General features: G+C 33.9%; 5 protein-coding genes across 5 annotated transcripts; 2 read left to right on the top strand and 3 right to left on the bottom strand.

The window, feature by feature from the left end:
• The first annotated feature begins 12,176 nt into the window (after window positions 1–12,176).
• LOC147407520 (auxin transporter-like protein 5) lies at window positions 12,177–16,330 on the top strand. The gene is made up of 8 exons (XM_086436146.1): window positions 12,177–12,432; window positions 12,535–12,720; window positions 12,820–12,932; window positions 13,032–13,215; window positions 13,791–13,888; window positions 15,040–15,247; window positions 15,338–15,595; window positions 15,850–16,330. The coding sequence occupies exons 1-8, from the start codon at window positions 12,277–12,279 to the stop codon at window positions 16,102–16,104; spliced, it is 1,458 nt and encodes a 485-aa protein (XP_086292272.1). The 5' UTR covers window positions 12,177–12,276; the 3' UTR covers window positions 16,105–16,330.
• Window positions 16,331–31,622: 15,292 nt separating this feature from the next.
• Window positions 31,623–32,527, bottom strand: LOC147407519 (glycine-rich protein 2-like). Its single transcript, XM_086436145.1, has one exon. It carries the CDS (start codon window positions 32,409–32,411, stop codon window positions 31,884–31,886), a length of 528 nt encoding a protein of 175 aa, XP_086292271.1. The 5' UTR covers window positions 32,412–32,527; the 3' UTR covers window positions 31,623–31,883.
• A 7,079-nt stretch (window positions 32,528–39,606) lies between these two features.
• SKS18 (SKU5 similar 18) lies at window positions 39,607–43,557 on the top strand. Its single transcript, XM_086432847.1, has 8 exons — window positions 39,607–40,064; window positions 40,158–40,267; window positions 40,364–40,634; window positions 40,730–40,835; window positions 42,021–42,372; window positions 42,446–42,811; window positions 42,902–42,980; window positions 43,081–43,557. The coding sequence occupies exons 1-8, from the start codon at window positions 39,903–39,905 to the stop codon at window positions 43,294–43,296; spliced, it is 1,662 nt and encodes a 553-aa protein (XP_086288973.1). The 5' UTR covers window positions 39,607–39,902; the 3' UTR covers window positions 43,297–43,557.
• Window positions 43,558–45,492: 1,935 nt separating this feature from the next.
• Window positions 45,493–46,769, bottom strand: LOC147407517 (uncharacterized). Its single transcript, XM_086436144.1, has one exon. The coding sequence runs from the start codon at window positions 46,665–46,667 to the stop codon at window positions 45,711–45,713; it is 957 nt and encodes a 318-aa protein (XP_086292270.1). The 5' UTR covers window positions 46,668–46,769; the 3' UTR covers window positions 45,493–45,710.
• A 3,527-nt stretch (window positions 46,770–50,296) lies between these two features.
• Window positions 50,297–65,697, bottom strand: LOC147407516 (endonuclease/exonuclease/phosphatase family protein). Its single transcript, XM_086436143.1, has 11 exons — window positions 65,211–65,697; window positions 62,092–62,203; window positions 61,735–61,974; window positions 60,324–60,406; window positions 58,862–58,977; window positions 58,620–58,700; window positions 57,062–57,262; window positions 56,746–56,897; window positions 52,529–53,238; window positions 51,314–51,513; window positions 50,297–50,494 (listed from the first exon to the last, which is right to left on the bottom strand). Exons 1-10 carry the CDS (start codon window positions 65,316–65,318, stop codon window positions 51,436–51,438), a joined length of 1,881 nt encoding a protein of 626 aa, XP_086292269.1. The 5' UTR covers window positions 65,319–65,697; the 3' UTR covers window positions 50,297–50,494; window positions 51,314–51,435.
• Between the last annotated feature and the right edge of the window lie 6,392 nt (window positions 65,698–72,089).

Genomic DNA, 72,089 nt, shown 5'->3' with positions numbered 1-72,089 from the left:
CTCTTGCTCGAGCCCTCTCGTTGAAACCCTTGAACCTCACACACACACACACACACACACTCTCTCTCTCTCTCGCTCTGCTGAAACCCTCAAGCTTCACTCTCATTCTCTCTCGCTGAAACCCTTGAACGACTGCTATATACTCACTCGATCTTTCTCTCTCTCCCGCACTCGCTCCGCTGAAACCCTCGAACCTAACTCTCATTCTCTCTCGCTATGTGTTGGGTGTGAATCAAAGAAAGACTGGGTGGGTATGGTGCGTTCTTGACTCCCTTTCTTTCAAGGGTAAAAATGGAACAAATGTCTTGTAAAAAAATTGAAGGGTTGTTTGTAGTCTATTGTGAAGCTTCAGCTCTTGAGGAAGAGCATTCAATATCAACCAAACCATTTAGAGAACCATTTCTTCCAATGGAATGTCACCCAACAAGAGCCTCTTAAATTGTTCTGGTCTTCTATATTGAAGAACCATTGTTGTTTAAGAGAGAGCTGAAGGAGAGAGTGAGGTGAGAATGAGAACTCTCTGTTCTCATGTACATCTGCGTTTTAATTGTGCCAGGGAGGTGGCACTAATTACGGTAAAAATGAGGGATGGCGTCATAAAAAACTTATAAATTCAGAATTTAAACGCAGATGCTGTTTAGTTAAATCTCGACCGTCCAATTGCTCTATATTCAACGATGGAGTTTTATTTGTTAAAACGACTGTTAAATTGTGAGGCGCTGAACGCCTCCCTATATATATATATATATATATATATATAGGGTCCTGTTCAATGGCTAACTTTTTAGCAAACTTTTTGGTAAAACATTTTTCAAAACATGAGTTAGAAGTTTTGGAATGGGCTGATTTTTGATGAGGATGATCTCTACGGTGAGGAGATCATCATCACCAAAAATCAGCCCATTCCAAAACTTCTAACCCCATCAAAAATAATTTACAAAAAATGGACGGTCCACGATTTTTCAACTTGTAAACATGGGTTAGAAGTTTTGGAACCGAGGAGATCATCCTCACCAAAACTCAGCTCATTCCAAAACTTCTAACTCAATTTTTGAAAAATGTTTTGCCAAAAAGTTAGCCATTGAACGCTATCCACACACACACACACACACATATATATATAGGGAGCGGTTCGGCAGTCCTAAAGTTTGCCAAGTTTGGTGTCAAACATTTTTTGCAAATCACTTTTGATGGGGTTAGAAGTTTTGGAATAGGTTGATTTTTTGTGAGGATGATCTCTACGGCGAAGAGATCATCCTCACAAAAAATCAGCTTATTTTGAAACTTCTAACCCTAATTTACAAGTTGAAGAATCGTGGATCGTCTAATTTTTATAAATCACTTTTGATGGGATTAGAAGTTTTGGAATGAGCTGATTTTTTGTGAGGATGATCTCCTCATCATAGAGATCATCCTTACAAAAAATCAGCTCATTCCAAAGCTTCTAACCCATATTTTGAAAAATGTTTGACACCAAACTTGGCAAACTTTAGGGCTGCTGAACCGTCCCCATATATATATATATATATATATGGGTCAGGTTCAAGGCCCGTCTGAGAAACCGTCTAAGAAAACTTTCGACGGTAAATAAAATTTTAAAATATGGGTTAGAAATTTTGGATTGAGCTGATTTTTTGTGAGGATGATCTCTATGATGGGAAGATCATCCAAAAAAAAAATCAGCTCAATCTGAAACTTCTAACCCCGTTAAAAGTGATTTAGAATGTGGACCGTCGATTTTTTACCACTTTTTATCACTAATTTGTAAATCACTTTTGATGGATTTACAAGTTTCTGATTGAGCTGATTTTTTGTGAGGATGATCTTCTCATCATAGTGACCATCCTTGCAAAAAATCAGCTCAATCCAAAACCTCTAACCCTTATTTTGAAAAACGAAAGTTTTCTTAGACGGTTTCTCAGATGGCCCTTGAACCGCCCCCTATACATATATATATATATATATATATATATATATATATATATATATATATATATTTGAATATGAGGTTTTTCATAAAATCTAGAAGTCTGATTTTTCATTGACAATGTAATGATCCATGTAGATTCATCGGCCCATTTTAAGATTCTAAATGTTAAAATTAAACTTTCTAGGTAAAGGATGTGTGGGCGGGAGAGGAGAGGGACTTTTTCTATGATGTTGATGTCATTTGAGCCACATGTCAAACGGTTGTTGGGTTGTGAACATATACCGCTGATACAGATGGGTTAGGGCTGGGTTCTGTAGTTTTTTTGGGCTTTAAGATGACAAAATAAACATAAAAATAAACCTCGTGAAATTTTCCAAGTCTTTCGCTACTATCTTACGCATACAGGGGTCTAATCTCTTGTTTGTAAAAGGTTTGAATGAGAACTTTTTTCTTTTATGATATATTTTTGTTACAAATTTAGATACCTTCCTATATATATTATATAATATACATGTATAATATTTAATAACAGACCCCTATACTTTTGTAGATTCATACTCAAGTTCCAAAGTCTTGTTTTTATTTTATTTTATGTATCCCCTTAATAGGCTAGCGGGGCCTAATTCACATGCCTATCACTAGACTTTGCAACGTATCTCTTTTACCCTTTCTTCTCTATCAAACAAATTTCTATTTCCTTTGACTTTCTCTTTCAAAGTCAAAGCAATTAAAAATAAAAAAAATCATACTCTAGATTTGATTCACAATTTTTTTTATAAATAAAAATAAAAATAAAATTGTGTTTGTGTGTGTGTGTGAGATATATGGGAAGTGTTCGACGTCGATGCTGTAATCATTACAAAGGTCAAAATTAAAAATCTTTGCCATTAATGGTAGCTTGTTCGAGTTTCTATTTTTGATTCAAGTGAGACTTGCCGTCGACTCCAAACCAGTAAGCATTGCGATTTGATTTCCTAGCATTGACTGAAAATCAAGATATAACTGAGGTTTTGACAACCTACTGTCATTCAATTTTTTTTTTAACTATGGCTCCTGGCAAATAAAAGATCATCATTCATTTTTCAAAAAAAGATGGGCCTGGCTTTACCCATAAATAGAATTGGCCCAAAAATAGGTGTTCAGTTTTTGTACAGACCAGTATGTAGGGCTGTCAATGGACTGGGCTGGCTTTTGAAGGCTAAAAGATCAAGTCGGGCTCACGCGTCAAACAATAGTGCAAGCCGGTCCACCTATTAGGGCCATTACTAGGCCCATCCAAATCTTAACTCTTTTTTTTATTGTATCAAGAGCATGCCGAATAACAATAAATTAAATCAAAATGATATTTTATTATCGTATGTGACAAAATTAATTGCATTCTACACAATAATATTTTCTGGGCACCATTATTGAATTATAAAAAAAATTATCATGTAATATATTTTAATATAGAACAGCCGGTTGGGCCACATAACGGGACTACATTCTAAATCCAAACCCGTTCCTATAATAAAGCAGTTTTTTCCAGGCCCAATAACTAAATTGGCTAAACCTGGTCCATGACTGGACGGATAGGACCAAAACTTGACCCATTGACAGCCCTACCAATATGTATGGCATAGGTGCTTGCACGCATATAGTATGACCATGATGTATGATATAGTCTTTTAATAGGCAGACCCCAAACCCCAAGTACTATTTTCGTATTATCACTTGAAATTGAAACAATTCTCTCAAAACCTTCTTAAAAAAAAAAAAAAAAACTTAATTACTATTTATCTGTGGACAGAATTATTAATTTTAAACCACAATCTTGCCCCTCTTTTACGAGGATTGAGTAAAAACTACAAAATGATAATTATAGTATGTAATGACTTTGAGCATTAAATCTCCAACATTATTAAAATATTACTTATATCTAAAGATGAAAAATACTATTTTCAATTCCATCATTAAGATTATGCTACTTATATCTTATAGACATGAAAATCCTAATAGGTTTAATTGTTTATAAACTTTTTAAATCTTTGTTTCTTTTTTCCTATCATCATCATTCTTTAAAAGAACACAGAGGAAGTAAGAAAATTTTATTTTCTAACAATTTAAAAATATATTTATGAAAAATGTATTACTCGAAGATGTCAATTTTTTGTGATACTTTAGAATGTTATCATGAGAAAAATGTAATAAAGCTGACCTGTGGAGGGATTTCTTTTTAAATAGTCTCTTAAGTTTTGGGCGATCTCTTAATGGTTCATTTAGTAAATTTTTATTTTCTTAATAGTCCCTGGATCTCATCTCCTACATTTCTCACGATTGAATGTCCTAACTATTCAAACTCATCATTTTATCCTAAAAAATTGGATTTTTTAGAATTTCAATTGAGTTCTAGAGACTTCATTTTGTTGGAAATAAATTGAAAAGAAAGAAGAAACTATTTTGAAGATATATGTAAAAAACTAGGATTTAAAAAAAAAAAAATTTCTCTTAGTTTTTAGCTGAAAATCGATTAAGAATAATTCTTTTGGGTTGAAATCTTCAAAACAAGTCGTTATCTCAAGTTTTTAGTTGATATTTTCATTTATTTTAATTGAAAAAACTTGAAAATTGAAAATGGGTAGGTTTCACCATTATGGAATTCACCAAACTTGACAGTAAATAAAAAGCTCGAGTTCAACAATAAATATAAAGTGGTGAACTCGATGGTAAATAGTGGTGGGTTTGATAATAAAAAATTGTGAACTCAATAGTAAAAAAAAAAAAAAAAAAAAGCGTCGAGTTCGACAATAAATAAAAATGTTAAATTTGACAATAAATAAAAAAGCAATGAGTTCGCCAATGAGGGTCCATTTAGAAAAGAAAAATTTACTAAATGTCCCATAAAGCTATCACCAAAAATTTAGGGACTATTTAGAAAGAAGTTCCTTTGCGAGCGTCCTTTAAATCATTTACCCTTTTAAATTTGTAATTTACAGATACAAGTGGGACTATTGAACGCTATATCTTTATATTTTTGTACAAATAAAGTGAACCTCACCCCCATCGCAAATGAGTAGAGCATTTTCTTAAAAACAAGTGATATCTTAATGGTGTTAGATATTTTGTGTCTGGCATCATTGAACAATAAAGTTATTCCTTTATGATTTACATGCTTAATCCTTACAAATGAGGGGTAATCTTATAATTTAAAATACGTTGAAAAAGTAGGATTTAGAGATACTAAGAAGATGTTTAAACTTCAGGGGAGAATATATATATATATATATATATATATATATATATATATAATATATATATATAATAGAAAGCCCCCCAATTATGTATTTTTCTCAACGAGCCATGACCGTTCATGAAATCAAGGAAATCATAAACTTGGAGTGATTGTTTGACACAGCTTGACACCGATTTTACATGCGGCGCTGATGACATAAGCAATAATAGGAGAAGTTTTCTCTCTCATGCCCATAGTAAAAAAAAATCAAAATTTCTTGACAAGATCACCTTGTGGCTTTCAAAAACATGATCCAATACAATAGTGTTATAGAGGATGAAATTCTAAAAGTTAAATTTTTTTTTTTTTGAAGTTTGTTTTCATCACTTTATTTTAATTTTAAATTTGAGTGTTCGGTAGCTATCCATTTTCAACACCATTGATCAAGTTCGAAAAACGTTATTTTTTTAATTATTATTTACCATGAGCTTTTTCTTAAAATCTAAAAGATTGTGGTGTTCAATTGCCAATATGATAATTCATGTGGATCTCACGATACTTTTTAAGATTTGAAATCTAAAAATTAAGATTTTTGAGTAGTGGATTTGCGGGCAGGTGAGAGAAAATCCTCTCTTATCACTTATGTCATCAGCCTCTCATGTCAAATGGTTGTTGGGCTGTGAGCTAATTGACTCAAAGCACTGTGAGCAAACAATCACTCCACAACCTTGGGTCTGGATTTATAAAAATTGATTATTATGTTCATACTATCGATTGCATCTCCGAATGTTTGTTAAGAAATCCTTAGAAGTCCTATTATTGTTTATCAAGTGATACAATTTAAATGAAAGTGCCAACTTGCAAAGTTGGTTAAGGTAAGTGTTGGTACTATGACTCGGGTTCAAAAATCGCCTTCATGATCTCATTACTAACCATTGCAGAGCTATTAACAATTGCCCCTACTCAATTTCTTATCCCTTGTATCTATGTCTTAATTTGAGATATCTTTGTCTTTTAAACTAATAATAATGCCCCATTTGCCCCCACTCCCTCACACCCCTTTAATTTTTGCCCCATCCCTCAATTTTTTTAAGATGACATTGCCACTTGACTTCGTCCCTCTCTTATGGACTAAAAAAAATGATTTAAATATACTTTTCTTCGATTTCTAACAAAATCCCTGGGATTTTCTCTCCAAAACCATTCCACTTCAAGCTCTTCAACCTTACCATTGACTATAGTTTGCCCCCACTACAAGAAAATCCTAGCTCGGCCCTGAACCATGCTCTTGCTAGCTTAGCAAAAAAAATAAAATAAAAAGCAATTCTGCTCAAACAAAGATTTTCTTCTTGAATTTTGTTTTGTGGGTAAGGTGGAATTGAACTGAGAGACCTTGTGGTTGTTGAATGTTGAAGAAGAAATTTCCCTAGATGTGAGATTCTTCTCTAAGGTAGTAAGTTTGTTCCCCCATTATGGAGACCAGAAAGGTGTGAAGAGATGATGTTGTTTGTAATGAAAGAACTGTAACTTAATTATGGTATGGATAAAGAGGCAACTCATTTCAGTGAGAAATCGAAAGGACTCATGATCTATTTCCACTGTTAAGTCAATGTGGGTATTACAATTCCATGCCTTTTGAGTACCAAAAAGCAAAGATGCTTCTTTCTAACACATAAAAGACCCACACAAATCATCCATCTCTAAGAGGAGTGAGTAGGAGAATTAAAGACTGAAAAAAAAAAAAAAAAATGAACGATGGGCATTGAAGGATGGGGAGCTTTAATAATTGCTAGTGATAAAGTAGAGGAGGTTTAAACTTTGGAGTCAACAAAATTCAATACAGATTTGAAGACCCTAGCTCCAACCAAATCTTTCACTAATCTAGGTACTAAAATACATGAAGAAGGTATGATAATTTTGTGATACTCGTATTGATTTTGGTTCATATTTGAGATACTGGGGGTTTTCATATTGATGATGACCACATACTTCTATAGGAGTTGAGACATCGAAACTGTGAGAAGATCTCTAATATTTCATAAATCAAGAGAAATCTCTAGAAGTTATAAATGGACTGGTACATACAAAACTCCCAAGCCCTCCTCTAGAGGAGAAGTAAAGTTCTTTGATACAAACTTGAACTCGAGTTGTAGAGAAAAAATCCATGCAAGCCAAGAAATCATTCTAAAACCACCGAGTATAAGTTTGGAGAGAAGAAAATCCATACAAAGTCTTTGCAAAATATCAAGTATTGCAAACTGTTCTCTATCAATCAATCTCGGTTGATCAAGTGCAAAGCTTGAAGATAAGTAAGTTACACATGTATATCATTGTTTTCTTGTATTAGACTTTTAGTTAAGAGGAAGTTACTCTGTTGAGTGAGTGTACCGAGATTGTATCACCATTTTCATCGAAATCAATAAAATCATTTATCATCTTATTTTGCATATCTCGAGATAAATCACAAAATTTGCTATTGTTAAAGATGATTAAAATTGTCAATGTATGAAATCAGATTTGAAATCTCACTAGTTCTGATATGATTACTTTGAATGTGGATTTTGATAAAGATCTGATTCAAGGGTTGTCGATCATGTTTCTCAATCTCTCACGAGGGAACATATTGGTACCAAGTGTATCTCAAATATAGAACAAAACCCGGAAGGGAGGGATCAAAATCGTCCTAATAGAAGAAACTAGCTAACCCTAGATGTCTTGTTGTTAATAACATTTGCAAATCATTGATTTTGGATGCCGACCCACCCATTATCATGTTTAGTCTAAAAAGACTCAAAAAACATTTTTCTTTTAGGTGCTTTGTTATAATTTAGTATCATAGACATAATTAAAATCAAAAGAACAATTTCATCCGTTATAAAGAACCATTAATACTAACAGATCTAGATATTTCCTCACTCATTGAGTGACATAAAATGATTAAGGTGGGAATAATTGTTCATCATGGGTTGACTTACCACACTCCCAATTCCACCAACGTTGCTCATTTCATTCACTTGCTATATTATTATTATTTTATTTTTATTATTAGATTAGTTTGTTTGGACGGTTATAACGGCATTATAACTACTTTACATTATTTAGGTGGGTCTCATAAGTCACAATTCTTGCTAATGACGTCGAAATTGCATGCTTAAAATATTAACTTCAAAATCAAGTTTGAAAAAAAAAATATGAGAACCAAATATAGATGTAGAACTGTCAATGGCTCCGATTGCATGCAAAAATCTGATCTATTCCAATCAAAAAACTTTGGATGGGATCTGAAATTTAATATGACTGATCCAATTTGGTCCAGATTATCCAACCAGTACAAGTTACTAATCACATTAAAAATAGGTTTACCAATAAAAAATATATTAATTATTTCATTAAAAATTTAAGTTCATAACATTTTAAATATGGTGAATTACCATTTTGTGAGCTGAAAATGATTTATTTACTATTCTGGCTGACTGTTCATTTTAATTATCAAAACGTGAATGATCATGTTTTCATTAAAAAAATCTAGAATGGTAATGAATTCACTTTAAACTTGTGTAATAGTGACATTAAAAACCTCTGAATTCGTTATTGCTCATGTTTTGATAATTAAAATGAATAGTGAGCCAGAATCATAAATTCTTCAAAAGTTGATCACTTTTTCGTAAATATACCTTTTAAATACATTGAAATAATGGCATTATGTAATGGAATTGTAGGGGTACAAAAATAAGTACAATCTCCGACATACATATGTCATCCAATAGAGAATAATTTTACTGGCAAAGGGCAAGATCTTTGAACTTGAACGACCATCTCCCTTTTGAGTAATGGAGGAGGAAAGAATTGATAGAAGGAGAAAATTAAGAGAGAATACTGACGTTTGACATACGTGTTCAAGGAGATTGTGACAAACCCTAAGGACATGAAACCACCATAACACTTGACAAGTACACAAACATCATTAGAGAGAGTCAAAAGAAAAAAAAAAAAAAAACATGACTAAGAGCAACTCTAGCACAGTACCCTTCCTCTTACCCATTAGCTCCCTACTGCGAATATGGGTATTGGAGTTTGAAAAGTTCGATTCCAATGCAAAACCCATTCCTCACTATTTTTTGGGTTTATGGGTATGAGTAGAGAGTGCTCTAAGCCTATCAATGTACGGAGCCGTTGGTATGTTACTTGTTTTTCCTCTAGTTGTTGATAGCTCTTTATATACCATTGATAGATAATCACATTCAAGTAAAACCGCAATTCTTTTGTATGCTTGGCTTAGATTATTATTATTATTTAAATGTTTTTTTAAATTCCGGTTAAAGGTAGGAATATGGCCATTGAACTTTCAAATTTAAATCAACATATTTAACTTTATTGATGACGTGGCAATCTGTCAACCCTTGCAAAGAGCTACAAAGAAAATCCTGCTAAAGAAGATTTCCTCCCATCAATGAAACAATCACATCACCTATGAAAGACGATGTTAAATCAAAGATACACCACACTAAACTAATATCTGTCATCTCGAATCTCGAGATCATTGAAGGAGTTTTACTTTTACCCCCACCCTCTTACACCTACAGTAAATAAAAACAAAATAATTCCCATTATTACTCTTATCCATGGTGCTTGAAGATTTATTTTACATTCTGTGGACCCCATATAGACATGGACAAGGACCAGGCATGCATGATGGTAAGGGATTGATATTAACATTTTTAATGTACAAATACAAATAAATCGATAGAATGTACAGTGAAACTGAAGGAGACGTATCATAGGCATGCTTATGGTTCGAATGACTAGACCAAAGTATCGATCCGTGGGCCCCCACTTGTTTATAATGTCACACTGCACCACCAACAATAATACATAATTAATTTTATGTAGTTTGCTTAATTAACACCCAAGAGAGAGAGAGAAGTAGTGTTGGGGGAGAGAAGAATGTATATTTTTAATTAGTAATGTAATGGAGTTAATTTCCAAAAGTCACATGATCTAATTACAATTCGTGAGGCATTGTTTCCTTTGGATTTGGATTTGGGGGGGTTTGTTCTCTCGACTCTCGAGTTCAGTCCCCTCCCCGCAAGCCCATGTGATAAAGCTGTTTTATTCTTCTTATAAAGCGACCAGGCCCGTTTGATGCAATCATATGGTCTACATTGAATAATTCCCCACCCCATTCTCCCTCTCTTACGTTTCTTTATTATTCTAACTATATTTATTCCCCATTAATCCTCTTAGGTAGACTTGTAAAGTAACCTATCTTCTTCCACAATTACCCTTATTAGCCTTGAGCAACATCATATGGTAGAGGAGTGATAGGGGTACAAGGTAGCTCGATAGAGGGTAGTTGGGTCATTTACATTAAGTAGAAGATTTGGGTCAAGGGGGCCTGACCACTTTGAAAACACATGGGCATCTCTATATCTCTAATATAGACAAAAATTAGGGAGTTTTTCTTGAAGCTAATAAGAATCAGTTGCAAATTGGATTACAAGAGGTTGGGCAATACGCCAAGTGGCCTAGACTTGTTTGAATGTGTAAAATTTAAGCCCTCAACCACTAAAACACGTATTAACATGTTGCTGACATCCACACTAATTTTCACTCTAGATTGGACATTTCTCCAAAAATTTCTTGACATTTTTTTTCCCCGCAACCTATAACCCTTGAAAACTTCTTGTGTCCTTTCTCAAGAATTTTTTTCCTCATATCCTCTTGTGGATGATATTTCTCAAATAAACAACATGTGGTAATTTCGAGGAATTTTAGTTGAAGAATCAAATTACATGATAATCTAATCGATCATCCGATCTACCAGTGAATTCGAATTACCAAGCTTCATTGGAGAGGAGTTCAACACAAATCCCATAAAAGTATGGAATATGGGATATAACTGCTTTCGCGGAAATCAAGACGAATCTAGCATAATCGTTTGGACAAAAATCATAGAAAATTTCTGAGAGATCCTAAGGTAAGAAATCCCTATAAATACAAAGGTGCAACACACTGCAAATGTACGAAAAATCCTCTCTAAAAATACTTTACACTACTTGTACTAAAAATTCTGACTTGGACATTGGAGTGGTGTTGTTTTAAGCCCTCCCATGTAGTCTTTTTCGTGACTTGAATTTAAGCATGAGATCTACTCTAATACCAAATGTTAGGTAACTAAATCATGTTGGAACACGTAAAATTTAATCCTTTCACCACTTAGGCACATATATTCAATATAGTAGGAACAAATTTAGTAATAAGGTATATGATGCATCATAGACTAATAATTGAAAACTCCATTATTGTTGTTAAAATTTAAAGTAATACACAATCATCGTGAGTTTGCCCGATTAAGTAATATACAAGAGTGTAATTTTGAGGATATGGGTAAATTCTATTAACATATACGTCGAGATACACAATAATGACAACCTCTTTTAAATTTCCTATTTTGTTTTAATAGGGATATATAATAACCAAATAATCAAAGTTTCTAAAAATGGAGATTTTTTTTTATTAAATCAATGGATTGACTCGAGTCATTGAACCCATGAAAAAAATTAATGAATTGATGTGCCACATTTATTTAGGATCTAACAAACAAATTTCAGTGTAGACGTTAACCATGGATCCCACTTATATGTTAGAAGCCTACTCTTAAAATGGAGAGGAAAGACCATGAAGTAAAAAACTTCTCAGGTGTTCTCATATCGTACAATGGCATTTGAGTAATTCTGAAGTATAAGATGATCAAATCTGTCAAACTGAAAAGATTGGTGATAATTAATGTTGTTTATTAGCTCGGGAAGTGGGAAACCCGCTCGTGCGAACAATCCACGCACGCTCCTTCATGTAATTTTTCTTTTGTTTTATTTATTTATTTATTAACATAATAAATAATTAAGAATAATACTCGAAAATAAGCGGTTTATTGACTTTAGTCAAAACCACTAACATTAATCCGGAAACCAGATTCATTCACGCTCTTCTCAAAACCACTTAATTATCATTTCAACGTTCAAACCCGCCTCTACCACCAGTCGAGACTTGTCGTATCTTCTATAAATACCACTAAAGTCTTTCCTTATTCTTCACCTTCATTTCTAATCTGAAACACTAAGGAAAGAAGCAATCAATGGCGTCAGACAAGGTAGTGGAGACCGTGATAGCAGGAAGCTATGTAGAAATGGAGACAGAAGGAAGGCCAAACACCATTAAATCTAAACTTTCTAAGTTCTTCTGGGATGGTGGTTCTGTTTATGATGCTTGGTTTAGTTGTTCTTCAAACCAGGTATCTTTAATGGGTTTTCTTTCTTTTAGTTTTACTTGATTATATTTTTTTTCAAACAAAAGCTCATAGTAGGAGTGGGTTTTGTTTGTTTGTTGGCTTTAGGTTGCCCAGGTTCTACTCACCTTGCCATACTCATTTTCACAACTTGGAATGTTATCTGGCATTCTGTTCCAGTTGTTCTATGGTTTGATGGGTAGTTGGACAGCTTACCTCATTAGCATTCTCTATGTTGAATATAGAACAAGAAAAGAAAGAGAGAAAGTAGATTTCAGGAACCATGTCATCCAGGTTTATTTCTGACCCTAAACTATATCATCCAAACGCCAAATTTTCTCATTTATTTCTCAACATTTTAACATGGGTTTTCTCATTTTTTTTCCATTAAAGTGGTTTGAAGTTCTTGATGGACTCCTTGGGAAGCATTGGAGGAATGTGGGTTTGGCTTTCAACTGCACATTTCTTCTGTTTGGATCTGTCATTCAACTCATTGCTTGTGCAAGGTAACTTCCTTCCTTTGTTTTTTAAAGAGTAAAATAGAAACAGAATCAAAGATTTGATCTTTTTTGCAAGTTGGGTACTAATATTTTAGTGTGTTGCAGTAATATTTATTACATAAACGATAATCTAGACAAGAGAACCTGGACATACATTTTCGGAGCTTGTTGTGCCACCACAGTCTTTATTCCTTCTTTCCACAACTACAGAATCTGGTCTTTTCTTGGTCTTTTAATGACCACTTACACCTCTTGGTACCTTACCATTGCTTCTCTCCTTCACGGACAGGTAACACTTTAAAAATAGCTTTTTTATTCATCTCCATTTTTTATTTTTTATTTTTTTAGTTACAATGCCTCCTTGGAGTTTCAATAATTTATAATTTCATCCCTTTGTCATTTTCTCTTTGACAGTTTGACTTGATCTAAATGAAATTAAATTGAAAAATTCAGTGATTGGTTGGGGGGGGGGCAAAAACTATTTTTAGTAGAGATAAAAATGATATTTCAGAAACACACCCATGTAAAATTGGTGAAATTAGGTTTACCCCTTTCAAAATGCAAGAGTTTTGGCTTATCCCCTAAAAATAAATTAAGGTTTTTTTCTTAAAAATAAAAATAAAAAATCCTCCGTGATCAAAGTAGGGTAGTAAAGATATCCATAAATACTCAATTTCTAGAGTTTCTCCCTTGACATTTATCTGATAAATTTTTTTAAAAAAATTTAATTCTTACATAATTAAATGGAAAAATTCTGAGAGGTGAATTTTGATGTTTGACAGTTAAATATTTTGATTTTGATTTTAATGAGATTTGAGATATATTTATTTTTATATATTATTTGTGTTTTTTTTTAATGGATAGGTGGAAGGAGTTGAGCATTCAGCTCCAACCAATTTGGTTCTATACTTCACTGGGGCAACAAACATTCTTTATACATTCGGGGGGCATGCCGTTACTGTGTAAGACAATCTCAGCTTAATATACGTGTCTTCTACTTTAATTCCAAGAGTACCCCTGACTAGCAAGTACAAATACATATATTAAAAGTAAAGTAAATCTTTTCATCAAGCGATGAATCTCTATTAGAGGTGCTACTCCGTTCAGTTCGATTTGTGGTGAAACTGAAACACCAACCCATGACCCATCCATGGTTTGGTTCCATTAAATAAAAGAGAACCGAGCCAGAGATGTCAATAAAATCAAACCAAACCGATCTTAGTCTGATTTGGGTTGGTTTGAATATCTTATCAATTTAGTTGAAACAAAATATCTTTTTATAAGAAAATAATAAAATAAAATTTCATATAATAAATTATTATTTATTCATAAAAAAAATCAATAATTTATGTCCTCACTCTATAATATATATATATATATATATATATATATATATATATATATATATATATATATATATATATATATATATATATATATATATATATATTATATGCTGATTTTTTATGAGGATGATCTGTACGATCCTCACCAAAAATCAATCCATTCCAAAACTTCTAACCTCATATTTACAAGTTGAAAAATTGTGGACTGTCCGTTTTTTATAAACCATTTGTGATGGGGTTAGAAGTTTTGGAATGAGCTGATGATTTTTTGTGAGGATGATCTCTTCGTCATAGAGATCATCTTCACCAAAAATCAGTCTATTTCAAAACTTCTAACCCATGTAGGACAACATGTTGGACAAATTGTTGGCAAAATGTTGGGTGCCGAACTGGACCCTATATATATATATATATATGATTCTCAGATTGATTCGGTTCTATAAAAATCTTGAATCGAGAATCAAACCAAATACAATTTGTTCCAAATTGAACCAAAGCTATCGGTTTGGTTCGATTCAGTTTGAACCGGCCGGCCGAAGTTGCACCCCTAACCTCTGCATGGGCTGAATTAAAAAAAAAAATTCATTCCCATAATAACCTTGTCAGGGTTGGGGATGAAAAAAAAAGCCAAAAACACAGCCGGCTACTGTAATTTCTTGGAAACCAATTTGTCAACTTTTAACGTAGAATTGTTACGAAAGAGAAGGTGTTCAGATAACTAGATAAGATTAATATATTTGTTGATATGGTGTATATGTGATGGACAGAGAGATCATGCACGCCATGTGGAAGCCCCAAAAATTTAAGGCAATATATCTACTGGCTACGTTGTATGTTCTGACATTGACGATTCCATCAGCCGTATCAGTTTATTGGGCATTTGGGGACAAACTCCTCAATCACGCCAATGCCTTTGCTCTTTTACCAAGATCACCGCTGCGAGACATGGCTGTCGTACTGATGCTCATCCATCAGGTAAGCATCTTATCAATCAATCGACCTAGGTTTTTATTTATTTATAAGTCAAGTAGTTTAACCGTGATTGATTTGATTGGTTGGTTGCAGTTTATAACATTTGGGTTCGCATGTACACCGTTGTATTTTGTGTGGGAGAAAGCTATAGGGATGCATGAATGCAAAAGCTTATGTAAGCGTGCAGCAGCGAGGCTGCCTGTGGTGGTCCCCATCTGGTTCTTAGCGATCATTTTTCCTTTCTTTGGTCCCATCAACTCCACCGTTGGATCTCTCCTTGTTAGCTTCACCGTTTACATCATCCCTGCTCTTGCTCACATGTTCACCTTTCGATCAGCTACAGCTAGAGAGGTGCAGTAACTTAAGTTTATCTGCTTCAGCTACATTATAACATTATATTTTTCCAAGAGTCAGTCCGGTATAACGTCGTCCCTAGGTCTAGACCATTGAATTTTTTTATTTTTTTAATTTATAGAGGACCAAGGGACTTGAGATATTGGCCAATGTGAACTAAGTGCCACGTGGGGCAATGAAGACCGTTAATTGTGGTTATTATACAGTATAATAGTAATGGTAATTAATTGGAGGATGTTTTTTTTTTGCAGAACGCAGTGGAGCCACCACCGAAGTTCGTGGGGAGATGGGCAGGAATATATTCGGTAAACGTGTTTGTTGTGGTTTGGGTGTTTGTGGTTGGGTTTGGATTCGGTGGGTGGGCCAGCATGATCAACTTCATACATCAGATTGATACCTTTGGACTCTTCACCAAGTGCTACCAATGCCCTCCTCCTACCCTCCCAGTCCCACCACCTCAGCTCTTTAACTCCACAGCTCCTTCTCCTTCTCACCACCTCCATTGACCGTTGATTTCATCACCTCATCAAGTACCATCTTGACTTATGCCTGCTTGATCTCTCTCTCACTCTCTCTCTATATATATATATATATTGTGATTTGTCCTACCTACAATGAATGCCCTCACCAACAAAAGTTTTGGTTCCGCTTCATTTCTGTCTTTGTTAGAGCTTGTTAGATTATAAATTTCTAAGTTGATGTCAACTTTATGGAGAATGCGTTCTTATATCATTTCTTAAATCTCTCTCTCTCTCTCTCTCTCTCTCTGGGTAACAGCAATAACGAGTTTAGTGACTTTGAGGGCTGTTTTGCTAGAAGGGCCAAAAACATGATTGGATGCCACATTGATTAAGAGCACAAAATTTGAAGAGCTCCAAAAATAAATTTTATGAAGATAGTTTTTATTGGAAAATTTGAACTTTAAATTTAAGGAGTTCAATGACTATCCATTTTAAAAGTCTTTTTTCAGTAATAAATATATATATATATATATTAATCTATGCTGTTGGTGGCTTTGTAAGGCTGGCCAACGTGGCAATTCATGGATCTAAAAAATCTCACTCAAGGTGTGTGATTTAGTTAGGCTGGTTCAGTTTAACAATGTGTTCAGCATTAGGAACTAAAGGTTTCCCAAATTTTTGACTCACATTTAAGAGTAACTTCAGGGGAAACTTCGTAAAGAGTGGTTATCCTATCATGAAGAACCATTTTGAATATTCAAGGATTTGCACTTCAATTATATTATTCAAAATACTTATTTATAAATATTTATAATTTTTTTAAAAAATAATAAAATGGAGATGTTATCTGTGTTGGACACCCTATATTTCAAAATTGTAGTACGAGATGAAAATTTTTGGAGTCAAAAAATAGAGAATCTTGATCTTATTTTCCATATTTGGAGATTGAAAACCTGATTCTCCAAAATAGAATAAGAGATGAAGTATGTGTTGGAGACCCTTCAAATTGGTTTGAAACTCCAAAAATGACAGTTGAAAGGGGATGTCAATTGGGATGGAGTATGTGTTGGAGCTGCTCTAAGTGATAGAAGTGGCTATACACTCCATTTTTTCATTATCTTCTTCGTCTCCTTTCTCTAATAGGTTTACGAAAAAGTCAAATCTTGCTATGAATTTTTACTTAGAATTGTATCTTATTACCATTAGATATAGGCATATGAGCAAATTGCCCACTACTTGAACAAAAAATGGAATCGAAACCCGATTGGACCGAATCAAAATCAAAGTATTTTGATTTCGGGTTTGGTTTCCAGCTCTGAAAGTCGGATTGAATGGGGAACCAAACATCGTATCCAAACCGATTAAAACCCAAACTTTTTAAAAAGAATCCAATTTTGATTTTTGCAAACTTGGACCAAACTTGAAATTTTGATTTGATTAAGAACTACTCAATGTACATGCCTAATTAGAACAATCATTTCATGAAATAGTCCTTTATACTAATCTTTCATAAATTGTAAGTTACTCCATTGAACTGCAGCCCGTAAATTAGATTGAGATTATTAAAAGGGAAAAGAGTATTTTAAGACTGGGCTGCAACACACTTTTTAGTGGAGTGCAACTAGTCGATTCGTTTAAGCAATAGCTGTTACAATTGTCAGTCTGACGTTGATATACAATCTTAGAGTTGGGATTGCTGTAATAAATAGGAAAACAACAACACGAACGGATGGATATGCGAATAACTTTAGGGATTCCCAAGAAAATTAGATCTCTAGAGAATCTTATTGATCCCTAAGAAAATTTTACGTACAATAATAATATAGAGTTTCAAACTTTGGTTTGAGATAGAAAGGACGTTAGAAATGAGTATTGCCGTTGAGCTATTAAATCAACTGCAAACAATCTGTTGTCATTAAAAGGAAAAATTAAAGTCCTCTCAGTCTGAGAAGGAGAAGGAGTGGCTCTTTCTCTTCTGAAGTTTTTCACACAGCTTTTGCTTTTGCTTTTTCTTTTTCTGAGGACACTTGGCATCTATTGTTGATTTAACAGCTTAATACCCCTCATTTCTAAACAGCGAATCCCTCCCTACTCGAGGTGGCGCCGCGCTCTCTACTCTCCGCCACTGGGATTGAGTAGCCGCCGTCTGCTTGTTTTATTTTCGCCACGTGGCATATGTCTGTGATTATGTTGGCCCTTTAAATAGGACTTAATAAATTACAATGGGATGGATGGATGGATGGAAATTGAAAAAGACATTATAAATTAGAGAGATTTACCGGCAGACCTAACTGTTACATTTTTTTTCTTTCAAAAACTTCCTTGAAGTAAGGAAATCTTACTTTATGAAGTTGGTTACCATCAAAATGATGTAATTTTTAACTATTTTAAGATTTTCAAATATAGAGTGATTTTAGTTAATTATTTTGATTAAAAAAGTGGTGTATATTTAACTTTTATGTAGTTTGAATTTATCAAACACAAAATAATTTTTTTACTTGTTTAACTATAGTAGGTATATCCAACATACAAGTGAAGAGCTTTTAACTTATTTTCTAAAATATTTAGTATCACATCGACTACGAGAAAAATTAACCATAGCTTTATGTACTATCTTCTTTTACCTGTGTGGTAAGGTTATAAATGATAGGAGGCACATATGTCATGGGGTCCAAGAGAAAAATCTAAGGTTCCAATTGAAATTTACGTCCATTAATCCGAAAATCTTAATACATGTGCGCATGTATAATGTACAAATCTTTGCTTTTTAGTCTCGTGTGTGTGCGTAGGATTGACTTGTTTTTACTAATCAAAATATTATTTTAAACTGGATTTTATATAATTCAAACCATTTCATTCCGATCAATTTGTTTTGATTAATTAAACTGTTTTAATTTAGCCATTGTGCTAATTAATAATTAGAACGTTTTAATTTAGCCATTAATTTATCGTTTTGATTAAATTAATTAGACAGCTGTGGAGTGGTCAAACTTTGGCCTATAAAAATGAAATTTTCTAACCTAATAAGACATATAGAAATTTTCTGTTATCTCTTATTATTTATTGAGTTGTCCTAAATTTTTTTTTCTTCTTATCTTCTACAAAATGAGCTATCTGAGCTGTTCGACTTTCTCAGTCATTACGAGTGCATGTTTGGTTTAGGATTCCGATTGATGTACCCTGGAAGGTATTCTGTTATACCAATTGCATCGAGATACAATCTTTGTCGGGTGCGATATACTCTTAAGGACAGTCATTTTTCACACCTCAATTGTTCTTCTTGAAATTGATTCTCTATCTTGTTAGTTACATAAACATTTTTTCCAGCACAAACCTTGGAGTGGATTCACCTCATAAAATTCAAATTGACGGGTTTATTTTATTACTTAACATACCTTCGAGTAGATCATAAACACATCAATTTGTGGCATCCAAAAATATGATATGGCGCTAGAGTATTCTAAAGGACAAAATTCAGAGAACTTTAGAATTTTGAATAAGAGTTAATTTTCACCATTAAATTTTAGTTTTAAATTTGGGAGTTTAGTAGCCATCCATTTTAAATACCTTTGATCAAGATGACAAAAATATTTTTAAAATAATTTTTTTTGCTTTGAATCTAAGTTTTTTCATGAAATCTAAAAGAATGTGATGTTCAATTGCCAATTTGATATTCTATGTGATGCCAACAACCTTGGGAAGATTTTAAATCTAACTAAGTTAATCATGCTAGCGTGACTCATGAAGTAAGGTTTGGTTCAGTAACAAACTTGATAAAGTAAGTTGATTTTTGTAATAAAATTGCAATTATTAGGTTGCCCGGTAAATCTTTCTATAAAATACAATAGTTGCTATCCCAACTTTTACTTATTAAATTCCAATTAAAATAAAATAAATAAGTCAATGGATGAGAATAAGTAGAAGTTCAGGTGCCAATAGAATCTCTCTCTCTCTCTCTCTCTCTCTCTATATATATATATATGTATAAACCTATTTGTTAGATTTAGGATTTTTTTTTTAACGAAAACGTGATCATTCACATTTTGGTAATTAAAATGAACAGTTAGATAGAAATGTAAATAAGTCATTTTCAGCTCACGAAATAGTAATTCACCCTTAATATAATAATGCATATATTGATACATGGCAAGCTCCTTGTTACTAATTCGTAAGCATTATATTCATGTATATCTTTTTTGTAAGACATGAAATTTATAAACATTGAGTCCAAACATTCTTAGGCAAAATTAAAAGAATGTATGCCACATGGCATGGAAATAAAGGATACTTGGGAGTTAATTAGGTAGCTTGCGAATTAGGAGTAGAAGGTCCGACCCCACACTAACGATTATTTACAATGGTAGTGGCCTGAAGTGGGCAAAGCAAAAATGAGTAAATTTTACTCAAATTCATATCTGCAAATGGTTTGTAGCATGGAAAAAACAGTGATTGTAAGCTTCTTTTTCTTTTTAAGTTGATGATTAAGAGAGGGGAAGTGATGATAAAAGACCAAACATAAAGTTATATTGTAGGATACAGTCTTTCCAAGAAAAGTGAAGGAATGCTGACATCACAAATGTGGGCTCTTATGTCGGGTGGGTTGGGAAGTGAGAGGCCATACAAAGCCAAAGAGAATCCATCAGAGCTTTTTACAGTCCAAAACTACTTTCCAACAGACCATACATCCCTTTATAAGCGCATGCGAGAGAAGTTTTAAAGTGTTGTCTCTTTTTCTTTTTACACAAGGTTTTGGATTTAACAAAAAAATCACTGTAAGCGTGAAATTCTAGAACAAAATGTAAGAAAATTCACATGGAACACAACAAGATTTAATGTTGTTCGATAATGCCCATGTTAACAGGTGAGATGAGAGTGATTTACTAAAAGTGAGAAATTCGTAACCAAAATTGATCTCAATACCTCTCTCGGACCTCCAAAGCCTAATACCTTAGTTTCGCTGCTCTATTTAAGTAGTTTCCTGACCATCAATCACAACAGGCATGCGTGGACATCATGTGACCACAATGTTATATATAATTAAGAACACTGAACATGCCTTACATTAAACATATAGAGTTAGGGGGTGTTTGTTTAACGCTGATTTCAGCACTTAATGCTGAATGCAATTAAGCTTCAGCAATCAACACGTTTGTTTACTCCACATTTTCAGCACTTATTGCTGAAAAATAAGTGAAAAGCATTAAATGAAGTTGGATCACTTAATTTTTTTGCTGAAGCGGTAAGCACCGGTCTTTTTTAACACGGACAAGTATGCCCTTATCCTTGAAATGATATTACCTCTTATGTCCTATGGATAATGATATAAGCACCCCACAAATTAATAAGGCAACCCACACCAATATTATCTCTCTCATCTACGTATTTAAATAATATTAATTCAAATTAAAAAAATAATATTAATTCAAATTAAATAATATTAATTTAAATTAAAAAATAATATTAATTCAAATTAAAGAGAGAGAAAATTTCAGCCCTTAAAGGGCCGAAATTTGCTCTCTCCTCCACGCATTTAAATAATATTAAATATTAAATATTTCGAAAAAATAAAATATGGGGGAGAAATTTCCTCTTTCCTTTTTTATTTTTTTGGAATATTTAATATTTAACGAAATATTTATATTTAATATTCTCTCTCTTTAATTTGAATTAATATTATTTTTTAATTTGAATTAAAAAAAATTTAAATTTACTTTTTAAATGATGTGGAGGAGAGAGAATTTGTTCGGCTAGGTTCCCGAAATGAATTTAATTAAATTTAGTATTTTTTTAATAAATAATTTTTATTTTTAAATTTTATTAATAATTTTCCCTTAAACATACAACTGTTGAAAAGGGTAATATAGTCAATTTACCAGTTTTCAACATTAAGTAACAAACAGATTTATGTGATTATAACGCTTAATTTAAATCAGATTAGCACAATTCAGATCGGTAAACAGACAACAATTTCAGTACTTAAATTCAGCGCTTATACAGTTTCAGCAATTATAATCATTCAGCACTTATTTGTTCAGTTTAACAAACAGCACCTTAGATATGATATCCAAGCACAATCACCACACACAATAATTGTTGTCTTTTGGAACTCCCCATCATAAAGTTCTTACAATACACATCTTGTGACTAATTTGGCTTACTTATATTTAAACGTAAAATTTCATCGACAATAATCGCACAAGTGATTTAAATAAGAATCCTGTTAATATGAATCGCTAGGTGGCATACTCAAATGACTCCATGACGTGGACATGTTTGGGAATCGTAGATCTGTACGCCTTGGGATACATGATTCCCCCGAGATACACTTTTTAAAAAAAAATGGGGAAGTGCAATCGTGTATCTGTTCAAATCTATGGTACCCAAACTTGTCACGTCATGGAGTCATTTGAGTATGCCACTTGGTGAGTCCTATTATCGAAACTCTTTAAATAATAATGGGAAATGTTCAACACCCTAAGCTTTACCCTACACTTTAACAAACGTGTTTTGTCCTACATGGGTTAGAAGTTTTGGAATGGGCTGATTTTTTGTGAGGATGATCTCTATGATTAGAAGATCATCCTCACCTAAAATCAGCCTATTCCGAAATTTTTAGTCTCATGTTTACAAGTTGAAAAATCGCGGACCGTCCATTTTTTGTAAACCATTTTTGATGGGGTTAGAAGTTTTGGAATGAGCTGATTTTTGGTGAGGATGATCTCCTCACCATAGAGATCATCCTCACAAAAAATCAGCCCATTCCAAAACTTCTAACCCATGTAGGACAAAACACGTTTGTTAAAGTGTAGGGTAAAGCTTAGGGTGGGGAACGGGACCCGATAATAATATGGTATTTGAGGCAATGTAAACGTCAATCATGTGCAGGGTGGACCATGATTTTTGGTCAGTTAAATGTTAACAACGGTCAATTGAGAATCTTGATTTCCTTCTATGCAAATGTTGGGTCTTTCAAAATAAACGATGGTTGGCCAATAATCTCCATAAGAGTGATGGAAGATTTCTACTAAAATCATATATCTTGGACTTGTAAAACATTGAAATCTCAAGAACAAGAAATAATTTTTAGGGAATTGAAGATGATGGATTTTGGCTAGAAACTCATAAACGTCATTGTTGTACTCTCCATTATTTTTTTTTGATAATTTTTATGAAACTTTTTCGAAGTTAGTGGAATTAACCAACTTGAATCTCCTCTAAATAATTATCAAATTTGAACATTGTTACTATATTTCGGTTGAAGGTGTGTATCCTTAACTCATTTTTTATTAATCTGGCAAGATTGAAGCCAATGGATGGGGTTATCTTTAATATAAATCAAAACGTTGGGAGTTAAATCATCATTTTTTTGTTAGTTCAATGGAATCTCTACAAGGGATGCAAAAACCAAAGGTATCTCTAACATCGATCAAAACTGATAGGTGGGTGGGGGGAGGCTAAATCATCGACGAGGGACCTTTAAGCCATATACAATTGAAAAACATTTTCCTTTATTAGTCTTAAGTCATAGTATGCTGTCACTTTGAAAAGCCTAAGTTATATTTCCATTATCGATTAGAAGGGGGCTAAATCACTGTGTCTTTTTTTAGACTAACTCAGACATGCCCTGCTACCCAATCAATTATTTCAAAAGACCGATTTGTTGGAGAAGGGGAGAACAATGAATATAAGAGGGTCACGTGGCTTGATTGGGGTATGAGACACCTGAGAGTGGTGGAAAACATACACTCAACATTCCCCCTCACCTATAAGGGTGGAAAAATTTAAACCCAAGACCTATATGAGCCTAGTGCTCAGATAACATGTTAACTAACAAACTGCTCTAAAAGACCGATCTGTTGGAGAAGGGGAGAACAATGAATATAAGAGTATGAGACACTCGAGAGTGGTGGAAAACATACACTCAACACTCCCCCTCACCTATAAGGGTGGAAATATTTAAACCCAAGACCTATATGAGCCTAGTGCTTAGATAACATGTTAACTAACAAACTACTCTAAAAGACCGATCTGTTAGAGAAGGGGAGAACAATGAATATAAGAGGGTCACGTGGCTTGATTGGGGTATGACACACCTGAGAGTGAAGGAAATGTACACCCAACATGCCCCACATTATATAAAGTCCAGGGATATATGTTTAATATCGATAAAAAGGGTATTAAAATACCATGTGTTTTTATATTTTATAAAGCTCAATGAGATTGTGTGATGAATGTCGTCAGTTTGAAATTAAGTACAGGATTATATATCTAATACCATAAAACTATGAGGGTTAAATCATTAAAAATAGATTTCCAAAAGTTGATTGTTTCCACCGCCTATCCATGGTTGAGTCTTGGAATTTGATGGGAAACCACGTCCTACTTCGCATACACTTGGGATATATCATGACAAACCTTCAAAAAAAATAAGCGGTATATAATAGTATTGGGCTTCATATGCCGGTGGGTGATGACCATCAGAAAAAAAAGATCGAACGGTTTTGACGATCTATTATTCAGATAAAGTATTGATATCAAATGTAACCTATCACAACTCTTAAACATAATTCATTTCTCAATGACTAATTACTAAAAATCCACATTTTTTTTCTTTCAGGAAAAATAAAATTCTGAAGGGAAATCAATTTGGGATCAAATTCGGGAATTTCCTTTGGGAGGTATCAGCAAAGAATTGAAATTTCATAATATTGATTGATACAAAACAAAAAAGATTTGCTATTGATTCAAACATTGTACCTATGGGATAGTAGAGGAGGAAGAAAAACCAAAGATTTCACACAATACTTTTGATTAAAAAAAATGGGTGAGGAAGGGATTTGTGATGATTTTGAAAATTTTCTACTAGGTAATCCATTATCCTTATGCATGAAGATAATCATATTGGTCTTTGTAGTCACTCTATTATGGATTTCCGACCACATTCTCCACGGACCCTCTTATCTCTTCTTTCACTGAGCTCAGATTATGGAAGAAGGAATCGAGGAGGTATAAAAAAACTACTGATTTTACTACGGGACATCTCATAATGTTCAAATTGATGACACCCCCTACCCCACCTAGGTCTTCTTGGAGAGAATAATATAAATGATGTAAATGCCCTCATCTTCAACCTTAAGATTCGACATAAAGGTTTTAGGAGAAGTAGAAGGATAGATTATTCAATAGAAAAATTGCAAGTTTCTACAAGGCATTCAAAAAGAGGTTGAATATGTTAAAAATAGTTTAATGTAAGTTTCTACAAGGCATTCAAGTAAAGATTTTTACCCTCATCTCTCAACCTTTAGATTTTCTTTCCTTACCTTCAAACCCCAATAGCAAGATAGGATTTTAAAAGCAATGGTAAGATGGATTTTCTGGTAGAATAATCTACAGGACATTGAAGATAATGGATTAAAGACAAGGTTGAGAATAGGTAAAGATAATTTACACAAGAGGTAAATGAAAATCTAATGGGAAACAATCTATCTGGTTTTTAGAATCACGATTAATAAATCGTCCTCTAAGACAATGTTCGAAAGTTTGCTAGCTAGGAAATCCCAAAGGTTCTAACATAATCTCATACACTTACCATGTTGTTGGATCATGATAGGGTTATCATAATAAATAAATAAAGGAATAAAATGACGATATCCAAGAGTGCTTATCATGTTGATCACATCAAATAATCATCACAGTATTCCAATTATGGGCTTGGAACCAAGGTAGAAATCTGTAGGCCTGCTTATAAAGCCCATGTTTTTTTTTCCTTCCTATAACAAACCTACTTCAACCTTTGGGGTAAACTTTTGAGATTCTTATCTTCTTCAATCGTCAATAATAAGGTAGGATTGTCGTGGAAATCCAGTAAGAGAAAAATTTAGGTTAGTGGACAAAGTTGAAAACGATAGATTAAAGCAAAAGTTGGTATAAGAGCCTGGCTCGTTGGTGTTTGTGGTCTTGAGGTGATGACAATTCCTGTATCAAGAATTATAAGAGCATGGCTCATAAGCAACCACAAAAATGTACTTCTGGTGGACTCATATTTTGACAAATTGTTATGAAACCATTATTTCGTGCACCCATACCATTAGTTAGTTCTCTCGAGAAAATTTAATAATTTGAAAAAGAGCTGTGTTGGAGTAACATTGAAATGAACGTCGATTCTGACATTCTGATCTGGTGGTGCCCATATAACCATAGATGCTTTTCACTCATATCTTGATGAAAGCATCTATGGTTATGTGTGCATCGCCATATTAGCATGTACAATCAATGTACATTTAATGTTACTTAAGCATTATCCTTTGAAAACATAACATAAACCTAAAATTGTGTTATTTTTATCTTCCCCTTACCCTCAACAAGGGGCATCCTTTTTATTACCTGAAGTCTACTTCTTCCATAGAAAATATCAAAGACCTCAAGAGGGGTAAGCAGAGTCAAGTACATAGGAACTCACGTTTAGCATTTATCTTTGTGTGTGTGTGTGTGTGAGGAGAGGCATAGCTAAATCACCCAAATTTAAACCACAGTTTGGACACAATCTGTTATACCTGAAGATTCGGCTAAAATGTTGTACTCAAAAGGTTACTGGTCTTGGGAATAAAAATAGGGACTTTTCGTTATAGATTGGGAAGGAAGGAAGGAAGGAGTTAGGTCATTTTTCATTAATAAATTAGATATGAACAAGGTCAATGGGCAAATCATTACTCCAAAGATTTCCACACAAGTTGGTTTGGTTTGCTTAGCCTCCCAAAAGAAACCCTTACCCTGTAATGGAGGGCTAATAAACCGTGCTCGGCATAAAAGGAGAGAAACATATTAATAAGAGTAAGAGTGGTGATAATACGACGGACTTTTGGTGAATGGATTTGACGTATGCTGATATGGAAGCACATAACTTATTAAAAAAAAAAAAAAAAATCTCTCCCTTGTCCATAGGGAAAAAAAGAAACTTTCAGATCTGATGATCTTATGACATTCAACATCATGATCCCATGAAATTGGGTTGTAGAGGATAAAATTATATGAACTTAACAAAAAAAAAAAAAAAAAATCTAGATGTCTGTGTTATTGGACTGTCAATGTGATAATCAATGTGGGCCTAATGATCCTTTTTAAGATTTGAAATAAAATAAAAATAATTGTGAACAGAAAACGGGCAAGAGAGAGAAGCTTTCTCTTTTTACATTTTAATAAGTTATGCGCTTGCACGTCAGCATGCTTCAAGTCCATCCACCAAAAATCCATCATATTATCAGCACTATTATTAACAAACACTACTTTAGCAAATAATAATAGCAGATTTCTGAAAAGATCAGGGATTTTAAACTAGAAATGTTGAAACATGTAATGGATCATATTTGTATACCATGCATATAAGGTTTATACGACATACAAGCATCAACTCGAGAAGAAGTCCCACACACCCTCACTAAAAAAAAAGATTTTATTTTATTTATTTATATATATATATTTTTTAAGGAAAAAATAATAATTTTGGGGGTATAGTTCCCGATTTTGGTGATTCTTCATTATGCCTCCAAACTCTATTCTCAAGATTTGAGGATTGAATATAAAGGGATTTATTTATTTATTATTATTGTAGAAGTTGGAGATGGTTTTTTTAGTTTTTTGTGTGGAGGAAAATCAAGACCCTTAGTCAAGGTTGCAGACAAGGGCATTTCATGTATTTTACTTTAATCTCTCATGAAAGAACAAAGTCAAGGGCGTATCTCCAGTCTGGAAACAAGGACACATCTCTAATTTTCATGAAAAACATGTAGAGGTTCTTCAAAATTACAAAACTTTAAACAAATTGTGTGGTTATATAAAATTAAACATTAAAGTATAATTTTATAATAGGAGAGATGTTATCTACTCGGGAATATTCATCAAATAACAGTGTGGTATTATCAGATCCCTAATTTTTGTTTATAAAGTTGAGTGATCAGACAAGTAAAGAGATGAAGAATTATGACCAACATTGGTGATTGGACCTACCACATGCTGACTAGTTCCACAAAGAACTTGTGGTCCAATTGTAAATGCAGGGTGGTCAAAGAACACAGTTGTCAGTACTTGTTAGCCAATTTGTCTCAATTTCAGATGAAAATTGTTCTTGGTGGGGGGTAGGGGAGTCAAACAAGTTGCACAATAAAATTACTAGTTAATCCTCTGTCATAGCAAAAGCACCATGATTCCCCCTACAAAGGACTTGATCATCATAGTTCCCCAAAGGTAGGATGTGAGCAATCTTCTTTTTACAAATCCATAGGAACAAGTCACTCTAATAGCAGCTTAACAATCCAAATATGCTTCTTTTTTTTTTTTTTTTTGGAGGGGGGGAGGGGGGGAATTGTCAGGAAAACTAGGGAAGATGAAGTGAGGAGACTCACCAATCCAATGAATTGTATGAATTCTAGGTTGAATGTGAGGAGGTAGGCCAACTATGGGCAAGAATTGATGAGATGGTTGGACTATGGGTTATTATAGCAAATCATTATGAAGCCTAAAGATGAAGAGTAAACAACTAAACACCTAAAAACAGGCCCATGGGCCTGATGTCCTCATTAAATTATCAAGATAAACAAAGTCAACATAACAAGCATATAATTTTGAATTATGTAATCTCCCCCTCATTCCCAAGATCACAGCACACATAAACAGAAACACAAATATCATATAATAATCATAAAAAAGAAAGAAGGAAAAAAAAAAAAAAAAACATCTTCCAGTATCATTACCCAAACCTATTAATCCAAACAGGCAATTAAATATTACCAGAGATTAAGTAGAAAACAAGACTTCAAGTAATCGTTTAAAAAAAAAAAAGTCATTTAGACTCTAATAGATAAAAGATGTAAATTAGGGCAATCAATATGGTTGAACTACATCATATCAACACTTTGGCAAACTATATTGAATCTATTTGTTTGAAATTTCTCTATTGAAGATTTTGATCAAGACTACTCTTCTTGTCTTTTACTAATGTTTAATAAAATGGATTAGACCTTAAATAACATGAAAATCAAGACCAAAATATAAAACAAGTGATAAAAAATTACATCCACACACTAATTTGAATTTAAAATCACAGTTTGGACACAAAGGTTACAAAATCTGTTAGTGAAGACCTGAAGGTTGAAGATTATAGGGAATTAAAAATAAGGAGTTTTGGTTATAGGTTGAAAAGGAGGTTGTTTAGGTCATTTTCAATTAATCAATTAGAGGAGACAAAAGTCAAGGAGGCAGCAAGTTATGAACTTGACTGAAACAGGGCAAGTATAAGATCACAAACAGACGCATTGGTTTGTCAGCTTCCAAAAAGAAACCCTTACCTTAAATCATGCGGAGCAAAAAGAGAGAAACATATTAATAAATAGTAACAATAGCAAAATTTCTGAAAATATTAGGGATTTGAAACTAGAAATGATGAAACACACAATGGTGAACTGTAGACCATGCATATCAGACTTAACTAACATGCAAACATAAATATTGTTCTCATCTATTAAAGCTAATTCATCTTAAACCCAAGAAAACCTACACACACCTTCAGGTGTCCTTGAGAATTGAATTGAAAAACCCACATACGAAAATGAAGGTTAAAAAAAAATATTTATTGTAAAAGTTGAAGATGGTTTTTTTACTGGAAAATCAAGAACCTTTAGCAAAGGTTGATGAAAAGTACATTTCAATCACTTCTTGTTAGTCCCTCATGAAAGATCAAAGTCAAGGGGGTATGTCATCAGTTTGAAAACAAGGACATATCACTAATTTTCACCAACAAAATGAAGAGGTTCTTCAAAATTACCAAACTTTAAACAAATGGTGTGGTTACGTATTCAGGAATATCCATAAAATAATAGTGTGGTATTATCACAGCCCTGATTTATCCATAAAGTTGAGTGATCGGATAAGTAAGCAGATGAATAAGAACTGCAAAGAATTGGACCCACACAGACGACAAAAAGAGTTGGAAGATTATGACCAACATCGGACCTACAACACGGTGTCTAGTTCCACCAAGAACTTGTGGACCCATTGTACATATTCCAGGGTCAAAGATCATAGTTGTCAGTACTTTTAAGCCAATTTGTCTCAATTTCAAATGAAAACAGTTCTTGGTGGCGTGGGGGAGGAGTCAAACAAGTTGCACAATAAAATTACTATTTGATCCTCTGTCATAACAAAAGCACAAAGATCCCCCCCTACAAAGAACTTGATCATCATTAGTGAGCAATCATCCTTTATAAATTCATAGGAACAAGTCACTCTAATGCCTTAACCCACCAAATATGCTGGGGCCCATCTAAAGAGGCTCCCCAACAAAGACTTTACCTAACAATTGGCAGGAAAACTAGGGAAGATGAAATCAGGAGAATCCTCAATCCAATGGTTTGTATGAATTCTAGGCTACAGCTCAGGAGGTAGGCCAACTATGTGCAAGAATTGACTATGGGTTATTATAGCAAATGATTATAATAACTAAAGAAACAGGCTCATGGGTCTGATATCAACATCAGATTATCAATAAAACATGTAAAGAAATATACTTTTACTAAAGTGTTATAGATATCTATGGGTTTGATGGTAAGACTGGATTGTCAATGATGCTACAAGCATAGTCACCAAGTCGGGGTCGGAATAATTCAGCAAGTGAAAAAATTAAAAAAAAAAATTGGAAAAAATTGAAATAGTGTTAGAACAATATAATTTTTTCTACTAAGTGGTGTTATCATCAAATCTTATTTTAAACTATAAGAATAAATCATAAAAGAAAAAAATTAGGGCTATGTTCTAATTTTTGAGTTCAATTATAGTTTTAGAGAAGGTGATGTTTATTAAAACATTACTGTTTAATTTTGTATTAAATTGTTAAAACAACCTTTTGGGTTTAATAAATTCTAAAAAAAATCATGTAATGTTAAATTAACTATGAAAAAACCATCCAAGAATTGAGCGATTAAATCATGATGTTCATGATTAAATCGCGAAGTTCATATAAAACAAGATTTTTTAAAAACATTACAATTTAATCGACAACCTATAAAACCACGATTTAAATTTTAAACACTACTTTTTTGAAAAACTCAGCAGCTTTGGTGACTATGACTATAAAGAAACAAACAGTGTCTCGTGCACAATAAATGGGCAATTTTCTTCACTAGTATTGGACCCAGCTGAATTAAAAACACCTCTGACAAGCAGAGGCTTGTATGTCCTTTTCCTGACTTGGTCAAATTGCAGAGAGACGACTTCCTCTTAAAAAAACCTTAGAAAATCACAAACTTTTTAAAAAGAAGTACCTTCCTTACCCATCTTCCTAAACAAATTATTTTGGACTCCAAAAGGCAGTAAAGTAACATTATCAATAGTATTAAGTGGAATAACCAATTAAATAAAGCAATGCCAAGAAGAACATAGTCAACATGCATATAATTTTATGTAATCTCTCCCTCATTCCCAAGATCACACAACACAAAAACGTAAACATCATATAATAATAATAAGCAAAAAAAAAAAAAAAACATATTCCAAAATCATTACTAATGAAAATATAAAGAGAAAAAATCCAAACCCATTAATCCAACCATGCATACAAATATCATCAGAGAGTACCAATCTTAAACCCAGTCTAGACTTCAGTTTTTAATGTAAAGGACACACGAAAATTAAACCCTAATATAAAAATAAAGAAGCATCATATCCAAGAAAAAAGAAATTCACAAACCTACACGATCCCAAGAACAATAAGAACTACTGATGGATAGCTCAAAAACCAGAAAAACACTTTTACCCTTTCGAACGATCTTTTAAATTCAAGTATTGCTGTTAGGGCATTCTCTGGCGAAGTGTCCTTCCCCACCACAGCTGTAGCACCCACCATCACCGCCACGTCTACCTCCACCACCAAACCTTCCTCCACCGCCACCTGCTCCGCCACTTCCCTGAGTACAGTCCCTCGAAAAGTGACCTGACTCTCCACAAGTATAACAACCACCATCAGCACCGCCACCTCCATATCCACCACCGCCACCTCTTCCACCCCTACCACCAATACCACGGCCACCTCTTCCTCCGCCGCCGCCATAGTTGTCTCTTCCACCGCCCTGGACGAACGAACCATTTGGACCAGTCACATCAACAGCTTTCTTCCTCCCATCACCTCCAAACTCGATCTCAAACTCCACAGCTTCTCCTTCAGCGAGGCTTCGGAAACCTTCAGATTTAATCGAGGACTGATGGACGAACAGATCTTCGTTTCCATCATCTGCAGTGATGAATCCGAACCCCTTCTGAGTGTCGAACCACTTCACAACTCCGGTCGATCTGCTTCCCTCTGCCATCTCTATCAATTCTCAAGAGAAAACCGACCGATCTAGCTATGAAACTAAAACCCTAACCCTAATGAGAGAACCCTAAATTGCTCTCCTTCGTCTGATGTTTTCTCTCTTTAGTATCGAACAGTTTATAAACTTTATATGCATGAATCTCGGAAAGGAATCAATTGCCACATCAGCATAGAAAGAATACAGCCTTGTTTACGCTTTTGCTCTGTTGGAATTTCGAAATAATCCAACGGCTGATATTCGCTACGATACCAATGGATTGGATAGGGTTTCGAATATGTAGGGTCGGTGTTTGGTATAAGTACGTATCTCGATGAAAAGCATCATTGCTCTGTACACACATCATCCAGGTTAGCAATCGATGTCAACTTCAATGTCACTTTATCATTTTTCAAAAGAGTTTAGATCCCAAACGGTGTCCCGTTTCCATAGATAGAATTGTGTATACGTGGCATAATTTGATTAGGAAATAAACACTGCGGGAAAAGTTGATTAAAGAGCAAGGTTTTTTAAAGTCCAACTAAAATATGCCACGTAGACATCTAACCTATTTTTTTTAGGAACGAGAGACACCGTATTGGATCTGAGTCTTTCCAAGAAGAGTCATGCTGGGGTGACACAGGATTTACAGTGATTCTCACAAGTCTGACGTGGACATATATTCATAACTGTAGATGGTTTTTACTCGTATCGCGAGGAAACACATCTATGATTATGTGCACATCCTACGTCAGACTTGTGAGAATTGCAGTAAATACTTTTTGTCATTTCAGCATTTTCACTCGACCCATCAACATGACATTTGGGTGTTAGGGATTCCCAAGGCAAATCTAATATGTGTATCCCTAGCGACTGATTTATAGGAAATCTGCAATTTTTTACTTTAATCCTAACCATAGCTTTGAGAGCGGAAAATTCCTATTATACATAGGTCCCGTTTGCCAATCAGCTATATGGTCAAAGTGTTTTGTCTTATATGAATTAGAAATTTTATAAGAGGATGATTTTTTGTGAGGATAATAACTATGATGAGGAGATTAACCTCATCAAAAATCAGTCCATTACAAATTTTCTAATTCTATCAAAAGTGATTTATAAAAAAATGAATGACCCATAGTTCTTCAATTTGTAAACTTAGGTTAGAAATTTCAAGATGAACATATTTTTTGGTGACGATGATCTCTTCACCATAGATGTCATCCTCACAAAAATTAGGCACTCAGAAACTTTTAACCTATATTAGATAAAATATATTGGCCAAATAGCTTACGGCATGTGTCATCAACTTTTGTACATATATTTTCTTCTTGGAAACCTTCTCTACCTTTGCAGGACTCTCTATAATAACTTGGGCTCAAATAGAAATAACTTTCCCCTAATCAAAGGAATTTGTGGAGTACAAATAGCTCTGCATAACCCAAACTCAAAGGTCATTTGAAAAAAAATCTGAATTTATTAAGTGTTGAGGATGTCATCTGTTTACCTGTGTGAATTGTGATGAATTAATTCAAATTATATGTTGTAATTGCAGAATACTATTCGTTAGTAACTCCTAAAAATTAGTAAATTGACTATATTTCATTTTTCAATAATATTATATTTTGTTTGATTGTTTTAACTGTTAATTCATATCACACATACTAAAAAGATCATAAATGTAAAAAAATAATATGGTTTGAAAAACAATATCGATCTATATCAAATTCAAAAACAATTAACTTTAAGAAAATCTACTTCATTATCTAGTAACATGAAATGAAGAATTGAGAAATATATAAAAAATTAACGAAGTCCCACATAAATCCAAATCACAGGAACATAGAACAAACTTTCACTAAAACAGAATTATGTTATCATCAAGTGGAGTTAATTATCTAACATTTTCTTAAAAACTAAAAAGAAAAAGCATAAATAAATAAATACAGAGTTTCCATAAGAATGAGAGAAGATATAGCGAAAGACCTTTAAAGATGAAACAAATACGTACAAGAAAATTTAAAAAAGAAAAAAGAAAAATTGAACCTAAACAAATAGTGACAGACAATTTTTTACTCCTATAGACACAAGGGTAGTGCCATAGTGTCAAGTAAGACTTGTAGAACCTAAACCTTTGTCGTCTCCCAGAGTCAAGAAGAATTGAATCTAGGCAAATTTACCAAAAACATGCACCACATTTCGACTTTTTACCAAAACCATAAACTGTAGCCATTAATTTTGAAAATGATAATTTACCCTTTTTGGAATTAATATTTTTTATCAAAACGGTAAAAACAATAAAATGTAATTTTTTATTATTATTGAAAATAGCCTTTTTAATTTTTTTTACTAAAATTATGAAAAATCCTCTCCTCTTTCATATTTCTATTTAGTGTTGGGAAGATTAAAAAGAAGAGAAAGATTTAGTTGGATTTTAATTTATTTTTAAGGTTAAAATGGTAAACACATATGTAAAATAAAAAAGGGCATTTTCGGTAAAAAAAAATTTATATTTTACTGTTTTTAACCATTTTGATAAAAAATATTAATTCCAAAAATGGTAAAATTACTGTTTTCGGAATTAATTGCTACAGTTTAGTGTTTTGATAATTAATTATGAAAACTATACCGTTTTTGTAAATGTAAATTTCTCTTGAATCTAATCCTGGTGACTCGAGCACACCAGCCTTGAGCTTCATTTGGTAATTTGTGTAAAGGCAGAAACCACTCTACATTTCCTTTCTAACATCATAAAGAAATCTGGTTGCATCATATTCACTTGGAATAAAATGTTGTATTGCAGTACGAGTCAAATATGTAGCCTAAGAATAAAGATTCGTGTAAAATCATTAATAGGGGCAGGGAGAAACCCATTTTCAACACTTAATGGGCAAATTTGACACCCTAGATTCCAAGAAATTAACAGATCAATCTTCTCCTCTCAATGTCGCATGTACGGCTCTTCTCCACTCTCAAAATGGAACGAAGCTGGATTTTTTTTGGTCGATGGAGTTTAGCTCCAGGAGATAGAAAACGAGAACAAGCGAGGTAAGAAATATATCGTAGAAGGACATACTTGTCCACGTGTAAAATCATCGGTGCTAAGTGCATTCAACTTCATTTTGTCGCTGAAAATTAATTTCAATCAATTTTTCAGTCATTTCTGCTGAAAATTAGTTTGGCTCAAATTATACTATGAACATTACAAAATGTTATAAAACTCCGTTAAAAATATTTAAGTAGTCTTTTTTTTTTTTTTTTTTACAATTTTGATTAACTCATAGAATCCTAATCCCAAAAAGTAGAAAACTAGAGAGAGAGCTTTTATTGGCACCCCAATTTTTACTTATTCTCAATCATTCACTTATTTTCTTTATTTTTAATTGGGGTGTGATAAGTAAAAGTTGGGGATGTCAATAGCAACTCTCTAAAAATAAAAAGGAAAGAAAGTGGGATTATAAACGAGTCCTACTGGCCTTACTAATTTGATAAGATTTCAACTCTTACTAAGGGTCGTTAAGGTCACATTGTGTCATCTAAAAACATGATCTGATGCCATAGGGTTGCAGAGGATAAAACACTATAAACTCTGAAAAAATATTATTTTTCACCATTGAATTTTAATTTTAAATTTGAGAATTTCGTGAAAGTTTATAGTCGCACATTTTCAAAACCTTGGATCAAGCCAAAAAAAATAAAAATAAATCGGATATGAGTTTTTTTCATGAAATCTAGAAGGCCATGGTATTAGATTGCCAATGTGATGATCCATTTGCGTTCAAAGACCATTTAACAAGAGTTAAAATCTTACTAAGTTAACAAGGAAAGTTATGATGCTTAAATGGATCAGGACAAAGAGTTGGGTCACTGACAATGTTGGAAGATTTAGTGGTAAACACGCTTGATCCAGAACTCATGAAATTTTGATAAATTTATGTTTTATTAGGATAGAGAAAGAATAGATCCAATAGCAATTAGATAACCGTTCCAGATCTAGACCCCATCGGTTGGACCCATTACTTGAATCGGATTGGATCGGATTAATCCAATCCATTGTCAGCACTGATTCGATCGCACAATATAGTCAGGGCATTATTATTACAACACCATTATGATAGGAATAAACATCATAATTGATTTTATTATATGGTGTCATTTTACAATAAAATCATTTATGATGTTTATTCATAACAGAATGATGTGGTAATATCATAACCCTATAATTATAATAGTGCAACTTTGATCCGATTCAAACGAAGAACCTTATCGATATGTTTAGGTTGTTTTGTTCTGATTTAGAACAAGTTTCTGTTTAGTTTTGAGTGGTTTTGTATTTTCAATCAAAGGAATGCACAAACTTGAGATTAACAGTTAAATAAAAACACAAACTGTTTAGCAAAACGGGCCTATCACGCACACACATGTGAAGCTTATGATGTTTATTCATAACAAAATGATGTGGTAATATCATAACCCTATAATTATAATAGGGGGTCTATCACGCGCACCCACGTGAGGCTTAAATTCCAAAATTTGCATCCCCTCACCTGTGCGCGCATCGAATGCGCACACACACACACTAAGGTTTTCCGACGGATTGTGCCTTGGGCCCCCATGTGGGCGCGAGGCCCAATCTCTATCTCTCTCACACTCAAGCATTAAAGAGAGAGAGAACATAAATAAGTTGAGAACTTTCCTTGTATTTGCCTAATGTGAAACTAAAAAAAGAAGAATTATTTGTGCAACTTTCAAAATCAATAAAGTAAAGTAAAACAAAAAAGGAAAAAAGGAAAGAGTTCTTTTATATTTCACCCAAAAAGGAAAATACTATTTTTTTACAAGTAACACTCAAGAGGTCTTGAGTTCCAATCTTATCCTCAACATAATAAGAAATTAAAAAAACTATGAATTGTACAATACATCACAAATCATTTGGCAAATGTTTTACAATGAATGATTTACTATTGCTTGGTAACCATTGGAAAATCTCTTACTAATCTTTTTTTTTTTTGTTTTTTGTGATCGGCTGCTCTTTGCAATAAAAAAATTCATTGTAATTTACTGTCCTTTTTTGTATCTTAAATCATTTTCTTTAGAATTTAAGCGTCAATGCAAACTTTTTGCAATATGAATCATTTGCATTGTACAACCAAGTAGCAATAAAATTGATTTAAAAAGATGATTTGCAGCATACCAAGTAGGGCTTAAGTGCCTTTAACCATAAGATTCTATCTCCATGACTCCATCAATGTTCAAACATTAAGAATTAAATAGAGAATTTAGAAGTAAATGATGAATATTTTAAAAGAAACGAAGATGATAGATTTAGATGAGGTTCAAGAGCTTGAAGATGGTAGATTATTACCAGAAAAATCAATGTTTTTTTGGTTAGAGATTAGACGAGGGTGATTATGTCATTTTCAGCCCATCATCCATTGGGGACCACTGTCAAGGTCCATATAACAGTAGTTTGAAAACATGGGGGGTATCTCAAATATTCAGCAAAACCTTTCTAAAGTGGGTTCTTAATTTAAAATAGATTATCAATTTAAAATTCTTAAAATTATTTTTCATAATATTTATAAAAACAATTTAATCGTGCATAAATCTTAATTATTGTAATACAAGTGCTTTTGCACATGTTACCTAATAGTCCCTCTTAAAAATATAAATTATAAAGTTGATGTCTCAACATAGGCCTTATGTAAATTTGGATGCCCTTCAAAACTTGTGGACCATTAGAAATGTGGGGTCTCTTTCTAGAATCTAAAACGTGGGTCTCCAAAATCACATTGTAATGTTTCAAAAAGACCCATTTTTGGTGTGAATTAGTTGAATTTTCCTAAAAAAAAATTTCAAATTCTCTACCAGCTCCTAATTTTCAGATTACCCTAGGGTTATATATATATATATTCTACAAAAGTTGAAATCCAAAAAAAAAAAAGGACCAAATTTATACATTTAAATAAAATAAAATATTGGTTAGTAATTAGTGAAAAATTACCTTTAGGCCAATTATTTTTTAGTTTAAATCTGGATGGCCATGTTGGGGACACCATAGTGGACCTTTTGCTTGTAACTTATCTACAAGATACTAAATAATCTAATTGTGTACTAATTAAAGGAATGTATTTAGCCAAAATTAGATTCTAAACAAAATATGGTCAACCTCTCTCTATATTTTCTATTCCTTTTCGGTCTCTACTACAAACAAAATCTTTAGATCTTAATTAAATTTTCTAAGGCTTCTTTTCAAAAGTTCGATTTGTTTGAAAATTTTATTATTATTATTATTATCCAGTGACGAGTGAAGAATTATATGTTAGATTTTTTTCAACAAATAATGTTTGCCTATCCTATCTTATTGGGTACCTAAAGAGTACTTGATGGATAATGGGTTCATATAGGGTTAGGTTTGATTCCAAGGATTTCTTATTCAGAATTGAAATTGATAAAAATAAGAAACAATGTTTTATTTAAATTTTGATTCTATGTATATACGTGAAACCCATCAACAACCTTAGATCAAATCTTTCTTGAGTTATCTAATATCAAATGCACAATATGTGGATATTTGGGAGATAAAAAATAGTCCAAACCATCTACATGTGTGAGGGTTAGTCAGTTAGATTGGGTTCATATCCAATTGATACTAAATTGGTAATCATTTGTTAAGAAATTTAATAGATCTAAATCCAATCCAGATTAGTAATTTGAAAATAAGGCATGTGTTCGGATCAGATCAATTTCAGATTAATGATGAAAAGAAATGAATCTGAATCAATTCACATATTCATTAATCCGTAAGAATCACATACATCCTTAAAATTTTCGAATCAGTGTTGGAGTGGCATTGATTCGATATTGAACCGATTTGTTGCAAACGCCCAACATTAAGCACAAATGGTGGGGGTGCGGATAGCCCATCCCAAAATGTTATCATATCCAATCGCAAATTAATTCGTAAATCTACCTTTGCTTTAGCTTTCTTTTGACCAATCGTATACATACATAAAAGAGTCAAAAGTAGTGATAACTACCCTCTAAATCGAAAGCGTAGATTCCGATGTAGTACCTCTGCGAGCTACCTAGTTAAATCATCTCCCATGTTCTATCAAATAGTCCACGTAATCCAACGGCCCATAAGAATCCACTTTTAGTTTTCGTTGCTCTCCTGCAATGCGGGCGTCCAACATGGCGAAATCTGGCAGTATTGTAACCGTCAAGATCTCGTCCCGTAACACGCACTGTCGTCGTGAAGAACCTAATTTCCATTCGATTCCAGATAGAGATATCTTAGTAACAAAAAAGATTCTTCTTCATCTCTTTCTTTTCTTTCGCGACTCTTTAACTTTAAATAAATAAATAAACTTGTTGAATCTTTAAATAAAGTTTCTTTAATATTTTCTTATAATTAAGTGACCAAAAACCATACAAGTTCTATCTTCTATCAATTAGGGTTTCTGAATCACTTCTGGTTTTGTTTTAGTTTTACGAAGTTTGCATGATCAGATGGAAGAACCAATCAGTCGTTTCAGACTCATTGCATCATCATTTCTACTCTACAGTAGTACTTTCTTGCTATTTGGGTTGATTGATGCCGATAATCCCACTATCTTCTTTGATTGGACTGTTTCTTACTCTGAACGTGCTCCTCTTGGTGCACCAAAACAGGTTTTATATCATTAAACTCCAATCATCCCATTTTACAGTTTTTCTTTAAAATAAATCAAATCCCATAATTATCTGATTTTGTTGATTATTTAGGTGATTGTGATCAATGATCAATTTCCTGGCCCATTGTTAAATGTGACAACCAACGACATTGTTAATGTTAATGTCCACAACAACTTGTCTGAGCCCTTCCTCCTCACCTGGTATTAAGATCAAATTAATTTACATGAAAAATGATTTTGATTTATTTTATTTCATTTTTGGATTATGGGTATTAATTTTATTTTATTTGGATTTAGGAATGGAGTGCAACAGAGGAGGAATTCATGGCAGGATGGAGTGCAAGGGACTAACTGCCCGATACCACCAGGCCAAAACTGGACTTATAGTTTCCAAACTAAGGATCAAATTGGAAGTTTCTTCTACTTCCCATCGTTGATGCTTCAAAAGGCGGCCGGTGGGTACGGTGCCATTCGTATTAATAATCGGGTTGTAATTCCCATTCCCTTCGATGCTCCACTCGAAGAATTCGATATCTTGATTGGAGATTGGTACATTTCAGACTATCAGGTATGTTTGCTCGATAACGAATTTAATTATTAATCTGTATTACTTTACTAACATATAATGTAATTGAGATTGAGATAAAAGAAAATGTGGATCAGGACATGAGAACTTCCCTTGATCGCGGGATCCCTTTGCCATTAACACCGAATGGAATTTTGATCAATGGCCTTGGGCCCTACCAGGCCAATTTCAACTTTCAACCAGGTATTTCCTTTTTCTTTTTCTTTTTCTTAAAAAAAAAAAAATTATTGAGGCCTTTTTTTTTTTTTTAAAACTTTATAATAAAGAAGATTCTTGAATTTTTTTTTAGGCAGAATATGTCATATAAGATATTGGATATTGCAGATTTGATTTTGATTAGTTACATAAAAAATGTGCTTAAAAAGAACTCTGTAGATTTAAAAGGGAGGAAGAGGGTTATTTGGTCATTTACTTAAGGGGACTTTGATCATTAAATTAAGAGTCGTGCTGGGGTGACACAAAGGGAGACACAAGGGTGACAAAAACTTGTGGTGTCATGCATATTACCGCAGATGCTTTCCTCGAGATACGAGTAAAAAGCATCTAAGGTTATGTGCGTGCCATCACATCATTTTTGTCACCTTTGTGTCTCCGTTTGTGTCATTCCAGCATTTTCCTTAAATTAACTCTTTTTCCATTATTTCTTTCATTTCGTAGGGTTTCCACGTTGCATTTTACATAAGAAAACATTGAAAAGTAAATATTTTTTAGTCTTCAAAGGGAAAAAGTTAAGGGTTTTATTGTCATTGTATGATGTCATTTTTGTAAATATTATAAAATTTTCAAAAAATGGGATCGTCTATTAGAGTCAGGGCATCCTAAATCCTTCAGGATTGAGTTTGGTTACTCAGCATTCAGAATCAGCCTTGAAATTAATGAGGGTTTACTGAGGGCACCAAGTAATATGCAATTACCCAACCTGCTAAAACTGATTCTTTTAGTTTGATCCATTTGAAAATTGGATCGGATAGGGATACCCTTTCGTGCACACTTTCGCTTCATTGTGCAACCCGAAATCCAAACTACCTGACTTGGATCCATTTTTTAGCTGTGGATATAATACTACTATCCAACCTTACCTTACTCTTGACACCCCTAAAGTTTACCCCAATTTGAACAGGTTTCTTATAGTTATTTTTCTCTCGAGAGCCTAATCATGCTGTGCCAAAGCATGTCAGGTTGTTATGCCCTCCACCCCAAAACAGAACAGAACAAACTTCGGCACTTTGATCTCCCCCCCTATTTGGGATTCATTTCCATTCATAGAACAAGCATAAGGCATAAGTACAATCAGCATTTTTTACTTGTAGACATAAATAGTGTCATTTAAAGGCAACTTTTTTTTTTTTTTTTTGGTCTGATTAACAGGAGCTACATATCGACTAAGAATCTCGAATGTGGGTCTGAAAACATCTTTGAACTTCAGAATTCAGGACCATCTTATGCTGTTGGTGGAGACTGAAGGATCCTACACCCTTAAACAATACTACCGAACTCTAGACATCCACGTAGGCCAATCTTACTCTATTCTAGTCACTGCAAATCAGATGGCTGGCATGTCATATTACATGGTTGCGACCTCTCGATTTATTTCTCCCGAGCTCACAGGTGTTGCATATATACGTTGCTCTGGCTCTCAAGCAAATCCAATTGGTCCACTCCCACCAGGGCCCATACCATTCGATTACAAATACTCTATGGAGCAAGCCCGTTCGATAAGGTTTGTACAAAACTGGTTAAATCTTCACAAAAGAGGTACACATTGACACTGAAGTTGCATTGTGTTCCAATAGGTGGGACTTAGCGGTGGGAGCAGCTCGACCAAACCCACAAGGTTCGTTCCATTACGGTCTCATCAATATTACACGCACAATCGTCCTCCAGAATGACATAGCAATCATTGACAACCATCATCGGTACACGGTCAATGGCATCTCCTTTGTGAACCCAGATACGCCATTGAAGATAGCGGACTATTTCCAGCTCGACGATGTGTTTGTTCCCAATATCATCCCTGACACACCAGATGGCCGTTTCCCGTCATTGGGCACTTCGGTTCTTGATGTCAGATACCGAGATTTCATCCATATAGTGTTTCAGAACACCCGACCCACTATGCAAACTTGGCATATTGATGGATACAACTTCTTTGTTGTTGGGTGAGGCAAATTTAATATAAAATGGTATACTTCCTATATTTGTGGCCTGGAGACTAAGCAAACAAAATTTTATCAAATTGGATTTGGCAGGATGGATGTCGGGAAGTGGAACCAAAGCAAGCAATTAATGTATAATATGTTTGACGCTGTTTCTCGTTCTACTGTCCAGGTTGGTCTATGTGAAACATCTCTTCACCCATATTTGAAATTACCCTGACACTACGTCTTAAGACCTTTTCGAGTTTATTTCTCGTGGTAATTGTGAGCAGGTATATCCAAATTCATGGACAGCGATATTGATGGAATTGGATAACCATGGTATGTGGAATGTGAGGTCTCAGGACTCTGAAAGATGGTACCTTGGACAAGAGCTCTACTTGAGAGTGAAGGGCATTGGAGAGGACAATCCTTCGGCCATTCCCACAAGGGACGAGGCCCCTCTTCCTGCCAATATCATTAAATGCGGTAGGGCAGGTTCTATCTAGTAATCTATCTCACTTGTTTCCTTCTATCTCACAACTCTATTTCCTCGATTTCTATTTCTAAGTAGGGAGGAGTACAAGGTTCTCTATTGTTGGAGTCAATCAATGACTTCTACGATTTAAATTTTTTGTGTTAGGTTCAGTTAGAATGGAAAGGTATAACATGGATGGTGTTCCTAATTGTTCTTCTAGTTCTATTTTGTGCAACAGATTTAAAATTCTGATTTACTGAAAGAGATTTTGAACATTTTTTAATGGGGAATGCCAATATCATACAAGGATAAGATGTTACAACTTTCAAGACCTTATGTTTTTTATAAAAATCCTTCAAAAAAAAAAAAAAATCATTTTTGTCTTCTAATGATATAATACAATGACCAAAAAAACCTGCATGGGAATTATTTCCCATATTGCTTTAAATAGGATTGAAGGGAGGAATAAGATTTGTTCAACCAATCTCAAATTTTTGGGATAAAATTTTGATGATCATTATTAGAAAATTCTATGATTAATTAGGGTGATTTAGACATCCATCTAGTTTTTGGTGAATATTTTATATACCCCCATGTTTTCATACTGATGACATAGCCCTTGACCTTGGTATTCCAAGAGAGACTAATATATGACCAAAATGTCATCATCTTCAACCTCTAGCCAATAACCCTTGATTTTACTCTAAAAAAACTGTCATCTTCAAACTATTCTCTAGGGTAAATTCTTTTTAAACCCATTCGACCTTGTCTTCTGTCCATTATCTTCAACTTTGGCCGAAAACCCTTAAGGTTTTCTTCCCATAATTCCAAGTTTTCTGAAAATATTATCTTGTTCTTGAGGTCTGAAGGTTTCAAGAGATGGAGTAAAAAAAATTTTAGGTTAGAAGTTGAAGACAACTGAGTTTTGGGTAGAAAAATCAAGGGTTATGGCTGGAGGAGGTTGAATTTGAGGTCGTTCGTGTCATTTTCCATTTTCTCAGATAGAGGAATGGAGTCAAGGGGTACTTCATCAGTTTTAAAACATAGAGGTATCTCAATATTATCAAAACTTGGTGAGGTATGTCTTAGATATGATAGATACAAGAAAATAAATGAAAAACAAACATGTGAACCTCACCCTTCCAACTCATCAAACCTACCACATTGAAATTTACCCATAAAGTCAACAAGTCACAATTAAGTCATTGGTGCAAAAGGGCAATATCAAGCACATTAACATTAGAATTTTGGATAAGTTTTGATTAGATGGAGATGGGGACAATTTTTTTATTTTTTTATTTTAATGAATTTGTATGACCATCTTAATTATCAAGTTATCTTCTGTGCAACCAACCAATTCTTGTGTCCGCGACCACACCAAGCTGAGTTATCATGAATAGACAAGTCACCTAACGGTGGAATGAATGATCCTAACCATCAGATGCATTAATGGTTAATATTTGGCTTTAGATCATAGCGAATTAGGTCTCGAAATCCTAAGCAATAATGGATTGGAAATCCATTTTTGTTTCCACCATCATCATTATCATCATAAAATCCTTATTAGTGAATCTTGTTCCTCTGTTTAATTCTCTGTAGACCAATTGAGGGCTAACCATAAGAGTGAACAATAACTTTGTTAGAGATTGTCTGCTTCAAATCCCATATAAATCGAGTTGGAGCAATCTTTCTCTTTATTACTTAAGGTTGAAGATCCCTTAATTGAGTTGTGCTCGCTTTAGCTTATCATCTGAATCCTCTCAAATGTATCTTACTCAATTTATCATCGCTACCATTTGAGTCGAATGAACAAAGCGAACCCTATCGATGGGGACATCATGCCCAATTCCTTAACCTTAACCCTTAATCCTCAACTTTAATACTTTCTCTTACATTATACTGTTATGATAATCATATTGTAGTCCAAATCGCAAACCAGATTTCCTACCCCTCCACCTTCTTCTCTCCGTCCTGCATCACTTATTTAATCAATTTTATTAAAGTAATATCTTTTTTAATTCAAGTGTATTCATATTCACTCTCTCGACTTGGTCCTCATCTCGCTCTTTTTAAAATCTTTAGCTTACTTGAGACAATCTTTTTCAATGGACTTCTGCTTATAGTTCATCACTTATCAGAGCTACTCATATATTTTCACAAATAAGTTCATATAATTTTTTTCCCTCAACTTAAATATAACTACAAACTCATTGATAACCTCAAAACATACACACTCAAACAAATTTCACTCCTTTACACCATATGATGCATACAATATTACAAATTTCCAAACTAAAGAAGAAGAAAAAAATCTAAAATTTTAATTACAGGAACAATAATAGCAAAGAAGATTTTGAAAAGGGGGGGGGGGGGGGGGGGGAGAGGAATTATAGAGCAAGAAAAACACCAACAACAACAACTAGAATCACCATAATCCAAAAAATTTCAGGCCTTCTCTTCAATTCTCGCTTTTGTGAATCCAACACAAGCATCAACGAAATCGTCATCAATAAAATCTGTTGAATAGATCTGCAATCGATCCCCGCAACCCCTCGATAAGCATTGCACTATAAAAAGCCTTGCATATCCATGGATTCTCCGTGTCACCGGCCTCACACATACAATCGGGTTATCAGCCTGAGGTGTCGCCGTATTCTCTACTCTGTAAAAGAATTTCCTTTTGGACACTGGTGGCTGCTCACTTAAATGTTTCAGATTGCTTTCGAATTTTGTTGAAGGCAAGTCGGTATCGACCCAATTATCCTTCAAGTACCCGGCACTCCATAGTGGACCACCGGCATGAGGTTGAGGTGCTTTCCTCGGCTTCCATACACATATAATTCGCTTGGGGAGCAACTCAGCGATCGTCTTTCCAAAAACGTTGTCATCTTGGTGGATCAAGAATTCACCGAGTTGATCCACCAAGTACTTGTCGAATTCGGGTGGGTCTTCATGCCCGAATTCTGTTCTTATCTCTAGAATTATAATCTCTGATTGGGTTTCTGAGAGAAATTTCTTGATGTCATTGATGACAACGTCGATCCCATAGGTAACAAGGATACCGTGGCAGACCCGGCGATCTTCTCGGACCCGAATGTCTAAGACCCGAGCTCCCTTGGCTAGCTGATGATAGATCGACAAAGATTGGCACTGCGCGAAGGGGCGAGTGATGCCTCTGATGCCAATCTTATTGGTTGCTGAGTCATGGGTACCCGGCCAAACGATCTTATTAATGTGAATTCCTTGTGGGCCAAGACCCGACATCCAATTTTTTCGATCAGGAGGACAGTAGTCGGAGCACGGGAAGTCAGTACCACAATTTTGTTGAAGATCACATAGAGTTTTCTTCTCCGTTGACAGCGCCTTTCGTCGCTCCACCTGTTTAGAAACTTGGCTACCCATTGCTAATCTTGGAGAGAAGAAGAAAAAGAAGAAGGGTCTTCTTCTTCTTCTTTCCTGTTTTTTTTTCCTCTATTTGTTGTTGGTGTGAGATTGGGTTTATGGGTTTTCTCTTATATTGAAAAGAGTTAAATTTACAGTTCAATCGACAGAAGGAATTAGGTTTTTCTGTTTTAAACCTTTTGGTGTTTGGTGTATGCTGGAGTATCCTACAAAATAACTCCCGTCCTCTTTGCCAAACAAGTGTCATATAATTTGGGGCCAATCACTCATTTATTAACTGAGCTTTATTAGTAATTTCCAACCATCGAATTCCTACAATTTTGCAGAGGAATCCACTTTTAGGCCATTTCATATAATTCATGGAGATCACAAATCAAGCTGATTTTCAGTTTATAAGTCTAATAAGATGAACAGGCATTGAATTGGTTTATAAGTCTAACTAGATGAACCAGATTCAAATATGATTTTAAATCCATCCACCAACGAGACGGATTGACAAGTCATCTCAAATCACCATTTTCAAACGCAGTCCAATGTCTCATTGTTGAGCAAGACCACTTAACAAATCGGACGACTTGTCCGAGAGGACTCAGTCTCACTCATGGACGAGACGAGACGTCAAAACAAGTTTTAAAACCATGCATTCAAATCAAGGGTCGAAGGGCCCAAAATAATTTATGCAAACCAACTCCTGGGTGTACAGAATGTTTTGTACTATTTCATATTTGTTGTTTTCGTATCTGTATTTAGGTTGGTGGGCCGGCCACTTGTATTATTGGTGAGAATTTTAATCTGTTTGTCACTCTGTTTGGGACCCTTGTTTTTGGTCGTCCAAGGCAATCTCTATCTCTGGGTTGGTTGGTTTTCCTTTTTTTTCTATTATTTTTCTTTTCCCCCAAAAAGTCCGCTTAGTAGTTATCAGAATTCTTATCTGTCGATCTAACATTCTACATGTGGCCACGAATTGAAGCCACGCATTTAAAGTCTATGAGTGACATGGTTTTAAAATTCGATTTCACATCTTGTCTCATTTATGTCAGATATCGATTAGTCTCGGATGAGTTTTTCAATTCGTTTGACACGTATCGATTAAAATTTTGAAAAATAAACGTGAGGTTTTAAATCTGATTCGAAAAATTGATTTATCCGTCTCGTCCATGCCTAATACCAAGACAACTCGAGCAATACGTCTCGTCTTGGGTTCAAAATGGGTTTTCATCTACTAATTAATAGTTATTGGTAACTAATCTCGTTTGCTTGTAAAATAAAATTAAAAATCTGATAATCTCATATTCTAATTTTTTTTTTCCTCATTTCAACTATTGGTGGAGAGTGGAGATGTCTCACTTTGTACATGGCCGAATGATCCAAGGAGTGTCTAGATTTTTATTAGAAAAGTTTGGACTTTGTCAAAAATTTTAAGAATTTACTAAACCTTGGACCAATGCCATATGGTCGATCCAAGCTGTTTATTGCACCTCTTATGTCTATGTAAAAGGATGGATACTTCATTTATACATAAACTTGATAATAAGTGAAGTTTTCAAAATTTTAAAAACTGATAATTCTTATTTTTTAAGACATATTGGAGTAAGTTTGACTTAAACTAAATCCTGAGGATTAACAAAGTGTGGTAGGAGCGTTAAGTAACGTTGGCATAATGTTACTCAAATCAATACTACTAATCACGTTAGACACAAAATACAAATTGGATAATGGTCGTTTGAATGATTCATCCCTCATCCTTTATAAGTTGATGAAGGCTTTTTCTTGAATGTTCTCATAGCAATTCATAAAACTGGAATATACACCAATCGAATGAATCCAACAGACAGAAAGATAGACGAGTGGCGAGATGGGGGTTTATTGTGAGATGATGCCAAGGGTTTTTTTTTCTTTTTTCCCAGTATTTGTACAAAGTTCTTGCTTGTATTTGGACCAATAAGATCAGATGATTGGGTCCACCTAAGGTATGGACATTGGTTGAACATTTTGGCCGTTAGGATCAGTGCACGACACATACCTTAGGTGATTATTGACGAAGAAAGAAAGATTACTTTATTAATTAATCTATTTATAAAATTGGCCGTTGATTTTAAGAAAGAGTGACAAATAAATAATAATCATTTTGTTTCATTATATCATTGTGGCAGCTAATGAATAGCAAAGATTAAATATTGCTTGATTTTTATTAAGAACATGGTGGGCCATACCTTTACCATTAGGTCAAAAAATGGTGCGACTAACACTCATCAAAGCATTAAAGCATTCTTTATTGGCTTGGCTGTATCACACTAATCCCTAATGCGACAATTGTAGGGGTTTTTCCTCACAATTATTTAAAACTAGAGATATTTACCAAGCACACCTGTCTGTTGCAATTTTATTACAAAAACTCTTGTACTTCGTCAAGTTCGTTATTTGAACAAATCTTATTTTATAAAACACATTACCATTATTAACTTAGTAAGATTTCAAATCATACAAAGAGTTGTAAGGGCTGTTGGGTCCACGTGTATTATCAAATTAGCAATCCAACGAAACAGACTTGTAGATTTCAAGGCAAATATGTTTGTCCGTAACTAATTGTATAAATTTAAATTTTATGATGAGATGTCCACTCCAAGGTTTGCTCGGTAACAAACTTGATAAACTGAGGTTTGTTGGATAATAAACTTCAAAATGTAAGGTACCCTTTAGAGTTGTCCGTGCTTCAAGGGAGTTTTTGTTATAATAATGCAACAGTTGGGTATGTTGTAAATCTCTCTTAAAACCATAGTAACAAAATTATATTTCCATAATTATTTGGTGAGGGTTTCAATTCAGGTAAATTTCATAAAAAAAAAAATAGAGAAAATTTTGGAGACCATACAAAATATTTTATCGGATATGTTACCAAAACCTACCATCTTCAACCTCTTTCTAAATCCCTTCTCCTTAACATGTGAATGTTGAAAAAACTAAAATTACTGAAAGGGAAAAATGTTACCATATTCCATGATCTCCAAATTAATCAACTTACCCTTAATTTAGAGAATTTTACGAATTTAAAAAGAAAATTGAAGAATTTTGTGATTATGCTTAAAACAATTGTAACACGGCCCATTTGTATACACAATGGTACTTGGGATGGGACATCATGGTGTTATTCAAGTCTTCTATTTTTTTGTGGAAAATAATTTGAAAATTTCATATTTTTTGATCTTTTAAAAATAACTGTATTTTTTTTCATCGGTAAGCTGGGGCTATGAGAGATTGCACTGATTAGTGGTTTGAGTGATGACCAATTAGGTTTGGCCGCTGTCAAAGCCATATCACAAGTTCCAACTAGCTCAGATGCAAAAGCATCTGTTTGAAGAAAGATGATGCGAAGAACATCATTGAAAGCTGAACTTCAAAGCCAAAAAATTTTGTTTTCTTTGTGAGGATCCATTTACAGGACTATCGGTCATCACCAAATGAAAATCGTTTCTCGACAAAAATAAGGAAAAACAAAATCAACAAAAACATTAAGATGTACAGAACTTCCAATCCAACAGAGAATAACATAAATAATGGTCCATCAAGAACACAATTTAGGACAGGTATACTTCGAGAGATTACAGACCTTCACAGAATACAACTTGTGATAATGCACAAAAGGTCATGCAGCTTCCATTGAAGAATATACAAGATTTTACAAAATGTGTGCATTCTACCTGGAACGCCCGAGGAAAAGTCAATGAAGCACACAGAAGGAATATTTATCAGAATCATCTCTGTTTTTGCACAGATTTTGAATCCGTTCATTTAAAATAATTACAATTTGTTTCAGAATTAGAAGGTCCCTGGAAGAAAGCAAGAAACATATTTTCATTAATAATCTCAACCTTCCCCTATGCACCCGTACCAGAAACAAAATAAGCAGAGCCATAGAAAAGTACAGAATTGAGAATTAAAATCGTAATTAATAAAATCATGGCAAGTTTCCCTTTGAGTTGTTCTTATAAGATGGACCATAAAATAATATAGCTTAACAATCTCTGATACAACTGTTTGTGTAAATTGGGAACCATATAACAGTTACATACAGAATCAGATCAGAATAGATGATGCCTCCAATTTGTTTTAACAGAGAACTAGCAAGCAAATAGCGAAACTTGAAAAAGGGTGGAAGACTTAGTACTTAATGAGTTCATTGATCTCTGAAGCTACTGTCATGTGTGTACCTTCTACTGATTTGTGCCTAACAGGACTAGAGGTTCCAAGGATTGTTATGGAACCTAGGTCTTCACACTATAATGTTTACATTTGCATAGGTATTTAGTTAGTAATTTATGCAAATTATAGTGCACACGTTTAGTGGATAACATTATTGAAGGCAAACTCTTAAAGAACTCAACCCATGATGAACCTAGTGACCAAACCCTTTTGGCCAAAACATTAACACATATTTATACCTTACCACTTTTTTGTTGGGTTACCTATGACTCAACCAAATACCTTTTGTTGCAACAAGTAAAATTTCCGAACACAAGACAAATATCTACAGAATGCCCCCATGAATCTCCATCCTAAACACTGATGCTAAACACCCCCCCCCCCCCCCCCAAAAAAAAAAAAAAAGAGTTATGGAACAAATTGCAGAATATTTTAACTCGGCATACCTGCCAATGAAAACAGCTAGGGGTAAATTGGGAAATTTTTCCATGTAATCAGGACAGCACCCCATATTATTACCACCCTATAGATAGGCTTTGAAAATTTGAATTCAATGCTCCAACAGAGATCATCTTTGTCTTTGCCCAGATTTTGAAGCAGCCCACTTAAAGAAATCGCAACGTGCTTCTGGATTTGATGATGGTCCCTGGAAACAAAATAAGTCTTCTAATTAATGCATATGCTCTCCATCTTACCTGTGTTATGCAGATGTACACTACTTCAAACCTCATCCGTCAAAGACAAGGTATATTTGACTTGTTGATAACAAACTAAATATAAAAGCTTTAACTTCACAAGTTCCTAATGGTACAAGGTTCATGGACCAAAGTCTGAAACTCGGAATCACTAGAATCTTACACATTACTTTTGATGTTCCTAAAACAGAGACTAAAAGCCAGTTTCAAACCCATTAAATCATTTGCAAGTCACAAACCATTTCCAAGGCAAATCTATCTAATTTACAGGTACTACGGGGCAAGTCAACTGTAGTGATTCAGCCATTTAATGACCCATTGTACTAAAAACATCCATAAAGTGAGGAATCCACGTTCAAAGGGCCGCTAAATAAATGGCGATAAATTATCACTAAAAACAATCTGAATTGCAGTGACAATTAGTAACATCAATTGCCAAAAAAAATTAATGGAAGGAAAACTCAATTTTGGCACCATCTTTACAATGTTATATATCAAATTTGGATATAAAAATTAATGTGCACTAATCATGAGCATTCATGAAAAATCAGAAGTTTATAACAGGAAGCCATGAATAAGGAAACAAAATAATACTAAATCTACTAACAAATAAAAGACTTCATCTGATTTATGTAATTTGTCTAGGTTTTTCAGTTGTTCTCCTTTACATATATTATACATCATCAACAAGCCCAGAAAGACTTTCTCATCCTTCATCATTTTCTTTTAAGAAATTTTGTTAGTCAAAAGTACTGGTTTATCATCAACCTTGAGCATGATCCCAATTTTCACTATTGGAGATTAAAACAATCTGGTAAATAACAGTAGCCCACATAAAGATTCTCATAAAGCTTCTGTTGAATAAGTTAGCAGCCTCAAACAAACCAATATGATCACATGTAGTGAATAGAAGCTAAAAATGTCAAACAGCATGCTGAATTAAATGCAACAATGAGCATAAACTACCTCAGCCCGACGGCAGACATAAAATTTACGACCTAGGTTTGGACCTTCTTTCTTCACTATCCGAGCAACACAAGGTTCACTGTGACCTATGCAGAGAGGTACACTTTTATGCTTATGCATGAGCTGCTGAATCCTTTGCCACTCGAACAGTGCAACATTATGTTTCTCCTTTCCAGAAGAACAGCAAGCATTTACATCACCTTGATCCTCAGTAGATGGACTAATGTGGAACTCATCAACATTTCCCACAAAAGCTTCTTTAGGGGAATTCGGCTCCTTTGTTAAAAGAGAAGATTCAGCCTCTCTTTCTGTGATATCTTCTTGACTAAACGAGATACCAGGGCTAGAGTGGTCATCATCAACACATGGATTGGGTTTTTTCTGGAAATAAGATCCCAATGTGCGCTGGGTAGTATTATGTTTTGCTTTTTTATTGGTTTTTGGTATCGATTTCATTGTCTCACTTTGTAACATAACCATTGCATTCTTCTTGGCAGCCACATTGGCAACAACACTACTTCTAACATTTAGATGTTTGTGGTTTGAAGTAGCAAGGTTTTCAACTGAAGGAGAGTCGGATAAACTGCATTCCGGGAATGATGATTTTACAGTGTTATTGCAATTTTCTGCCGCGATGTTTCCATCGAAAAGTTGTGGAACTTCATGGTTCTTGACTTGGGCAGCTAATTGTCTTTTTGAAAGCAAAGTCACTGCATGAAGAGCAATTGCACAATAAGCTAGAGAAAGTAAATAAAAGATAAATGTTGCACACAAAGTAGAATACTGCATCATTATGGTTATTGACAAGCATTTGGAACTCTCATTGAAAATGTAGATGAAGCCGCCAAACAATACGACAGAAGTACAAAGTAATAATAATATCATAAGATTAAAAAATATTTCCACCTTGTGTTCTTTTTTTCTCTTCATCTTGTTTAATAAAGAGAACGAAAATGGAAAAACAGCTTGCTTAGAAAGGCATTATCCAACAAGGGAACTTAGGCATCAATTTAACAGAGAGATGCTTTTATATATATATATATATATAGGGTGGCGTTCGGACGCCCTAAAGAGAGCCAAACATTTTTTCAATGTATGGGTTAGAAATTTCGGAATGGGCTGATTTTTTTGTGAGGATGATTTCTATGATGAGGAGATCATCCTCACCAAAAATCAGCCCATTCTGAAACTTCTAACCCCATCAAAAGTGGTTTACAAAAATGAGCTGATTTTTTGTGAGGATGATCTCTAACCCATTCCAAAACTTCTAACACATGCATTGAAAAATGTTTGGCACAATGTTTGGTTCTCTTTAGGGCTTCCGAACGCTTCCCATATATATATAAAGAGAGCCAAACATTTCTCAATGCATGGGTTAGAAGTTTTGGAATGGGCTGATTTTTTGTGAGGATGATCTCTATGGTGAGGAGATCATCCTCACCAAAAATCAGCTCATTCCAAAACTTCTAACCCTAGTTTACAAGTTGAAGAATCGTGGACCGTCCGATTTTTGTAAACCACTTTTGATGGTGTTAGAAGTTTCGGAATGGACTGATTTTTGGTGAGGATGATCTGTTCATCATAGAGATCATCCTCACAAAAAATCAGCCCATTCTGAAATTTCTAACCCATACATTGAAAAAATGTTTGGCACAATGTTTGGCTCTCTTTAGGGCCTCCGACACCACCCTATATATATATATATATATATATATATATATATATATATATATATACTAAAATAGTATTTAGAATTTTATACCATTAGTATATATTTTGACCATTCTACAATTTTATACATTAATAAGATAATTTATAGCCACCATGTCCAAGTCACATGGGTTTGCAACACTTAGGAGGCTAGGTGACAAGCTATTGCAGCATCATAGTTTAAAATTAGGTGTGGTGGCAAAGACAATAATGAACCTTCTTCCTCAACTTAGATGCATGTTGAACAAATAAAATATAAAATGATAAAAAGCTAGAAAGGAAAAATTATTTTGATTGATGAACTTTTGTAGATGGCGTTTCAAGTCCAACACAAAATCCCAGGGCTAAAACCTGGACAGGCTGTGGAAACTACCAAGCTGGAGTACAATAGAGGAAAATGGAATGGTCTCCTTTTTTTTATGGGTAAAGAGAATTTAATTAATGAAAAAACCAAACGGGGTGGCCACCCAACTACAAACGTCTCAGGACAGCAAAACCAGGAAAACGCAAAGCTAAACAAGAAAAAACCCTAGAAATCACAGATTGAATCCCAGCTAAACATAAAGTCTTCCAAAAAAGTTCTTTTGAATTCTTCAAAAGCTCTACTCCAATAAAAGATCAAACCCACAATTTCACAGACCACTTTGTCAAGCTGCAGTTCCTTTCCATAAAAAACTTTGCCATTCAGCCCAAAAGCCAAAAGCCCCATCATATGGCAAAGTGGGTTAAAGACCAAAGGATTTGTTTCCTGCTAGTGCTTGCTTGTAGGTGCCAACTTTGGACCAACTAAAATAACGAATGAAGGAAACGCCAAGAAACATTAAAGAGTGAGAGAAAGTGATTCCAAACCTTCTTAGCGAAAGAACAATGAATAAGTGATTTGATGATTCTCCGCTAGACTTGCATAAACAGAAAAAAGAAAAAAAAATTGACTGAAGTTATACCCCTGGCCCTGATGATGTCTGTAGTCAGAATTTTGCCAAGGACCACAGTCCACAAAAAGAAAAACCTCGGGCTTTGGGGATCAAGGCTTCATTATCCACCATTAAAATCCTATCTGTACATTAAATGTCTGAGCTCTCATAAAGCTTTACTATCAATTTTAAATCTCTAAAGGATCTCCAAAATTAATTATAGAGACAATTGTACTTAGACAAATATTTATTGTGAAAAATAACCAATGGGTATGAGTGTTTGGGGGGTGGGTGGGTGGGTGAGGGTGGGGGTGGGCACATAGATGCTTAGGTTCAATTTACACCCAGGTTTTACTCCTTGTGTTTGGGATTACACAGAGCTCATGTTACCATGAAGACCAACCTAACAAAAAATTAGTCCATTTCCAACATTCCTAAGTACTGATCAATGAATGATGATTATGAAGTTGAAAAATCTAGATTGAGCAATTACGCTATTGCATCATACGGATGCTTAGGTTCAATCTACACCCAGGGTTTTACTCCTTGTGTTTGGGCTTACATGAAGCTCATGTTACCATGAAGACCAACCTAACAAAAAATTAGCCCATTTCCAACATTCCTAAGTACTGAACTATGAATGATGATTTTGAAGTTCAAAAATCTAGATTGAGCAATTAGAATGCTATTGCATCATACAGATGCTGATGTCCAAATAGACTATTTTGGGAGATGATATCAACATGGTGGGGGCAACTATGCAACTCATTGTACGGTTGGGTTGTTCAACATGATCTCCATGCCCCATTGATAGTTACATCACTGACATGTATCAGGAACATTGAGGCTTGAGGGATATGTTACATAAAATAGTTTAGTTCATTTTGCGTATAACATGGAAAGGATGTGTTTACATGCACTGTACTTAAAAATCATATAACTCAATACAAAAATAGCTGGAAGCAAGATATTTAAATAAATTGACATTTCTAAAAGAAAGTGTATCAGCAAGTGTTCTACACATCACAGTTGAGTAAGACTTAGGTGTTTGACATGGAAAATTCTTAGAAATTAGTGTCCTTATTACATAGATCGCACTAACAAGTAAATTATCTTTTGTGAGGAGATACATAATGTTTAGACCAACATTTAAAAATTTGTCAATCCCATTTGAAATACAACCGAATCAATTTGACTTGACTCACGTGGTGGTTTAAGATCATCTCAACCCAAAAACTAGTTTAAGAGAGTCCCCTTAATTTCAGTGCTTCAAAATCCTCACGTGAGATCTTTCAGGTGAAAAATAATATGGACAAGTATCTACAGAAACAAAAAGAGGTTTGAATGACAATCCTCTCTCATTTGTATTTTTTCATTCCTATTTTCCTTTCTGAAACCCATTTTTCCTTACTATCTCCTTGAAAAAAATTCTTTAAAAGCATGGGCTAATATTTGATAAATGCTTCGTAAAATCCAAAGATAGGTATCGAGTTAGTTGGAAACATCATGCCTGTAAAGGTAGCAACGAAATCAAATACTGCATTATAGAAAAATAAACTTGTTTGATGGAAGAGAAGGAAAAAAATTACTCACCAATGGTCTGCTGGAAACCATGAACCTTGGGAACATATCTGGCAGCTAAAGACGGGGTGCTGTGCTCTGGAAGATCAGGTATTTCCCTCAAACTAACATAGACTGGAGCATGATCAGAACCTTCCAATTTGATGCCTCTCCCTCCTTTCAACCTGCGGATTTGACAAGAAGGGAATGATACACTCTTGCAGTGTGAGAAAGCACAAATCTTATCGGAGGAATATGGTATGCATCCAAGCAACGAGATCCATTTAGGTTATTTCTTGGATCCATCCTGACCATGCAATCTAATGAGTTAAATAATTCTAATATTTACCAAGGGATATTTTCAGACTTCCACCGCTTAAACTGAGTCAGTATGTCACATTCATTGACATGGCAATGTACGAAATTATGTCCTTGTACGATGTTATTTTGATGTAAGCATGGACCAGCTACGAGAATATGGTCGATTCTTGATCCAAAATTGAATTCTTCTGCACCAGTTTTCACGGCCCAGCATGTGTATGCATCTTTTCTGCAGCATCACTCAGTCCAAAAGCATGATCAGATGATAAGGAAAAGTATGGTAGACTCGCAACACATTATTATCGATGGATGGTTATTACTTTACATGTGCTCAATTTGAAAAAAGATAAAGAGAACTATTGGTTGCCAAAACAAATTACATTAAGGATAGTGCAGAATAACAGAAGCATGAGAGAATATATCATTACAATATAAACAATGTCCTTGGAATTAGTGTACTAAATTTCTGGTTCAGTGTTTATTTGGAACATTCTGGAAATGGAAATATTTAGAAACATCGATCAATGCAGAAAAATATTAATTTTCTTTTTAATAATTATACATTTTTCATGAAAATGATGGAAAAGATGGGATATGTTGAGAGAATTTTCATTGAATTTGTAATAAATGATTAAACACAACAAAACACAAACTTAAGTCATTTAACTACAATAAAAACTATATGGATTGTGGAAATGAAGATCGGTTATGATATTACACATTGGCATAGGTGTCTATCTAAGAGCTAAACAACCAAACCAACTATCCTTCACATTGAAATGAGAATAACGTCACATTAACTATACAAACTTTAATATCAATATAATAAAACACAATGGTTGTCTTCCCAATGTTTATCCCCCATAAAGAAGGGTTCATATTCAGTCTCACATGTATCTCGATGAAACTTTCAATCTTATTGCCTTTTCTCCTTTCCTCTTTTAACCCCTTTCCAATAAGCCAATGCATGCGGATATCATATATAGCCGCCTAGTAAATGGATATTATATATAATATACATGTCCTTTCTAAAAGCAATCTATGATTTTGTTATTTTATTAGTGTTATCAATATTTTAGGAAAAATCATTTCAAAACAAATATTTCAATCAAATTTAATTGTTCATCGAAATATTTCCACCGGAGTCTCGCACTTTTATACCAGAAATTTGATTAAAATTTGGTAAAAAAATACAATTGATCAAAATATTTCACAAAATGAATGGTTTTTTGCACTAATATATATAAAAGAAAGTATCTGTTAAATTTCAGGAAACCTTCTAGAAATCAAATATTTCAGTATAATTCGTGGCATATATTGAAATTAAATATTGTGCTCACAATTCATAATTTCCTTACATATGATGGAAGTTATTATTAAGCAAAAAAGGAAAAAAAAAATGTAAATTTTCCCGGCCTGCCACAGAAGATATGAGAATTAACTGTATTATACATTAAAACTTGACTCATTAAATCAATATTCATCAATCAATTGGAAAATTATAAAAAATCTAAAACAAACAACAAAAAGCACATGATTTCGGTATTTGGAATAAATAACAAGTCAAACAGGATAGGAACTTATACCGCTCTGGATGCTTTGCTCTAAAAACATCGAAAAAAGGGCCTCCATATTCCACAAGTAAAGATCTGAACCATTTCCGGAATCTATAATTCATATCACCAATAATGAAGGGTCAATTCAAGAGGAAGAAATTCTTGTTTTGCTCTACATCTTTTTGGTATGTTAAAAACTAATAATTCTGTCTACTGAATACTCAAATGTATTTTTCAACAATAAAGTAAAAAGAAATTGCATAGTAACTCACTCATTCTTCTCAAAATCTGGGCCTGCATCACAGCGATCTATAGCAGCAGGAGCAATATTGAGATCACCAACAACAAAGACCCTTCTTCCTTGTCTTAAGAAAGACTCCCATCTTTTCTATGGTAAAAGATGATGATATCAATCAAGCAGCACTTTAAATGAAACAAGAATTGACATTTCATGAATTGGTTATTTCACACTAATAAAAATAGAGAGCTTCTATTGCAACACCAAATTTTACGAAGAGCACCCCCAAGATGTATGCTAATTCTTTGGTGATTTCATACGAATTGGGGTGCTCTAAGCAAAATTTGACTTGGCAATAAAATCTCTCAAAATATATGATTGAATCAGCCCTGTTGCTCCAGAAACACAGGAGAAATTGCAAACTAGATATGAATCAATTTTTCATGTAGCTTGAGTTGAGTCAAATAAACTGCAACCACGACAACTAGCAAGGAAGCCGTTATGGCTTATTATCTAAGATGATCCTAATGAATTTCGAAGAATTAAAAAATACATACATAATTAATGTAATACAGGTGCTTGTCTACATAACAAGGAGACAAACGTGCAGCAAAGTGTCAGACACACTGACCACAACTCTGATATGCCGATGCTTACAGTTGTTCCACATGTTGGAGATTTTCCTTGAAATACCTTAGTTCAGATTAAATGGACAATATAGAAAGGGTGTATTTATTATATAAGCTTATTTAATATTATATAAACAAGTAAATAATAGCTGAATAAATATTAGAGTAAATTAAGATATTTTTTAGAAAGTTTGTTTGCATTTGTCTGACACACAAGTGTGAAATCCATCTAATACAGCAAATTCATAGAAAATGAAGTGTCCTTGACACATAAGTGTTCATCAAAAAGAAAAAAAATCAACCCGACCTGAGAGGATCTTCTGATCAACCAAAGATCATTTCAATTCCATTAGTAGTGGGATCAGAATTTCACATATCGATCAATTAAAGAGACAAGCAAACATGTCTTTGAAATATATGTGCATACATCTCTCTAACAAAGCTTTTCTTAGCCTAACTGTGTATATTGACATATGTATCCAAGAAAAAAGAAGAAGAAAAAAAAAACTGTTCAGTGAAGATGTTATTCAATATTTGTAAGAATCTACAAATGATTATGTACTCCAACTGCTGTATAAATAAAAGCATATTGGGTTAGATTTATGTAATAAGTTGCATCATGCATGCATCAACAATCCAAACTTGGGAACTCTGTATCTAGAGCATCCCAGTCATTGGTCTTGGCATCACCCTCATTATAGACAAATGCCAATACACCATGTCTGTGGCTTTAGAAACAATTCTCATTGGGAGATTGTACAAGATGTAGGGATAACAACAGCAATTAAACTGAGGCAACAAAACTTTCTCTACATATTAGCGAAAGAGCCAAAGAAGGGAAAAAAACAAAAAAACAAACTAGGTTACCTGCAATATCTTGAAAAATAATAGCTTGAAATTGATCCTTTCTGCATCTTCCCAAACAGCAGGTCCATAGATATTGAAAAGAACTGCCAAAATGTCAACTATTAGCTCCAGGTATGTGCTTAACAGCTAAATCACCACTTAAGCATACAACAATAAAGGCATTAGAGAATAGAAGCATTAGAATCCATATGGGTGGCATTCGGAGGCCCTAAAGAGAGCCAAACATTTTTTCAATGTATGGGTTAGAAGTTTCGGAATGAGCTGGCTTTTTACAAGGATGATCTCTTCACCAAAGAATCAGCCCATTCCAAAACTTCTAACCCCTATTTTGAAAAATGTTTGTCTCTCTCTCTCTCTCTCTCTCTCTCTCTCTCTCTCTCTCTCTCTCTCTCTCTCTCTCTCTCTCTCTCTATCTATATATATATATATATATATAGGGTCCCGTTCGGCACCCAACCATTTACCCAACAGTTTGCCCAACATGTTTTGTCCTACATGGGTTAGAAGTTTTGGAATAGGCTGATTTTTGGTGTTGATGATCTCTATGGTGAGAAGATCATCCTCACCAAAAATCAGCTCATTCCAAAACTTCTAACCCCATCACAAATGGTTTACAAAAAATGGACGGTCCACGATTTTTCAACTTGCAAACATGGGGTTTGAAGTTTTGGAATGGGCTGATTTTTGGTGAGGATGATCTTCTAACCGTAGAGATCATCCTCACCAAAAATCAGTCCATTCCAAACTTCTAACCCATGTAGGACAAAACATGTTTGGCAAATTGTTGGGTAAATGGTTGGGTGTTGAACATTTCCCATATATATATATATAGTTAAAGCATTATATTAATAAAAAGAGGTTGAGGAGACCATCCAAGAATACAAGAGAAAACTAAAAACTACAAAGAGCACAAGGAGTCCCACTTAAAGACAAACTCCTCGAAAAAGACCCCTTTAAAAGCCACATCTAACTTACACCAATAGTACAAAAAACCCAAAACCATCTCATGGAAAGACGCCAATTTTGCATATTAGTATACTGTTTATTTTTAAAGAGTTGCTATTGGCACCACAACTTTTACTTATTACACCCCAATTTCTTAAATTGTTTATCACATCCTAATTAAAGATTAAAACATGTCATTTAAACATTAGAAAAGTTTGATCCAAGTTATTACTTCAACATTACAAAGCATTATAACACATTCAAACAACTCCAACAGTTGTTTAAAATTAGGATTATGCTCATATAAAATCCTAAACCTAACAAATAAAAATCTAAACAAAAATGAGAGAGTTTCTATTGCCCAAATTTTACTTATTCACAACCATTGACTTATTTTTTATTTTTTAATTGGAGTGTAATAAGTAAAAGTTGGGGTGTTAATAGCAGCTCTCTATCTTTAACTTACCGAAATGTCCATGATCAGTGATGATACAACGTCCCTCACTGTCAACTTTGAGAAGGTCCTCATTAGTTAACTCCTCTAAACCATCCACTTTCTTAGATACTTCAAGCAGGACATTCTTTTTCATGGCATTTTCTCTTTTAGAATTTTCAAGAAGGCCTGTGAAGCCTTCCTCTGCTGCAACTGGTAAAGCCACTTCATTGGTAGAAAATGCTGACTTTACACGGCAAAATGTTGCAACACCTAGGAAAAAAATTTTTGAATTCAGGCGAGAAAAAAGAAATATACAATTGGAGAAGGTAATTCAATAGCTCAAAATTGTAATTGTAATGTAAGCAGGCTCCCTTTAATGAGGGTTACCAGAATAGCCACTGCGTCCTCTGCCTGTTGTACAAGTGCATGAAAAGAAAGTTTCATAGCCCTCCGCCATAATCATATCCGCCGTCACTTCCTCTTTTGATAACTTAGTCTCCTGTCGATGTGTGTATAGTTAGTGTTGGTGTGTTGGTAGTAGTGTGTGTATAAGTGAAATAAGCAATTCTTTTGCTATATGTATATAAGAGGACTAGTAGAGCTCATTAGCTTGCTAAAGCATTCATAGGAATCAAGTTGGTACCAAAGCCTTCATTCCAAAACTTCTTTTTCCCGTGCTTTGGAACAAATTTGTCCAAATGACATTTGCGTGAATGTGTGTGTGTGTGTGTGTGTGAGAGAGAGAGAGAGAGAGAGAGAGAGAGAGTAAATTATTTTAGAGAATATTTTTATTGATTGGTAACAATAAAACTACATTCAAAAGAAAGGAGAACAAAAGAAGAAAAAAGAGAGTCCAACAGGAAAGAAGAGAAGAAACCAGGCTACAATAGCCAACTCAAATAGACATGTATGAAATGTCCAATGACGAAGCCAAGTGTAGGATCTCTTTGACCATATGAAAGATTCTCTAACAGCTCTTTCTTACTAAAATGTTTTTTTTTTTTTTTTTTAAAAAACACGCACAAATAGCAGCAAATGATCCACCTTTAATTACAATATTAGTTAAGTTGAATATTTTTTACAGCATTTTGCTCATAAAGAAGAGATAGAGCTTAGGCCTTATTGGAATCACAATCCCCGATAGGACATGAGTACACAAATAATCTCCCCTTGGAATTCTACCCCTAGCACGTGATGTCCTCTAGTTAGTAGTCTCAAAACAAGTATCATAAGTTAGCTATATCTTGCTTTCTCTCCAAGAACTCCATGCAACCTGAAAGTCTCAGGATGAGGCCAAGGACCAAAGACCACCTTCCAATCTCTCAAAATATCAATAACACTAACTATTTCAAAATCTTTCGAAGGAAGAGCCGAATGAGAAGTCATCACCCTTAACCCTCTAACGTTGTGTTTGGATTGAGAGAAATCAAATGAGTTTCTCTCCATTTGTCTTGTTTGGATAGTTAAGTGGGGGAGAGAAGAGAAAAGAAAAAAAGATGAGTTTTCTCTCTCCAAAAGTGGAGATATTAGGAGAGAAACGGAGAGAAGCCCTTTTAAAATATTTTATAATTCCAACTCTATCCCTAAATCTCTTTTAAGACATTTTAAAATTCCAAAGCTATCCCAATTTCTCTCTTGTCAATCCAAACATGGTGGAGAGAAATTGAGTTCTCTTCTCTCAATCAAAACAATGGTGTAAAAGATTATCAAGAGCCAATAAATTTATTTCCAATTATTCTTTGATTTTTTTTCTTCCCATATTACCAATAAATTAACATGCAAGGATCTTCTCCAATACACACGGTTCTGAAGTAGAGATGACATTGAGAAACAACTATAACCCCAAATGAACCAGATTCCATAAACAACATAGATGAAGAATGAAGGGAATATCTTATCGAGGAATCGTATTTGTTTCAGTAGATACACTCTTCAGGCACTTGAACCCACTTGGATCACATCTAGACAAATAGAAACAGGGCGACGAGCAATGACACGATGAGCTCATCGTGGGAGAAAAATCTGGGTACGTGTATTTCCAGACAAACCTGTTACAGTAAAACTTGCAGACACACATATGGGTTCAGGGAAGGGATCGATAAAAAAAAATTAAAAAGGACCGCGTGTATTTCCAGACAAACCTGTTACAGTAAAACTTGCAGACACACATATGGGTTCAGGGAAGGGATCGATAAAAAAAAATTAAAAAGGGCCACATTCCTTGACTCACCAAATCTAAGATTTTAGGGACGAAAACCCAAGAAAACTCCACTGTATTGTATTAAAAAAATGCTTAATTGATTTTCCATCTCCCATACTTATAATGCTAATATGAAGCGAAATAGTTTTATTGTACATCTTTAGTGGATATCACAATTATTAACTATTTTTAAGAGTAGTTATTATCCATGCAAAGTCTTTTTCTTAGCAATAGATTTAAAGAAGGATTGTGGGAAAGATACCAATAGGGCAAGGGATCAAATTCTGTAGCTCTCACCTGAGAAAAAGATGACCTCGATTAACTTTTCGAGAAGAGAGATTACTCCTCAACGTCCACCACTTGAAGATCTCTTGGGAATCTAATATTCCAAGAAAGAGCAAAGAGAGATGGATAGACTACATCTAAACTGCATGCATTCTTCCAAGTGGACAACTTCTTCAAAAAAGGGGAATTCCTCAAGAAGGCATGCACTCAACCAAACCGTCTATCTGAGATTTGAATCAATGCCCTACCCTATATCATCACAAATATTTATATGATAAAACACAATGGTAGGGTCCACTTCTGTGAGATAAATGCCCCATCATCTATAGTGACCCCACTTTATTGTTTTCATCCTCCCCCTTCGACTTTATTGTCTTTACTCTCATCCTCCCCCTACTCCCTTCCCTTTTTCAATATTACCCCTCTAACGTTACAATCTTTCCTCTTTTACCCCTTCAACCTCAAAGATTTTTTAATAATACCCCTCTCATTTTATTATTTTACTTCTTTTACCCCCTTAACCGCCAAAGACAGCAGGGGAGAACTCTAGTATATATATATAGGGAATGAACAAAGAACCCAAAAACCAAATGTTTCCAAGGACTTAAAGCACCTACTTTATAATTAAGGTAGCAGCTTCACCCAGTTTAACTCATGTCCCATAGACTTTGAATCATGGAAAACTAAAGGCTATTAGATTTGTTATTAATATCCATAACCTCTACAAACCCAAAGAGCTGGATTTTTTTATTTTATTTTTTCACTCATCCTCCCTAAATGTAGGATTTCCTATAAATGTAGCGCATTCTATTTCTACCATATTGGCTACTTTTCCCCAAATTCGTCAGAAGGCCCAACATGTTGGAAATCAACCTCAAGCACTTCAAAATGCTTTCTAGTTAGGAAATTTATACAAAATTAAATTCACAACTGATGAATCAGAACGCCATCATCAAACATAAAGAGAAATAATGGAATTTATCCGTGTGCGTATGTGTGTGAAGGTCTGAAATTAGGGCACCTGGAAGCAGATGATATCAGCTTGGAGGGAGTTGAGTAATTTGAGGAGAGAACCATGTTGAGAGATTCGTTGTCTCAGCCCGTTCACGTTGTACGTCACTATCTTCATCTCTCTCTCTCTCTCTGCAACAATCCCTTCTCATGGGAGGTCGGGAGGAGACATTTCAAAGACAAGATGTTGGCAAAAAGGCAAGGTACACAGTCCACCTCAGATTGACGCCACAATAGTATCTCATGTCCTCGAGATGAGACTTTCTCTGTTTCCAAACTGAGATTCGAATCCAGTTTTTGGATTCAGGATGATGAATACATGTTTGCAATCGACTTCTTTTATTGATCTTGGCACGGTCAGTATCGTATGAATGGATTGGGTTCGGGTTAGATCGGGTTTATCCAATGATCCAATTATGGGTTGGATCAAGATACTGGTTCAATTGGGGCAACTGAGAATTGATCCAATCTAATCTTCCATCTGATTCTGACGTATCGAAAGCAAGAGAATACGAATCGTGATGTCCAGTCAAACCAACACTAATAGACAGACCCTATGAGATACAGAGATGAAGGAACACAAATTTTAATTTATAACTTCCAAATACAGATAGATGAGCTTTAATACCTGTCGATGGTCTATCCATGGTTTTTAAACTCGGTTTTGCGTCGCATCTCGTCCAGCCTGATATTGAGTCATCTCGGACGAGTTTTTCAATACGTTTGAGACGTTCGTAAGACAAATAAAAAAACTGAAGTCCTAATCTTGGTAAAAAAAATACCTTTGTGAGTTGGTCTCGTTTAATTTCGATATCGAGTTAACTCGGATGATACATCTCAGTCTCAAACGAGTTTTAAAATCATAGGTCCAACATTCCAAGCTCAAAATCACTAATGCTCTCGTACATGCAATATCGCAATCTTGACAAAATTTAGAGAAAATTACTTAAAAAGACCCTGACAGAGGACCTTCTTTCTTAATAGTCCATAAGTTTTTGACGATTTCTTAATAGTCCATTTAATAAAATTTTCTCTTTCTAAATAGTCCCTATACCTCATCTCCCACATTTCTCACTATTGAATGTCCTAACCGTTCAAATTCATCGTTTTCGTTTAAAACGTTGGATTTTTGCCCTCTCAATTCCGTCGGAAATTATTTAAGAAGGAACAAAAAATCATTTTTAAGGATTTTTTCACCTTTTTTTTTTCTTAGTTTTTAGATGAAAAGCAATCTAGTATGATTCTTTTGGGGTTGAAATCATCTATACAAATCATTACATCAAGTTATTAGTTGATATTTTCATATATTTTAGTTTAAAAAACTCAAAAATTGAAAATGGGTGGGTTTTACCAGTGGTAAACAAGGCAATAAATGGTGGTGAGTTCGATAGTAAAAATTGTGAACTCGACAGTAACGAGGGATCATTAAAAAAGAAAAAGTTTACTAAATGTCCTATCAAGTTTACTGTGCAAAACTTAGGGACTATTTAAAAAAAAAACCCTTCCATAAGGGTCTTTTAAGTAATTTTCTCAAATTTTAACATTATATTATAGAATTGACACCATTACAAGATTGTCGTGGGAGATTACTATTGTTTTTCTTTGTAGACTTGTTGGGAGCGATCCACACGACATATTGTTTATATTTCAAAATATTGATCTAACTTCTATTTTTTATTATAAATAGTTCAATTTCTAATTTTTATTGTAATTTCAATTCTAATGTAGAGTTGCTCTTTAATGCTTCCCACGACTAAGGTTATGTTTGGATTGAGAGGAGTGTAGTGAAAAGAAACTCAATAAAAGAAGAGAAAAGAAGGGAAGAGAAACTCAATTTCTCTCCACCATGTTTGGATTGACAGAAGAGAACTTGGGACAATTTTTGAATTTTTAAATATCTTAAAATAAATCTAGGGGCAAAGTTGGAATTATAAAATATTTTAAAGGGATTTTTCTCCATTTCTCTCATCTTCTCTCCACTTTTGGAGAAAAAGAAAACTCACCCTTTTTTTTTTCTTCTGTCCTCTTCTCTCAAATTCTTTTCTCTTCTCTCCCCACTTAACAATCCAAACAAGAGAAATTCATTTATTTTCTCTTATTTTCTCTTTTCTTCTATCCATTTCTCTTAATCCAAGCACAACATAAAGGAGAAACATGTGTATGGAATGAGATCCTTTCAAGATGGTGAACCTAAGATAGAATATCAAGATATCATGGGTAGAATTTTATCAAAAATCGATATTAAAAAAATTAAGATAGAATATTTATCACCATGACAACTATGAGTGAGGTGCATGAATTCATTTTATATGGAAGGTGTTAATTAACCTTCATAGTGTTGGATTCAACCCATGATCACTCCTTTCATTATATATCTATTCGAGGTTGGCAACATGAATCTCGTTTGGAATATACACGTGTGAGCTTCTTGTAGCTAGGGTTGCAACTTGGGCTGGTTAAGTTGGGTTATGGATCATCCCGCAACCCAAATTTGACAAACACCAACCTATGTCCGTGCCCAACCCGACCTCAGACATGAACTACTCAACTCGAACCCAACCCAAGTCGGGTTGGTTGGGTTAATTCATTCCTAATTAATACTACTATAGGTAATTTTGCATTGATAAGGTTTATATAAACATAATTGTCATGTAAAAAAACTTAAAATTTACAATTATTTTTTCAAAACTGTATTTCAAAATTTTATATACATAAAATTATAAGCAAATTTAAAGAATAGAGAAGCACAATATGAAGATTAACTAAAATAATCATTTTTATTTATTGTTAATCACAATTTTCAACAAAAGAAAAATATAAAGTTGTATTATAATCATTGTAAGACAATATGCATGGAATTACCCATAAACAAAAGCATTAATAACAAATTATTTATTTATTTAATGAAAATAATCACGTTAGTTTTGATATATAGACAAACAAAAGTGTACATATTGAAATATGAATTGTGAGTGCCAAAGAAATAAAAACATTTTTAAATTATAATCATATCAAGTTCGGGTTTGGGCAAATCAGATTGGCCAATACCTAGGCTCACATCCAATCCTATTTGAGTTGGATTCAATCCAACGGGTTCGGATTTGGCCCGCCCAAGTTGCAGCCCTACTTGTAGTTTTCCAAGGTTGAACATTTTTCTTCTTTCTATTGCATGCATGAATGTGTCCAAATTTGTAGATGATGATATTATTTAAGAACGAAATATATGTTGAAATACTTGGTAATCTCTATATTCAGTCAAACATATCATCATCATCTTCGACGCAATTATTTGTGACTAATATTTAATATTGGGCTTCCCGACATAAATGGGATATTTCCAAATGAGATTGCATTATAATTGAGGGGTCACTGTTCTTTTATCCAATGTGTCAACCCCCTCACCCACACATACACCCAATTTGCCTCGGGATACACAAGAAAAGATTAATTGTTATACGTATCATGTTGCAAATGATATATAGTTCTATGATGAGAGCATAGGGGGGCATGCGTCAGAGGGGGATGTTAGAAAATCATTACACAAGAAAATTCTACGCGTTAGATGGTTGTGGTTATTTGCTTGCATCTAATAATGAACATTTGAGTTTGTGGATGAATTTTCAATATTGTGCTATGAATGGTTAATATCTCGAAAATAATACTATAAGAGCACAAATTTTCCCTTGAAAAGGAATAGAATCATGATAATCTAACTCTCTTTTTTTACCCTTCAGAATCCTTTGCTTCGGGATACAAAATGACAAAGATTTATAATTATGTGAACTGCCAAGTTAGAGAATGTACAAAAAAGAGTGTTAGATTATTATGATTCAAAGGAAAACGTTGTCATCCCATTGGGAAAATGTTCTCCTTGATGTCTAACTTAATGGATGTCTTCGCTTTCAAGCTCATGCCAAGAACCCTTGATTTTTTATCTTCAAAAAATCTAAGTATATATATCTTCAACTCATCAATGTTTAGGCAAAAGAAATTTATTTAGTACCGTGATTTTCTCTCTTTCAAGAAAGAAAATGCTCTTGTTTTATTTTGCAAAACCTTATATGGAAAAAAAAAATATTTATTTACTTTCTTCTCAAAGGTTGAAGAAAATACATTTTTTAAGAAAAAAAAAAATCAAGAATTTTGACAAATATTTGGGGACCGGAATCTTTGGGATCATTTTATGTTAAGTCTCGTATGGAAAACCATGATCAAGAGCTATGTTATCAATCGATTTGAAAATGCAGAGGCATCTCAAATCTTCACGAGAACTCAGACGTGTGTTTCTAAATTAATCAAATTTACTTGAAGATAGCCCAGTAAATAAGAGTTCTCACGAATCGAGTACTTTACCACAAAAGGCAAAATAGGAAAAAAAAAAACAAAAAAAACAAAAATAGAAGGATTGTAAACATGAAAAGGCAAGCAACTTTACTAATGGGCTGTGATATTACGACACCATCATCTTATGATTATCCTAAAATTATAAAATCAAATCATAAATACATAAAAAAGGAAATTTATGAACAATTACATAACTGTAGAAGCCCACAGGCCTGACTCATCTTCACAAAACCGACTTGGAAGGTGAGGATTGCCCCAGGTTTAAATATAACACAAGGTCATGATACCCAAGCGATATGGGACTATCGCTTACACTCCCTCTTGTGTCTAACTTGTCTCCTACATCCCTATGATTACCCGTTTTGATACCATGTAGAAGCCCATAAGCCTAACTTATCCTCGCCAGAATTGCTTGTAAGGTGAGGTTTCCCCAGGATTTATATATAGTAAAAGGTCATGATACCCATGCGATGTGGGACTATCGCTCACAACAACCACACAATTTATTTAAGGTGGAAAGAATCCTAATAGATGTCAATGAAAATTAAAGATATCCCTACACATTCAAGCTGATGAGACTAACATAAAATAACTTAATTTTTTCTCACCTTCAATCTTGGTCAAAAACTTTGAAACTCTTGTCGGCAATCTAGAGATTTAATCTCCTTCAACCATCAAACCTCAAGAATAAGACCAGGTTTTGATGGAGGTTGAAGAACTTTAATAAGTTTTGAGAAGAAAAATTATAATATGTTTTTAAGAAATCTAATGAGTAGAAGACAAGTTTAAAGAGTTTTAAAATTATCTTAGAGGTTGAAGACAATAAGATAATAGAAAAAAAATTAAGGGAATTATGTAATGGAGTTGAAGATGGGGACACTTTTGGCATTTTATATTTGCCTATTATGCAAGACTGAAGCCAATGGTTTATGTAAAAAATTTGGAAATATAGGAAGTATCTCTAATCTTCGTAAAGTTTAAAGTGTAGGAGTGTAACTCGGAATTATCCTTTGTTATTGCTTCATTAGATCCATGTCAATTTAGTATTAAGGAAATTACTTAAAGGACCCTGGCAGAGGGATTTCTTTCTAATTAGTCTATAAGTTTTAGGATTTCCCTAAATAATCCCTAAGTTTTGTTTCGATTTTTTATGAAAATCACCCAATGTTCTTTTGATCCGAAATTATTTACATAAGTTGTTATGTCAAGTTTTTAATCGATCTTTCCATGTATTACAGTAGGAAAAACTTAAAAAATAAAAATTGGTGTATTTTACTAACGTCAAACTTACCATTTTTTATTGTTGAGTTCAATATTTTTATTGTAGTTTGACAATTTTTTTTTAAATTAACAAATTCAGTAATACAAAATGTTGAGCTCGACAATAAAAAGTGGTGAGTTTGGATACTATATAAATTTTTTGAAATCTTAACTTCATTATTCATTTTTGTTTTAATATCACTAAAATAAATTAAATAATACATCTAAATATTCAAAATTAAAAATATATCGTTTCCATCAGTCATTTATGATAATAAAAAAAATCATAAAAAATGATTGGAATCGTCTTTGAAAAATCTAAATATGTAAAAAAGATGAAAAAAAAATAGTAGTTTGGATATTTCAAGAATATTATAAAATGAGATAAGATTGAGAGACCACTAAGAAGTAAAAAGTTTACTAAAATGGACTATCAAGTATTGTCCAAAACTTAGGGACTATTTAGATAGAAATCCATCCACAAAGGTCCTTTGAATGATTTTCCCTATGTTTATATGCACAACAAGATTTTTATTTTTTTTTTAAAGAAACCTAAAATAAAGTTGGCCCCATCATAACCTCACACCTTGCACACGTCAATCAAAGCATTCCACGCACTTTCTCTTATATGGATTTGATCAAACTAAGATATCCATTTTAACTCACAAATGAAAGTCAATATAATTTACGTATATCCCTTGAAGTTTTGGTGAATATTTGAGATATTCTGCATTTTCAAGCTGAGGAAATGACGCTTGACTTGATCTTCCATAAGAGATTGACAATAAATAATATAAAATAGCTACGAGTGGACATCTCTCTTGCCAAAAAATTAAAAATAATAATCCTTCATTTTCTCTGCAAAAAATTTCATGTCTTTTAATGTTGAGCCCATTTTCATAAATCGCACCTTAATCCCAATTGATTACCACTCAAACAACCTTTCATTGATTGACTCTAAATAGGTTCGATAAGGAACTAGTGAATGAGTCAAATAGTCATTTTTTATTTTTTTTTAAGAAATTTAAAGTCACATGACGTCTGAGAACATGAGGAAGGGGACAACAAGTATGAGTCTTCCAACAAAAGGTTGAGAATTAAAGTATTTTGATTATTTTCTTTTAGGAAAATGTTGTAGTAATATTAAAATGTATATTGATTCTAACATTGTTGACATGGATGCATGCATGAAATCATATATATTTTCATCGAGATACGAGTGAAAAGCATATATGATTACGTGTGCACCTCCACATCAGTAATGTGAGAATCAATGTACATTTCA

This window comes from Akebia trifoliata, chromosome 3 (genome assembly GCF_017979445.1).
Source record: "Akebia trifoliata isolate Shusen 1 chromosome 3, ASM1797944v1, whole genome shotgun sequence".
NCBI classification, from domain to species: domain Eukaryota; kingdom Viridiplantae; phylum Streptophyta; class Magnoliopsida; order Ranunculales; family Lardizabalaceae; genus Akebia; species Akebia trifoliata.
This window is presented reverse-complemented; position numbering and strand designations above follow the sequence as displayed.

Excerpts from the sequence above, each read along its gene's own strand:
- LOC147407519 (XM_086436145.1), bottom strand. The coding sequence starts at position 32,411 with ATGGCAGAGGGAAGCAGATCGACCGGAGTTGTGAAGTGGTTCGACACT.
- LOC147407520 (XM_086436146.1), top strand. The coding sequence starts at position 12,277 with ATGGCGTCAGACAAGGTAGTGGAGACCGTGATAGCAGGAAGCTATGTA. Across the intron at positions 12,933-13,031 it reads CAACTCATTGCTTGTGCAAG|TAATATTTATTACATAAACG; the intron begins GTAACTTCCTTC and ends AGTGTGTTGCAG. Across the intron at positions 13,889-15,039 it reads GGGGGGCATGCCGTTACTGT|AGAGATCATGCACGCCATGT; the intron begins GTAAGACAATCT and ends TGTGATGGACAG.
- LOC147407517 (XM_086436144.1), bottom strand. The coding sequence starts at position 46,667 with ATGGGTAGCCAAGTTTCTAAACAGGTGGAGCGACGAAAGGCGCTGTCA.
- LOC147407516 (XM_086436143.1), bottom strand. The coding sequence starts at position 65,318 with ATGAAGATAGTGACGTACAACGTGAACGGGCTGAGACAACGAATCTCT. Across the intron at positions 61,975-62,091 it reads AGGACGCAGTGGCTATTCTG|GTGTTGCAACATTTTGCCGT; the intron begins GTAACCCTCATT and ends TTTTTTTCCTAG. Across the intron at positions 56,898-57,061 it reads AAGTCTGAAAATATCCCTTG|GTTGAAAGGAGGGAGAGGCA; the intron begins GTAAATATTAGA and ends TCAAATCCGCAG.
- SKS18 (XM_086432847.1), top strand. The coding sequence starts at position 39,903 with ATGGAAGAACCAATCAGTCGTTTCAGACTCATTGCATCATCATTTCTA. Across the intron at positions 40,268-40,363 it reads GAGCCCTTCCTCCTCACCTG|GAATGGAGTGCAACAGAGGA; the intron begins GTATTAAGATCA and ends ATTTGGATTTAG. Across the intron at positions 42,812-42,901 it reads TACAACTTCTTTGTTGTTGG|GATGGATGTCGGGAAGTGGA; the intron begins GTGAGGCAAATT and ends TGGATTTGGCAG.